Raw genomic sequence first — 72,089 nt, 5'->3', positions numbered from 1 at the left:
TATGGACTATATTTGATCCATATGTAACGCTCCAGTTGCTTCAATTTGAGTCCACAATACCCCCAGATTGATTTTAGGTGGGAAAGATTTCTATTTTTCTGAAAGACCTTAAAAAAATATATATAGTACAGCACAAGCAATCATGATTTAAATGTTCAGACAAACTCTAGAATGTAAGTAGTGAAATCCTGGTTCAGTTGAAGGCAATGGGGAAAAAGGACTAGGAAAAATGATCAGATGTACAGCTTCCTTAGCACAACAATGATTTTGGGCCCTTTTGGGTTTTCTTAAACCTTATCATTGCTATTAACATGTGCCTCCTTTCTTTGTATGCCAAGGCATCGTTATCCAAAGCCTCATTTTCTCAGATTTGTCAGAAGGCCTATGGCAACTTTACCAGCAGTTTCCCAGAGCAAGGGCCATAAGAAGTCCCACCATGCCACCCCTCCAATCCAGATGAAGGTTATTCCACTCCCCACAGGACATGTTGATTAGTCCAAGGCCTTAAAAACGGTCATGTTAGTTCCTTTTGTTCAATATTCAGAACCTGACTATTTCCTGAAGTCACAGTCAACGCTGGCTGAAGCTGAGATCAGTAGAAGAATTTCTAGCCCAGAGAGTTGCCCTCAAGCCTTTAGTCATTGAAAAATCACTGCAGAGTCAAAAGCAGCCAAGATAACGCCACAAAGCAGAGTAGGGGTTGCGCCTGCTGCGAGCTGCAACCTGAGCTGGTACAGAACAGGGTAGCACTGGGCATGGGGGTAGAAGCACCATTACGTTTGTCCCTCTACATTTCACCAAGGTGATGGTGCTGCAGGTTACCAGACAGGAATACAAGGCAATTAACAAATTGACAAAAGGTATTTTCAGTGTTTTGATGCAAAATGTAATGACACCTGTGCAATAAGAGCTGTCACATGATGTTTTACATCATGTCATGATGATGTCACAAAACATACTGTAGCCTTTCAGATGATGTGCTACATCTTCTTACACCACAAGGTCACAAATGATTTAAACCACCACTGTTCATTTCGAATTAGTGTAACTGTTTGTAAAGACACATGAAAATAAAACCAAGAATGTAGTAAGAACAACATTAGTCATGGCCATATTATGGCTATCAAATAAAATTACTGAAAGTGATATGTGATACCTGAATAGTGACCTCTGGAGAAGTTACAGGTTAGCGTGAGTTGTGTCAGGCTACTAAAAAGCACTCAGCAGGCACGTTATCTATTTAAAGAAGCAAAACTTCAAAGGTATAACACAGCAAATAAAACACAGGTGCCCTCCAACAGCCACTGGAAGGCAAGTGATGCTGAACACACCTCACTGCCAGACAGCTGGAGCAATACCAAGCATGTCGCTGTCATTCCCAGAAGTGGTCTCTTTGGAAAAGAATACCTCCAGGAATGTATACTAAAGGACTGGAAATGCTAATTTGCTGGCACAATTTCTCTCTCAAAAAAAATTATCTTCTGCCAGTGGGGGAAAAAAACAAAACAAAACAACAAACAACCCCCCCAAGATTGTAGAAACATGTGTGTTCCTTTTTCTTTAAACCCCAAATACAGTTTGTTTGGGTTTTGTTTTTTATTTTATTTTGTGGACCAAAAACGGCACTCCATCTTACTCAGTTATCACTTACACAAACCACCCCACGCACATGGAACTATTTCATGTGACCATTACCTTCCTTGGTGTGTATTGGAGAAGTTTTTAAAACAAATTGCAAGTGGTCTGCAAAATGTACATCGAATAATTTTTTCTTCTATCTTCCTCATGCTGAAATAGCTAAGACTAATAATAATCTGGTTTCATTTGCAAAATATATATCCTTAAGCTGATCAGATGATTCATAGTGATTGCAAAACAGAGATAAAAAAAAAAGATGTTAGTTGCCTGAGTTATGAAAAATCAAGAAGTTACTTAACATCTGCAGCCAGAATTAAATAACTTAGGTACACAGTGTATCTGGGGAGAACACAACAGCTCCTTAACTTGCCTGAACCTTACTGCCAAAGGTTTGAGTAGAGTTTGTAGTTGGAAGGTTTACAGTGGCACTGAGCAAGGGGGAATTTCTCACAGCGCTTGTGCAGGGAAGGGGTGACCAGCGAGCTGTTCAGTCCCGTGGTCTGGGGACTGAACGGCACACATTTGGGCTGATCTTCACTCCTTGTTTACTGACTTTGAGTCCAAAACAGATGCTCATGCTCTTTATAACAGGGAAGTTGGAAAACTTCTTGTTTTGTTAAGGAGAGAGAATTTCATCAGAACAAGCCTAAATTAAGTTATGCCTCTGAGTTACAGGTGCTCTCCCAGAAGAAAAAGTGACTTTCTGCTCTGGCATGACATGCTGGGCATCACTGATGAAGAATAATAATGTGCAAGCAGGTCGGCAAGCCACGGGCAGCCCCCCACGGCTCTCACCCCAGCCAGCACCCAGGAGAAACCTCCGCGCTGCCGGGCATGCCTCAAGCAGCCTTCAGAAACCAAATATAAACCCAAAATCTCTTCCAGAAGACCATACTTAATCTCCTCTTTGCATTTTTCCACTGCAGTTTTGCCAACGCTAAATAAAACCAACCACAATGTCATTCACAATGCTGCACTCAGTCTGCATCATTCACTGTCGTCTTGCTGCTGCAATGTAAAGGCAGTGGTTTTGGATGTGGCCCTCACTCTCTGCTTTATTATTTTGGGATTTTTTCCATCAGCTGGTATGCAACAATCAGTAATAAGTCCAAAAGGCCAGATTGTCCAGTCTGCTTTCACTGGCAAATGAAACAGTTCTGCTGGCTTTCTAAAAACCAGAGGTATATGGGAAGGTGTGAATGTTTTGATTTCAGGTACTAGAGGCTCTTTTCAGTAACTCCAGTTACTGCAAAGTTAAATAGCAAACTAAGCTGACAAAACTATTAAGTGGCTTTTTCAAGGTGAAAAATGGATTTCACAATTAAGAATCAATTTGATGCAATCCCACACTTCGATAAAGCAAAAATCCTTTATTTTCTAATAATTATTCATTGAGCATCTTCTGCATTGACCACACGCTAAATGCTGTCCACTATCCTTAATAATTTACTCAAAGAAAATTTCTCTCACCAACAAGGAACCAATGTTGGTTTTAATGACATAAGTCTTGTTTCTGCAGTTTGCTGTCTGGCTTTTGAACTGCTGATGATTTGGTAACAGCAAAGTCAAGGTTACAGAACCCAGGGTGCCCCAATTTTAACTAATTACCTGATATTAAGGTGTTTGTAGACAGAGTCTTTTCAACCACATTTAGCAAATCAAGAGCATTTTATTTTGGGTATCACAGAGGGAGAAAAATGGGGAAAAAGCTTCTGCTTGTAGCACTGGCATCAGCTGCGGTCAGTGGGGTTGTCCAGGACAGCCCAGATTTCACCATTACCCTCTGCTTGTGATGCCTGTTTGGGTTTTTTAAAAAGGAAATGGGAAGGGAAATAAAAAAGCTTTCCCATGCTATCTTAGAGACAGAGAAAGGAGAACTGACCTGCAGTGGTGCATCTGTGGGGCTAATACCGCTCCCATGCTGGGTCGCAGGGCTGCTTTGCTGAATGTAACAGCGAGAGCTCCAGGTACAGAGGCAGGGGACCGGGAATGTTCAGCTGTTAAACAAGTGCCTCCTCTTATTTATGCTGAAGCTACGTGCATCACTTTGCTAAGCAGGCTGCTGCCAGCCAGCCTGCCCTTGCCTGGGAAGAGGTATGGTATAACCAGACCCCCAGCACCGGCGGAGTGCTGTATCTTCATCACTAAGTAAAAGCAATTTTGGGGCAGCACCTCACGTCCTGCCTGTACATCTCAAACATACAAACAGACATCCCCCACAGGCCACACAGTCGATATGTACAGAAGCAGAGGTTTATGTAATGCTCCGGAATATCTGCTGGAGTAAATAAGTACTGCTAATACAATTGCACTGTAGGACCATTTTGAGATGAGCGGAGTTATAATGCATCTGCAAAATCAATGTTTGTGTCTTGATTTAAAAGTCTAGCCCAAAGCAATTTCTGTTACTTTGAAATTTTTTTTTTCTTTATTAAGTCTCTATAACAGTTGAAAAAGCCCTTGAAATATACTTACGTAAACCTGTCTTTTGTGTTTGCCTCTGCAAAAGAAAAGTTAGCGCTGATTGTTGCCCTTGCCTGTGAATTGCACTTCTGGGGAAAAAATTTGGTTCCTTCCATTTGAGATATGAAATTTGTTAAGTGCCTGGGCCACAAAGCAGCAATGAGACTGTTGGCAATTTGAAAGACCAAATTAAAAACAACAAAAAAAGCAAACAGCTGAGACACCGAGCCTAAAAATTATCTACAACACATGCATAGTAAAATGTTTTTACAAATTCTCCAAAGGATTTTTAATTATTACAGATTGTATTAATTAGGTAATTATGCAATAGATTGTTTTGGAACCATTCCCATCTATTATGTATGCAATGCTATGTATACATGCTTTTAAAAAACTGTACAGCTTTGTGAACGTCTGCTCCAGCCCAACAGTCAGAGAGGTTACAGGGGTGCAATAAAACACAATTTTTGCCATGCCAGACACCTTCGTGGAAGCAGGATAACAAGCAGGCTAAAGGAACAGCAGCACAAAAAATTTTTTAAGACCTAAAAAATATTTTCTTTATTTAAGCAATAATGAGCAATGTAAGGGGCATCTCCTGAGGATTAGTGACTGTCTGGGAGCAGGCGATGGCTCAAAGCATAGCGTGGGGCCATTAACTCCAGCTCCTCATTAAAGGGTGCTTATAAGGGGTTTTATACCTTTGTAACACTACACAGATAAGAAAAGCTCCTGGGCAATTAAACATTCATCTAGATGTTTCAAGTAACAATATATGCTTACTACCACACTTTGGACTGGAACCCCTGGGCTGGGACCAGGAAAAGGTTCAGGGAGGATAAAATATATTTAAAAATTATTAGCAACACTTTTGTTATTTCCTCTCCTCCCCTCCCCTCTCCTCTCCTTCCGCTTGGCACTTTCAGATAAAAAACAAAACTTACAACAACCTCAAGAGCAACCCAAGTAGTTGTAGGCTTTTAAATGGATTTCTGCAGCTTTTAATTAATCTGGAAAAGGCAAAAGTGTGCTCAGAAAGGCCGCCTCTTCTTGCCCTTGCAAAAGCCATGCAGGTAAGTGTTACTGCCTGTGTTAGTGAAACACAGACACAAAGCCTGTCTGCAGCTGGAAAGGGGTGAATGTGCACCGACACTACTAATTTAAAGGTCTTTCCCTTCCCTGATGATGAGCCCAGATCCCAAAGTTTATATAAAAAACATAGTGTGACTTCCCAGCCATCACTATGGTAGGCTGAAGAAGGTAGAACCTTCTGTATCTGCTTCATTCCCTTTCTCTTCCTCTGTCCTCTTCTGAATTCATTTTTCTAGAGCACACCACAGTTCAGAAAGTTGGTCTCCTACCAGGTAAAAGAACCCCTGGGCAGGGGGAGAATGAGTGAGTGTGTAAGAATAACCAACAACACACAACAAAAAATGCCACAACTACTAGAAGAAAATATTTAGCAAGAAAAATTAAAAAGCAGCAATATTCAGCAGGAAAAGATATGGTGACTATTTCTCTACTACTTTCCAGGTCCCCTTTGCCACCGAGCAGATATGCTGGGACAGCAGACTGCAGCGTCTATGGGCTGGAGGACATAAGGTAGCAGTCACACATCTCTACACCAAATATAAAAGCAGTTTTCTTTTATATGAATTTAATCAATAATGATTAAAAGCTTGAGGAGACTCCGGCCGTGCCTGGCAGGCAGCGTGCCTGGGAGAGGGCTGCAGGGAGCACGGTTCTGCTGGTGGGAAGGCGGTGGCCAGGAGGGCTGCAGAGGGCCTTGCAACCCCGCGGGGAGGGTCAGATGGATGCCAAAACCTAATCTGAACTGAAAGCATTAATTGAGCCTAGAGAAGAGAGCTGGAGGGTTCTGTATGACATTTGGGGGGGCAAGGGAGGGAATAAAAGGATTAAAAAGACAGAAAAATAAGCTAGTTTTGCAAGATTTTGTAGAATTTATTAAAAAATAAAATAAAAATGTGCAGTTGAAAGCCCACAAGTTAGTCATGTAAAATCCCAGTCCTGACCATAACACTCTTCTGTAACCCAGCCATCAGGTGATATAATCTCCTCACCACCTCAGTGCTTCCACCCAAGAACACTTACTGATCTCAGATCTGTTGTCTCTAACCCCATTAACACTGTTTTAACTCACATTCATCCCCTGTACCATCCAAACTGGATATCCCCTTGGACCGAGGAACCACCTTAACCATGCGTATAATATCACTTCGTGACTCCAATACTGAAGCTTGCTTACCAAGTTTGCAAATGCATTAAATCCTTAAATTCATAAAACAGAAAACAAAACAAAACTAAAACCAGAAAACCAAACCAGAAAGCTGAAACACTCTCACCTTAGATTTTCTAGCCAGCACTTTATAGTTTCACTCATTTTCTGATACATTGTTCTTGAAAGTGGAACTCTGGTCTTCCCCCCCTCTCCCTTTTGGCATGTTCAAACATTTTAAATTGTTCCTCCAGTAGCCCACTAAATGATTTTGTTCTACTTCACCCACATTGCTTCATTTCTTGTATCACTGCTTGTCCTTTGATTACAATTGCAAATGGAAAATGTTTTAAAGTTGGTTTTGTTCTGAGAGCAGCTAGAAGCAAAGTGAATTAGTAGATTAGCCTATTTGGCAAGTAAGACCCAAGCTCAGAGGGTACTGTAATAAATTTAATGTTCACATACTAAAGCTCCAAGTCCATATTGCACAATCATCACCTATTACAGCATCTAGTTCAAAGATAGTTGCGGCCTTTGCCCAAAATTTGCAACACCTAAATAAACGGGGCTATTCTAGTTAATCAAAACATTTTCTCAGCCCAGCTCTCATGAAACAAATTGGCTGTTACCCTACTGCAGGAATAGGGGACATATTTGAAATCAAAGCAGGGGGAGTGGTGTGGAAGTTATTGCCCTTTTTAATTGTATTTTAATAAAGAAATTGCTTCTGAACATCTTCAGAGCTGGTAGCAGCATTCCCACTGCCCACAGCACAGCAGAGCTAACACGCTGGTGGAGTTTTCCATCCTCAACCCCCCTTTTCCTTTAGACTACCTTGAAATTCAGATTAAACGATAGTCCCAGAATAGGCTTATTTTTCTGCTGCTAGTAACACAGATTCCCTAAAGTGTTTCGACAGTCTACAGCATGTACTCGTGGGTAACCCGAGCCAGAAGCCTGGTGACAACTCGCTGGCACCGATGCACCGACACGCAGACCGACGGTCCATCTGGAGCCGCGGGCAGATGAGCCCTGGGTGGGTGCCCCCCGCGCTGAGCTGCTCCCCGCGAGCAGAGCTGTGAAATCCTGCACAGGTAGCCAATGGCGGGGCTCATGCCTACCAACAAATGCCAATCCCACATGCCTATTAGAAGGGAGAAGTGGTTCGTTAACACGTCTTCTTCCCAGCCAGATGGGTTTGAGATCTGCAAAACAAACAGGAACCATACGCGGGCACTTGGCAGAGCTTGTGGTGTGACACCGTTTTGTGCATGACGTCATTATTATCCTTACTCCACACAATGCATCTGGAGCACTTTAAGAGATGCAATACTCCCGTTGCCTACCCTATGCATACCATGCCCAAAGCAAAGAAAACGAAGGTTTTGACCTCAGCGACAACCCCTGCTTATGCAGAAGTGTTGGGCAGTTGATTACAACCGTAGCCCCGGGATGAGGCTTTGGTGCAGCATGGGAGGTTCAGCTCTGCTGAGGAACTAGTCCCATTCTCTTCTTTTGGTGGAATGGCAGTTTCTAGGCCTGAAAAACTCAGAGGAAGCAAGGGGTTTCCACTACACACAGAATGAAGAGACGGGCAATCAGCTGGCCACAGGCACTTGTCTCTCCTCAAGGCATTGGTGCCTCTGAGCTCACGGAGTGTTCAGGACTGGTGCCTGACATTGGCATTACATGGCTTCATCCAGCACCAGACCCACTGTCTTGTTGCAAGAGCAGCACATCTGCCATCTCATACCTCTACACAAAGCAACGGCTCCTGCCAATTTCCTACAACCCTTTGAAATGCATCCATTTGCCGGGTGTTATAAAGTTTAAAAACATGGCATGTCACCATAAACCTATCAACATACTTCTTCTGTAGCATGTTTTATAAGCAGACCAAAACATTTTAACATTTTGGAATTGAAGACACAAAGCACAACTTCTCCAGTCCAGCATGGGAAGAAACATGCCCAGAAGAGGACAATATGTTCAAGAGCACCCGCAAGGGCAGTACCAGAGGTAGGAGCATCGTGTCCTGCATCGCAAGGCACATTGTTCCAGACGCAACATGCAGCCTCCTCTTTGCTACCCTCCAGAAACCGAAGTAAAGAAATAGTACGTTTCCTCCAGCCTCAGTGATAGACCTTTGCAGATGGTGCTGCAGGAGAGGAGCTTGGTTTTCTACAGATGGAGATATTGCACCTATGTCCATAGAAATTTAAAGACCGTAAGAGAACCACAACCCACCAACAGCGAAACCGTGGACTAGTAGTGGCATCTTCACACCGCTTGCCTTCTCTACAGCTCTTCTGTTAAGCTCAGATCACATTTCCACGTGAGCCTCAAACATAAATACCTCCATCAAAAGGTGGGTTAAAGTGGGAGAAAATAAATACCAGCTTTCCAGCCATCACGCGGGCATTTTATAGCTAAAATCCACCAGTATGGGCACACAGAGGCAAAAAGTCTGCCTTTAACTAGTTTCACCATTACATCCTTGAAATAAGAGCTGTTACAGAAAGATACAAAGCACCCAGGAGTTTTTGCTCTATAACAAGATATAAAAAGATATCAAGTATTTGGTGATAATCAGCAGTGAGGTGGATAATTTATTACCAGGCAGCTTAGCCCTACTTAAAACATACATGCCACATAAATACCTGGGGATGCTTATAACCCTCAAGAACTGTTACAAAGCAGCCATAAACAAGACGTGCAGAAGAAATGCATGTGCCTTTAGTATGTGCAGTGGCTACTTCTTCAGAGCTCTAAGAGTGCTGCCAGATTTAGAAGCACTTTGAGGGTGCAAATACGTGAATGTTAAGGATCAGCAGCAATGATAAGAGTGGTTCTTCTTTTATCTACCAGTGGAGAGCAGGTGCATTTTAGCAGAAAGCTCACACATAAAAAAGTCTACAGTATTCATTCAAAGTTTCTATAGCATTCATATTTCTCTCTAATACCTTAATATTTTTTGCTAATAAATATCTGGGGCTGTAGATGCACCATTAACAAACCTTTGGAATCATAAAAAAGAAGAATAAAGTTAAAATAGTATGGCTAATTAAAATTAGTTTGTTGGGAGTTTAATCAATTAGCATGGAGTTTTCAAGGCAATATTGCTGCTATTCACGCTCAGTGGAAGCACTTTCAGGCAGCCCTTTATTGCAACATCTATGTTCAGATGACCTTTACTTCACAAAGCACTGAGCTAAACATTTTATACACAGGGCAAAAATCTGTTTATTGAAGGATGCCAGGGGACTGTCTTTAGGAATGCGATTTGGCCTCACTTGGGTAATTTACCAAAGACAGAGAAAAGTTGCAAACCTATTTGCAACCTTCATTTGAAAGACATGCCATTTCTTTGTAATACTTTCTCATCTCAAGATTTGCGCCGTGGTTCTGCAAATAAACCTCCTCCCAGGCAGATGCTACAGTGATTGTCCTGGTAAACCAAAAAACCCCACGAAACACAGGACAAACAAACAAACAAATGTCCTTCCACACAGCAGATGCTTTCTCAATTACTTAATTTGACTTTTGTGTAATTCAGACATGATTTCAGGGAATAATATTTTCCAGGCAGAATTTATTAAGCAGTTTGCGGTCAGGCATCAATTAACCAAAATAGGCAGCGCATCTTTGGGAGGCAGTATTTTCCCCATTCAGAGAGAAGCAGAGATAAGGGCATCCACATGGCCATCAGGTCCCTAATTCGGAGGTCGGTACCCTCTGTGAGGATCCACCCTTGCGCTTGTGAAAGACCGACTGTGGAAATCGCACCTGACATTTCACCCTGAACTCCTGCAGCATTTGCTGATTCATTGCCCACACAGAGGAAAAAGCACATTTACAGCTAACAACAGTACCCTGCCCGAGTGAGTGATGTGAAACAGATTTCTGGGCTCGTTGTGGAAATCCCAGCATTTTTTACTTATTTGCAGTCCAATTATTAACTTGGCTTTTCCACAGTGAAAGGGATGAGCAAATCCAAAAGGGTGTTTAACTCAAAAAGGAAGAAATACTTCAATATGAAGATAAGTACTGTGAGCTTATCCTATTGTATTGCTATTTCTTTGCTGTATTTTCCAGTTAGGCTTCTGGGGGTATTTCAGTTCGGTGCACAGCACCATCACCGACGCCTGAACCTGGACCAAGTTCCTCTACATGATATCGAGGAAAAAGCTGGTGAAACTGAAAAGCAGCTTCAGCCGTACCATGGTACAACCCTGATCTCAGAAGCTAGCTAAGGTCAGCCTGCTCTGTGCTCAAGCAAGAGGCTTTTGAGGAAAAGCCTTTTGGCTGGGCAGGATGGGTGCAGTTGGCAGGGTCCCTGCCCCGCGAGCAGATACCCTGGCAGGGTGCTGGGTGTCCGGCGACATCTTTTGGCAGAGCTGTAAAAATGAAGCTGCTGCTGGGCATCACAATGCCTAAAACCCCCACGGTGCATTTTTTCCATGATCTCACGGGGACACAGATTTTCCCCAGACTCAACACACAAGGTCATGTTCTTTTCCTGGCCGTCACATTTTCTAAGCTAAGGTGAAAAGGGAACCACAGCTAAATTGAAAAAAAAATTAATAAAATAAAAAAAGAATTGTGTAAAAGTCTCAGTTCTTGTCTCCCCGTTACACATAGGTCTGGATTTCCTTTCAGGAAACCAGGATCTAGTTATAATTCGTTTCATAATCTTTCCTGTATTAAGCTATTACTGGATGTTGAAGCTGCTTTTAATCTTTAAATGGATACCAAAAAAGTAGGTCTTTTGGTAACAAATGAACAAGTTCGCTAACAAATGATCCAGCTTGTGAAGCTGTCCAAAATTAATTGGGAAAAAGCTAGGAAATATACATTGTTACCTACTCACAATACATAATAGTTCATCCAGGACACTTGCTGCTTTTTTTTTTTTATCAACATGTGACCTAATTCCATCCCTCTCCCCTCCTCCTTTTCTTCACTTTTACTACTCTTTCATTATTATTTTTATAACTAAATGTCTGGTACATACTCAGCCATAAGAGAGAAATATCAAGCCCTATTTTTTCCTAGGTAGTTATGACTGCCTTAAATTCTTGAAGAAACAGCTCTATATAGATAATTTCTAAAGATAAGAAGAGTTTCTACTGAAATGCAAGTATTCTCCAAACCAAGCTGGATTTATTTTGCTCTTTGACAGAAGTGTTTAACGCAGTCGTGGTTAATCTCAGCTGCTTTAATTACCTGCAATGCACACTTTCTGCAAATTCTGCACCTTCTCTTAAAAAATTCTTGCTTACCAATCATTCAGAAAAACTCAGAACTATAGTTTTCTGATGATCAAGAACAGCATAGTCATATTTGCCAACTCCTGTAAATGATACTTTCCCACAATCTAGCTACTAATATACACTTTCAGGAATGCAAAACTATATGAAATGCTATTAAAATGCTACCTGTATTAAAAAAAATCAAAAGAAATCTCGGAATAGAGTAAAATTTTTTGTATAAACAAAAATCCCAGCAGAAAGTGGAACCTTTTTTAACGCAATATATAATTTTTTGACAGTTCCTTTAATTTTAAAAGCATGAGTGTAACCAAACTTGTATTAACATTTGCCTATTTAATGGTAAATATACCTATTCTTCAAGTCATAAAAATAAAAGCACAAGCTATATCCTGGAAACAGTCTTTCAAAAAAAAAAAAAAAAAAGAAAAAGAAAAAAGTAATTATTTCTAGAAAGTAAACCAGACTTTCACAAATTCTCAGCTAAATGTTGCCAAACCAAATTCTATCAGTTTCTCCCATCCAGACTCGATTTGCCTTCCTTTCCTTTGTTTTTCACTGAGATGACAAAATAAGGAGTGTTTATACAGAATCACATTCAAAAAGGCAAGGGCTGGGAATTGAAAAATGTGTTTTATTTATCAAATTAATTAGCCTCAGATAGAAGAGGCTCCCAGAATCCACTATGAGATAAAAATTGTTACATTATGTTTCATGTAAAGTCCTATCTGGCCTTTGAAGTTTTAGGTTGGTGGGAATGGACAAAAGCATGTCTCCAGCTTTTGCATAAGCTGTGAGACTATTCATTTTTGGGAGACTAAGAAATGTACATTTGTGAAAAGTGACCCAAGTTATATATACACACCTATATATGCATATGTATATATAAAGTATCATGAGTTATTTTGGTGATTTTGGACCAGCATCACATAAATAACATTTAAATGCAAGAAAGTCAATATTTTCCTTTTTTACTTCTCAGCCTTTCCCATCAATTACACTATAATAATGAGGAATTTTGGGGTTTGTTATTACATCTCTACAACTTCAATTACATTCATTCCAAAGACATTTTCAAGCCAAAAAGAATTAAATAAAAAGAAGAAATTTCTTACAAGGTGTTGGAGCTGATCCCTGTCCTGGAGCGGGTCCTCATACTCCTGGCCCCATGAAAGTTAACTCTCCCTGTTGTCAAGAGTCCAGGTTTTTTTAATCCAGTGAGAACCAAAAATACTCAAGATTGAGACATGCAAGTGGAAATTCATCCTCAGAGGAAGACATTGATATTTTGATGTCTGCCTGTTCACTGGACACATACGTGACCACAAAGGTCAAGGAAGAGCGAGTCAGTAGAGTCTGTGCTGTGCAAAGAACAATTCAGACAGCCAAATGCAGGTACCTGGCTTAGGTCAGTCTAAGACATATGAGGTACCTGGTCTGGAGCAGATTCCAGCTACTACTTTGCTAGAAAATCCCAACTACAACACTTAGATTTAAAAAGAAAGGAAAAAAAAACCCCAAAACACCCTAAACCTACAAAACCCCCAAGCTTGATAAACTTAGAGGATGCAGGTTTTCAGTTGGAAAACAAGTACAAGAAATACTGCTTTTAAATTGTTTCAGTATTATCTTAAATCAACATTCCTAACTACATAAGGCTTACCAAATTCCTTCCCACAGCTGGTTGTTGACTGGAAGCTGCTCGCATTACTTTCCGTAACTCCTCAATAAGAGCCTAAGACTAGCATTTTCTCAACTGATAAGAGTCTGAGTCCAGGTTAACTACATATGTAATCACCAAAGTGAAGGTAAGATAGCTTCAAAATGTACCAGGTACCTGCCATGAGCTGTGATAAGGTCTGGTGCGTGTGTGTTTCCATAGGCAGGTCCTGTCTAGTTTTCTAGGTTTCTCCTGACTAATACCACTTTCTCTCTTCCAGAGGAAAAGGTCTAGAGGTCCATGAGCAGGACCTCTATCATCTCTATTGCATAGAAAGTGTCAGCCCAAAGGTTTAATGATTGTTTATCCAAGGTGTGTTTAAGGTCTTCCCCATGTCCCTTCTCTCCACAGTTTGGAGATGCCCACAGCCTGTCCCCTGCTCCTAAGTTTTTCTTTAAGGTGGTGTATTTTCACCTAGCTTCATACTTCCCAGCACATTATGTTTTCAGACCTGAGGAGTCCGAGACATCTGAACCCCTTGGGAAATACACCCCTCATGTTTAAAGCTCTCAAGGTGTTCATTTTATCTGAGATAATAGAAAAAGGCTTTTGGCTGAGAAAGCACAGAAGATGATCAAGTCCATTCTCTAACATACCTAGCCACATCAGCCAGGAATTACTTTTACCTGTAGAATTCAAAAGATTTAAACTCAAGTAATTGAAAACTGCAAATCAAGTCCTTCAACCTCTTCTTCTTCAACATCAATTTTAGTATGATGAAGTGAATAAAGGCCTAATTTTCAAGAATGTTAAACAGAAAGTGCATTGACATTTAAGAATAGTTCAGTCACCACTTTGACGTCTAAATAAGTAGCGAGATTTGCAGACGTGCTTAGAGCAATAGGATCAGCAGAAGGTTGAGAACATTTGGAAAGCTGTCCTCAAAACTCATAAAACTTAGCAAGACTAATTTATAAGCAACTTCACTAAGCTTGATGCTTAAACATTTCAATTTACATCAGGGGTGAGCAAGGATTTGGAATTTCTCAAGAGCACCCAAAAAATTAACTGCTCATTTAAAATTAATCCTCTTATTTTAGCTCCTAAGCCATTTTTCAACTCATTCAGTCAGGAATCTAGCTTTTATGGTGGTTACAGACGTTTTCACCACGGTGCTCAAGACTGCTGTCCCTTCACCAACCAAAAGGTTTGACATGCTCTGCTTCAGTGTGGCTCGGTCCAAGGCGCGACTGAAGGCTGCGGTGAAAGAGACATCCAAAGCAGACAGCAGCAAGGGGGAGACATCCAAAGATGTCCAAGATGGACAGCAGCAAGCAGCTACTTACAAGGAATCGATGAGGCACTGATGCTGTGGATACTTGTAGAATCTTGAGAACTGTAAAGATTATCCAGAGAATCTGTGCGGTTTTACACTTGCCACAGTTATACCGGGGTCTTACTGTCTTCATGCACGTCTTTTTCCATGAGCATGGTCCATTTAACTGCCATCAGATATGTGCCAAAAAGCTGATTCCCTGCAATTTTCATTGCTTGTTTCTGTTCCTTCTTTATTTTTATAAAATTTAAAATTTTATAAATTTAAAAAAATATAAATTTTTATATAAAAAAATTTAAACTTGCCCCTTTAGTCCAAATTATGAAGAAATCTGCCTGAAAGCAAGTGCTCAGATTTATTGCTCACCTATATGAGTTTTGTACCCGAAAACCTACAACCTTTAGTAACTGGGAAGTGGATGAATGAAACTACTAAAATAAATAAATAAATAATCAGAGATGGATAAGTGGGAATGCACTCACAATTCACCCCAGCAGTCTGACCTGAACATCCTGAGGGAGAATCATTTTGTTAAGGATGAGTACGGCATGTTTGGGAAATGGTGCATTGTCAGTATAATCTTTACAATTACAGTCATATGATCAGTACATCTGGAAAATAACAGTCAAGTGATTAGTCTGAACTTTGTCTGGATCAAGCAATTTTTACACGGCTCTGTCAAATGTCAGACCTCCTTCTCCCTCACCAATTTCAGAAATGTTGCACCATGATTTCAAACAGTGAATCATCCTTCCCTGTGCCAACCATCTGTTTCGTCTGCCCCCTCAGTGTCTGAAATTAGATGACGGAGGGCAGGGCAGGCTTCTTAGAGTGGCCATTAATGTTAGTGGAGGAGGGGCTCTGGCGACAGATTTTTCCATCTGAAATCATGGACTGTTAAAACTGGCAAGAAGTAGAGAGAAGTGAGTAGGAAAATAATGTGAGGAAGAAGAATTAATAAAGGAACAGGAAGAAAGGAAATAGAAGAGCAAGGGGCTGGGAAAAGGAAATGGAGGGGAAATAGAGTGAATGTGATGATATGAAGGGGGGGGAGAAGGTATTTTAGCAAATGAAGAGAGCACTAAAACCTCACAAATTCCTCTGCACCCTTTCTGTTGAGCTGGTTGATCTTTTGAGTGAAGAGCAGTGATTAAAAAAAAAATCCTCAAAAATAAAAAACCAACCAAACAAGAAAAACCCCAACAACAAAGTCTTGCAGCGCCCACTAAAAATTTCAGCAGTCCTGATAGATGTAACAGGAGGATCAGAGGGGAAAAAACAAAACAAAACAAACAAACAAAAAAACCCCACAAAACCCCACCAAAACCCCCAAAGCAATGAACAATATAAAAAGAGTAAGAAGACTCCTAAGACCTACACTTTCATTCCAGGACTGGCTGCTTCCAGAAAGGAATCTGCAGAAAAGGAGGGATTAAGGTGATGAATACTGGACCCTGGGAAGATCATGTGTATGCATATGCAAATAACAGAGAAGTGGTTGAAGGACTCTTGTAGACACTTTGTTTCACTGGCCATGGCCTAGAAATTCAATTTTCACTTGGACACGTTTCTCAGAACCCTTACAGCAACAGGTCTAGACTTGCTTTTAATAGTCCATTCCCCATCCCCAGGAATATTTGGATGAGGAGAGCAGAAGATTACATTATTGTAGGCTTCCCACCCTTATGAAAAAAAACCAAAAAAACCAAAAAAAACCCCCACCAAAACAAAATCTTAAATCGGGAGGTGGGGGGAGAACAGAAAAACATATCTATATTTTGGGATTAATGATACAAAAAAGAAACAAGGCACAGAACAAACATACAAACTCATCTTTGCTTTCTGTTTTTAAACTCACATCAAATGTTGCCCTACATCATCCCATGTGTATTGTAATACCTGGCACAACATGGAGGCATTGACTACGCCAGCTATCTCTGGTCTATCCTTGGTCAGTGTGAACCTGTAGTGTCCCTTAGCGTAAAGAAGGGGTTATCAACTGCATACAAATGGAGAAAGTGAGACCAACTAATTTATCCTCTGCTTCAGTAATGAAAGGAAAACATTGCTGAAGAAATGCATTGTGCCTTTTCACAGTTATCAAAAGTACAGTATGAAGCATACAATATGAAGCTTAGTTTATAAAACTAAAAGCCTTTCTCCAAGAACTAGTTCTCCGAAGCAGACTAGTTGGAAAATCCTCCTTGCCATTATCCAGAAATAACTAATTAGCTGTAAACCTAAATTACACCAACTGCTTGGTCTGTGGTTAGGATATTTGACATTCATCTAACATAAGATTGAAGTGCTTATTATTATTACAAGGAAGCAGTCACTGAATTGTGTTGCTTGGCTAGCACAGGAGTAGGGTTTTGCTGAATTTGGCCAAATATAAACAAGTCAATGACTTTGACAGAAGTCTAAGAGCTTAGTATTGCATACAGGTCAGCGACCTTTCTGTAATATTGCTGCTACTGAACAAGGCATAGGTTTATACACTGTGTCTAGCAGCACCATCAAAATATTCTTTAATATGTGTATTTTTTCAGATAAAAATAGCATCCAAATTACACAATATTCATAGATTTCTAGGGTGGCCATTATTAAAAAAATAATTATTTCCATGAAAGTTGTTTCCTGTCCCCGCCCCCCGTTCCCCCCCCAGTACTATTTGTATAGTCTACTAAAAAAACCCCAAAACTTTAAAAAGACAAACACCAGCTTATCTGGGGTAAGTGGAACAATGAGTTAATTTGTTAATGTTAAGGGGGGGGGGGGGGGGGGGCTCGATAAATGCTGTAAAATCAGCTTCAAGGAATATAACTTTTTATTTGCATTCAATTTTATAATATATAATGTCTACTTTTTGGTGGATTATTTATTCCACAGAGTACATTTTGATAAACAGACCCAATTTTGAAAAAAAATCTAAACTATTGTATTTTACATGACAGACAGAAGTTAAAGGCTTTCAAACGGTAATGGACCAAATTTTTAAGCGATCGTCAAGTTGTGCTCTGATTTTGCATCCGCGATTTTGCACCTGCAGTCAAGCACAAAATTGTGGGCACAGTCAATTGTAAGAGCATCTAGCTGTTTGATTGTACCAGCAAATTAAATAGTAACTGTTGATGCCTGGCTGCTATCTGCTGCACCCTTCGTGAAATTCAAAGGCAAAATTAGATTGCTTTTAAAATAAAATAGTGTTCATATCTGAACAAAGTTACCAGTATACTTCCTGCATTTAATGGCACATTCACACGTTAGATTGGCTGAAAGTGAGAAAGCCTCCTTCATGAAGTGAACCTGCACTAAGAGCATTCTGAAAAACAAACTTACTTTTCAATTTGCAGTTATAATATGCAAGGTTTTCTTCTGTATATAGTTCAGATGCCTAGGTGATTTTCAGCACCTCTTTTTTTTTGTTGCAATCACACCATCCTTTCTGCCCTCAGGGTTCACAGCAAAGATGAGTAAATACAGATATCTCTGGTGAGTTATTTACCTACTTTCTAGGAGAGGCAAGGCAGTAAATCTGTTTAATTTTCAGTTTAAAACTGACGGACTTCTGACCATGGCTATGGCTCACCCTTGGACATCTGTATGTTCAGTGCTGGGTGCCTGATGTTACGCTGTAGAGCCATCTCCTTGTCACCATTTTTACTTTCTGACAGCTTTCAGGGGAAGCCATTACTACTTACAGTAGTAGATTTGACAGAGAAAAATATTTATTTCATAATTAATGCATGGCAACTTTCTTGCTCTTACTGAGGAGCAGAAGCCTCTCTTATTTTTATCCCGTTGCTGTTATCCCATAACAGATATTCTTAGCAGTCAGGAGCAGCAACAAGTTACCATTACTAAGAGAGGGGACCTGTTTGAGGCTTTTTTTGCCATTTTGCCATCCCTATCCAAATCTGCTTGCAGTTCTGGGGACATTCAAGTTCTTCTTGCTACCTTTTAGAGCATAGGCATTCATCATGCTTTGATGCCAGGACACTTCTACCACTCCCCTATAGCTTCTGTGCTGTTTTGTTTCTTCAGGACCCCTGTGTTGCTCTTCACCTCTCCTTTCCTTTTCTCTCCACCCAAAAGGAAGAAGTACTTCAAATTCTTGCAGCCTCATGGGCTGGCAATTTGGTGCCAGCTGTCCCCTGTATGCATTCATAATGTTTCCTCCAATTTTGTGGGTCATTCCTAGTATTTGTGAATCTTGACAAATTAGACAGTAGCTTTGACTGCTTGCGCAGTGCCTGTTCCACTGATGCTGGTACAGTTCATTGAGGCCAGCCCATAACCCTCAAGGGGGTGTATGGAAGATAACTTCATTATGTGGAGCAGGGAGGAGCAAAAAAAATACCAAAAGGGAAAAGGTGAAAGATGATTTGGATCAGTAGGATTATCGGGGAGTTATAGTGCTATGGGAAGACACACTACCTTTGGAGACAGTAATCAACAATACATACAATTTCATTAAGATGGCCTCTAATATGCAACTAGTCAGACTTGTCCCAACTCTCATCTGGCTTTAGCTGAATATAATGTATCATTTGATTCATATTAGTAAGAAAATAAATTTCTTTTTCCACCCAGAAAGATCAAAGAGTACATGAAAGTTATTGCAGAATCTTTTTTATTATTATTTGTAAGGACTGATGAGTTGGCTCTATTTCTAACATTAGCCAGAACTCTTAGTGAGATGACAAAGATGTGAATGTTTTCCAGACAATTAAAAGTAGTCCAGCAAAACAGTAAATAACCTTAAAACGTTGTTTTGCTCTGCTATAGGTTGACAAAATAGAAAATTCTTTCCTTTCTTGTCCCTCTTTCAATCTCTGGTGGGTGAGACTACCCATGTTTGTACTTAGGCAGCTGGCTAAAAAATCATGATAAAAGCAAATGTTGTAAGTACAAAGCACAGAAAAGCCTAAGTCTTCCTTTAATGCTTTACTAGCACTTCACTAATAGGCCCATGGGGTGCAGTCAGTCAATAATAACCCAATAAAATCAATAATGATAAACAAGAGTCAGTGTTCTAATAAAAATAGAATTTTTAAAATCCAAACCAGCTGTTTCAGTGTTATATACAAACACAGGCCCGGTGCTGGGGTTCACTCTGTTTCCAAGTGAAAACACTGTTTCAGCTGCCAGTCCCGCATGCGAGTTTCTTGGAGGCGGCTGAAGTGATGGACAATCACGGTTTATTGCCAAGGTGAACACATACATTTAGTGCTTGCTTTCTTCTGCGATTTTATTGATGCTCTTGAAGTTTAGCTTGCTTTCTCTTTACATATTTACTTTGTGGGGTTTATTTGACACAAAAACTGGGAAGATTTTTCCCAGTACTTTCCAAGCAGAATAGAAGACAAAAGACTTTGGTCACCTGTGAAGCACCTTCCTTTGGTTAGACTGGGCCCTTTCCTATATAGGTCCAATAATGTTGCTCTCATTCTTCAACTCCACAAACATTTAGAACCAGAAGCATTTGGAACTGGTGAAAAATAGCAACGTGTATCTCAAAAATAAGTCATGTTACTCGCAGCTCCCCAGAAGAAGAGAACTAATTCTTTCCAGCTTGGTCCATAAACTATGGCCATGCTACATGAAGGTCTGAGACCAAAGGCTCAATCCATCTTTCAAGGAAAAAAGTAAACAAACACTTCATACAGCTTTTAAGACTATTCAAATAAGTTAGGAAGATTAATTACAACTTGCTGAATTTAGAACCAAGTTTAAGTTTATTTACAATTCCTTTGATATGCAGAGTTTTATTTCACTTTACAAGGGACAGAATTGAAGCACAGATTTGTGGAAGGACTCGCCCCAATCCCATCTATAACACAAAGCTTTTGAGTACTTTGTTCTTCCCACTTAAGAGACCTCAGTTTCCAAAAAAGAAATGAGGTGTGCGAGACCAGAAGTGGTCCAGCTTAGTACAGATACCACAGATTAGAAAGAAAATACTGCTAGATAACTGTAACTTGAAGATGAGTGACATCAGAGAAGGGGGGGGGGGAGGGAATCAAAATTGAACAAACACCAGCTGCCCTCATGAACGCAAAGCAATGTTGAAATATGTTAGTACTACAAGGAGGAGAAGGGAGTGACAGACAAAGGCTATTAGCAAAGGGACAGCTAGGTAAGTGGGTTGCACCCATACATCTTTTCCTCCAAATTGTCGTAAGACAATTTCTGCATCTGGTTTGTTTTGGTGAACGGTCTGGCCAATGCACAGCTGAACTCTGACCAGGCACTGTTGCACAGAAGTCCTACCAAGAAGGGGATGCAGAGCTGGGTATCAGTCTGCCACTCACCCTCTCATCAAAACTAAAGCCGAAAACAAATGGAGATGGTTTTAACTCGAGTACAGTCTCATAGGTGAAAAAGTCCCAAAGTCTACAGCTCCTGAGAAAGGTCTCTGTTAAAAATGATCTTTGGCCAAATTACACCATAGCTGCATATCCTGCTGTAGTTGAACAGAGAGAAAATTCTCTGTAAGAGGGATTTGGCTCTCATTAGCACTCAAAAATCCACCCCTCTAACGGCATGAAGGATGCTTCCTATCTTTTCCCTATCTACCCTTAGACATATTTTCTTTACTGTGTAATGAAATTTATCTTCTACTATACAGCTTCTTCTGAACGCTCCCTGACAAACCCCATCAAAAAGTGCTATGTTATGCTCCAATCATATGTAGAGTAATGGTTTACTCATTTTCTGCATGAAAAGATGGGCACAGTACTTTGCAGAAACCATCAAACCTCTCATTTTGTGTGCTCTTTCTACAGTGCTCCTTTTGCCAACATCATTAATTGCACATGCCTCTGTCGCATATACTAAGAAACACAGGCCTGGCCAAAAGCAGCTCCTGGCACCATTGCCATTCTGATATATGCATTTCAGCTTAACAATATTATCAACACATGGTTTTGAATCTCACTCAAAAAAAAAAGTTTTTACCATCTCCATTACTAGTGAAGAAGGGAAAAGTTCTCCAGTTTGAGGTATTCTTTAAGAGAGAGTGGAGAACACCTTATTAGCAAGAACTGAGAGCCCACAGCTTATCCTTTTGGCTGAGGTAGAGCGGTACAAGGTTTCTAATATCCTTCAAGACAACCATTATTTTACCACAGAGACAAAAGACCATGCTTTGTGTACATTTTTATGAGAGAGAGGTGTGGACGTCCAATCAGACGGAAAGGCATAGTTACGTGCTTGTGAAATGAATTACAGCGACGTCTGTTATAAATCTTTAACATAGCTCATGAGATCAATTAAGATGTTCAAGCAGCTACAAAAAAGATGATTGAGGCAAATGGTAACATCAGGATGACCATATGGTAAGGGAATGCTAGAACTGCGTGGACATAAAACGCGAGCCATCGGAGCACCACCACTAACCGCACACGAAACAGCGAGCGGGTAAGTGGCAAGATATTGAGAAAAATACCAGAAGGAGGAAAGAACAGCATGGGAACTGATGCACATGCAGGAGCCAATGTAAGACTGAAAGAGGGGCAAGGTGCTTTATTTCTACAAGTCACAGGTGCGAGGGTTTGGTGTGCTGCAGAGCTGATGCTCCCAGCCCCAGACAGTGCTGGTGGAGAGCGCGTGGCCCAGCTCCAGCACACTGCGTGGAAAGCATAGACAAACGTTTCAAATAATTATATTTAATCTGAGATGATCAGCTGTGAGCAGCAGCGATTTTATCTTTCTCCTGATCTGCAGGGACAGAACAAATGAACTGACTGCCCCTTTCTAAGATCTCAGTTTCTCTCGAGATTGCCCATTGGGCTGCATTACCACGAGCCATCATCTCTGCAGGAGACAATGGCCTATGGACAACTTGCTTCACATGCCATTGTGTTATTATAAGGTGACAACAGCACCATTAAGTCATATCACTGCTGTACTAAGGTTAAAAGACTTTCATTTCCTAAGGTTGTTCAAGCTGCTGAACTGCAATAGACAATTTAGCCTAACCTTTCACAGCAGTCCTAAATCCATACTTACTAATGAAGGCAGCTGTGCACGGGGGAAACCACATCCTCAACACCTGATTACGAACTGGGAAGCCCACCTTGTTCAGAGCCCTGCTCCTTCTCCGAGTAAGGCACAATTTATATACTTAGACTATTAGACAGCCCGCTTCTGAATACATAAAATAATGGAACTAAAGGTGAAATTATGTTCTGATCATTCATTTCCCTCCCATGCTTATTCTGAAAAACTTACCTTGAATCATAATAAAAATAGTTCTATTACAACATATCAAAAGGGCAGGATTCTTTCAACCTCTTTGATGTCAGAAAAATTAACAGGAAATAAGTTATGTTAGATCATACCTAACCCCATCCTTAACAATAGCTGTCCTCAGGTGCCAAGGACTCCTGAGTATTTAAAATCTATTGTGTTTATTTTTCAAGCATAAATTTTAAGATTTGAATCTTTCTTCTTACTGAGCCAATACTGTGCATTAAAGTCCAGAAATAAAGTTACTCTCCTTATTAAAAAAATACAGGAAACATTTTGGTAGAAAATTAAACACATTTACAAGAAAATGTCACTGTCCACCCAATACACAGTACTTTTAAAAAAGGAGGGGAAACTGAATAAATGTTTTCGCTCCCAATTCTGGCTTGCACAATGACAAGAGACAAAACTGGTGAAAGATGAGGCTGTCAGGGTGAGGAAGAGTATTAAGACATTTTCAAAATTTGCTTCTATGTATAGAAAAATAGCTAGAAAGATTTTCATTGATTAAAAGTTATGCTTTCTGTGCATGTTCTCTTCTACCAACAGAGATAGATGGCAGGGTTTTACGTGGGCTTGAGTCAGTTGAGATTTATGTGAGGACCTGCTAGAAGTTCAGAAGACCCAACTGATTCTTCATTTGATGTGCCAGGAAATTCGAGAGGGTGGGTCGTGTTACTGTTTGCACAAATATTGCGTGTCACAGAGGTGGAAATGCACGGTAACAGTATATGCCTCAGTCACAGAGCAGATGCACCTCAGCGCTCAGAGACTACAATCTTTCCATGCTGTCATGAAGAAACATGCTATTTGAGGGATTTGGACCACCTGATGTGGGCCTCATCACAAACGCAGCAGCTAGTTTTTGCTACCCCGATGACTTGAGCAGAGAGCCCTGATGACGGCTCTTCTACTCTCTGATAGGGAAAAAGCTGAATTTCTGCCTCTAGTGGAGGCAGAAGCAAATAAATTGGGGAAATAGCATCCCTTGAGTGATCGCCAAGAATTCCCACAAAAAATAAACACAGTCTGGTGGTTATGTTCTTAACAGCTGTGTTAATGGGGTTAAAGAAACCTTAAAGAAACTCTGTCTTTTTTTTTTTTTAAATGAGTTCTGTTCTTAAAAACCTGATATGGTACAAGTTTTACTTTTAAACCCAGCATGGTTTGGGACTCAGAGAAGTGCCACTCCAGCAGCGATGGAGATTCCTGAGGGGACGTGAAGCGGCCTCTGTCCCAGGAGAGCCATGGGCTGCGGGCAGGACGGCGATCACCAGCGCAGGGCAGAGCCTCAGCAGCTGCTCACAAAGAGCTCATGGCAAGAAAAGGGCTGCGTTTGTGTACAGCAGTTATATGTGGCAGCAGTTATATGTGGCAGCTCATCACACTCCATCCCCTTGAACAGCTTAACTTCAATGATATAGATAATAAACTCTGAGATTTCTCTTAAGCGTAACTAACTTTCCTTCTATTAAGAACAATCCCCCCCCAAGAACACAGAAACAAAATAACGTAGAGCAAAAAAGGATATTCACACTTAGGTTTTGTCTCTCTTGTGCAAAGAGCTCACAGGATGAAGTTTAGGATAAAGAATTACCACCTCTGATCATGCCCCCAAGTCCTTTCTCAAAATACTCAGTGGTCCCAGCCTGATGCCAATATAACTATTTTCCTTGAAATAAAGTATGGCAGGGAAAACTATGGAAGGCACCAAGGCAGATGAATGTGGATTGTGATCTGTATGTACTTCTCCATGATTACAACACTAGCTTTTGTTTTCTCAACTTATGTAAGGGTATTTCAGTAGCACTTAGGTTCCTGTGGCATATACTCTGTATCCATTGTGGTAGCATGTTATTACTGTGCACACAGTATATTATATTGTGTGTGTGTATATATATATATTTTACTGTGTACACAGGATTTCTGAAGAGGAGGAAAAACAGTATTATTGAGCAAAATTTTCCAGAGCCTCACAAGTAACCTCACCTTCACCACTTTGGTATGCGTTTTGGGCCTTTTGAGATCCACAGACATCCAAATGAGATGCAAATCACCCAATCACCAAATTAATTAGTTACAAGCTTATTCTTATTTAATACAACTCAGAAAGAACAGCTCTTGATACCTCCCAGGAAGGGCAAGGACACAGGTTTTGTTGGTATGCTGCAAACCTTTCCAGCTTGTTCACCATCCTGCACAAGAATCTAGCCATGTCTCCATAACCTTGTCCTCCAACACCATCTCCACCTCCCATTTATAAAAAATAACAAATAAATATGAAAACACACCACTAAGAGTCCTCATGGCTTTTTCATCTGGTCATTGCCCTTATCTGATATCTCGGACCCGAGACCATCCTGCCCCAGTACGAGGCAGCATCTCTGCTGCCTCCGGCACAAGGCTGAGGAAGACAGGGCAAGGGTGGTAGCCTGAGGACAGGGACATGAAGGAACAGCCACAGGCATTGTGCAAGGGAGGTTTTTTTTAACCCATGCCCCTTGCTGGCTCACGTGAGTCTGGCTGCTAAATCCACTGTCGTCTCCTTTGGTAAGAGAGACTGCCTTCAGATTACTTCTCCGTTAGCGCAGAGTTAGTAAAACAACCATTACCCAAATCACATATTTTCAGGTCAAGGGCACCACTGCAGCCTCACAAAAAAAGCCAAGGAGATATTTTTCAAGGTTAATCAATCTGCCAAAGGAATATGCATTCCACAGTATTTAGAAATAAATAATAATAAAAAAAGTTAGCAGCACAAACAGCAACGGCAGCGGAGGTCTCCCTGAGCAGTGTATCTGAGAACAGTGACTCATCTCAATCTCCTTGCAAATGTCAGACGCCTGATTCTCCATGTCATCTGTGGCTCTGAAACAGTTTCAAGCGAGACCTGCTGTCGCTGCAGGGGGTTAGAGAAGCCGTGGCAGGAGGGACTGCAGCGCACGGTGCTTGGCATGGGCAGCAGCCTGAGATGCCTTCACACCTCGCTGCAATGGGCCAACTGTTGCAGCTGCGCGGCAGTGCTGGGTCCGTGCCCGGGACCAAGCTGCTGGAGCATGGCAGAGGGAGCATGGCAGAAGGATGTACAGAGCAAGGTGTTTGTTCCCTGCTGCCTGAGCATCTAACACCTGCGCAGAGCCTCAGTTACTGTACCCGATACAGGTAACTGGGTCTCCTGCGATCAGAAGTACTGGTTCCAACTCTGCTGATGGACACGCTGAGCTGGAGGCCAGCAATGCAGAGCCACAGCTGCATGTCCCTCAGCTGGTGTCATCGACCTCCCAAGGGTGGGTGTGGGGTCTCCAACACACATCTGCTGGGGCACACCCGACTCCATCTGGCACACGGCAAAACAGCCACTGCAGAGTAAATGTCACCAACTGCTGGGTGACACCAGTGCAAGACCTTCTCTTTACAAAGGAGGAGGAAAACAGAAGGAACAGCACAGAGATGATCCTACTGCAACTTGTGGATGCATTTGTGGCCATGTAAGAATTAGAATAATCTCCTTCCCAGTTGTATCGTAGAAAAGCTAAAGGAGAGGTTTAAACCTCTTTAGACACATCCCTTAACTTCTGCTACATGCGCATTAGATGCCCTCAGGGATGTATTGTTGCAGCTGTGACTGATCCTACCTTTGAGCACGCTTTTTCTTGTTGCCCTGAAACTGCCTGAAAGCAACTTCATGTAGCTATCTAATTAAAGGTGACTGCCACTGCAGCATGTGGGCTTGGGCAATAGTCATTTTTATTTTCCCACCTGGCACGCTACATTGCTATCATCCCAAACATGGAGCTCCATCCGACACAAGCCTGCTGGCAGGCGAAGAGCTAACTGGGATGCAGGAGACCCCCAAGCTGACCACATCGCAGCTTCTGCAGCAAGCAAAAGGTGTCAGGTCCCTCCACATTTGCTCTGCTCTACCCCTGCAAATATTTCAGTTGGAACCATAGGCCAGAGGTGGGCAATATTTCAGCTGTACCCAGCTTTGCTCAGGAAAAAAAAAAACAAACCAAAAACAACGAAAAAACAAAACAACCAACAACAAACCAACATGCAGACTTTGTGAAAGCGTTACATTCTGTGAACCTGTCTTTAAATAAATCCACATGAACGAAAAATTATATTCTACAAAGCAAGAAACCTTTCAGCTTCAGAGTTTCAAAACAATCTCTCCACCTCAAGTAATGTCTCATATTGAATGTTTTCTTTCAGTAGGAACATAAAATTCAACAAAAACTCTTTTTTTTCTGTTCTGACTTTGGTTCAAAATTGTGAACCAAAGTGACTATTAAATCTTCTGGGGGGAAAAAAAATGAAGCAACCCGTGAACCTAAGTGCCAGATGTAAGAACAAGGCTGCCAAAGGGTCTCCTCTGGTCCCCTGACTTTGGTCCCAATGACCCATCGCTGCCCTCCCACCACATAGATGTAGATACAGGGCCATGAAAATCTGGCGGGAGAGAAACCCAGGGAGGGAAATGAGCAGGACACCTATGCAAGGGCAGTAAGCACCATGCTAAGTCCCTCAAGATTTGAAGACGGGTTTATTTTGCATGTGGATAGTGAAGGTGCATTAGTAAAGTTGATGGGAAGACTCAAATGGAATGGGAGACCCCATCAATGAGCAGGGCAGGACACAGCTTAGTCAAGACAGAAGGCAGTCTTGCGTGTTCAGAGAGCTGTACTTTGGCCCTTTTTTCTCATACCAGATGGATTTTCTGGCTGAGATTTATCTGTAATTTTCCTCATAGCTACTTTACAAAGGGAACAGAGCAAAGAAACCACTTGGATCTGGTTTCCCTAGAACAGGAGAGAGAATATCCTCGGTGCTGTTTTGGATCTAAAAAGTCACAGGAGGCACCTTATCCCTTGCCTCCCAGTTCACGCATTCATCGCATTTCTCTGATTACAACCCAGTTTTTGCACTTTCCACTTGACCTTAAATTCTACAAAAGAGCTCGACTGGGTTCAAAAGTAGAGCTCAAGAAAGCTTCAGAAAGTCATCTGGGCCTCTTAAATATATATGCTAGGAAATCCACATGTCCAAGGTCTTGATGACCAGAACATGGGAATACCAGATTGGCCTAAAGTTGAACCAAACAGGCAACCTAAACATCAAACTGGGGATGCTGGGAAGAGACTCTAGATCCAGGCTTTTCATCTGGCCTTATCTCAGTGATATTCTGGTGCAGACCCAAATGTGCCAAAATGCTTTGGTGTTCTAATCCACATTAAAGCCCTCACATACAGCTCTATTCCACGCTTCTCAAATCCTCTTTTCTCTTCAGCAGGCAACCTCCCCCCCCCCCCCCCGATTTTCATACCTTCCAGAATTGCTTAATGTTTGATCCTAAAAGCAGTGACTACTCCACTGTCTTTTTTTTTTTTTTTTTTAATGTCAACGGATGTCTTGAAAAAGTGAACTTCTCACCTGATTGCTACGTAGAAAGCCAATGGGCTACAACACTACACAAATTGTTTCCAGCAAACATAGCTTACTGCCTTTTTGCAACAAATTATAACAAGTCAAAAATTGTATACTTACTTAGTCTTTAAGGATGAATTCCCATTTGATGGGGTTTGCAGTATAAACCTGTAAGGCATATACAGGTATAAAACCCTTAAGGTTATATGACTTCAATGCATATGTTATCCTAGATCCCTGAACTTTATGAGCACAAAAAGAGAAATAACTCAACCACAAAACTGACATATAAGGAACATTGAGGACCTGACAAACCTGCAAAAGAAGATATTGAGAGTTAAACCTGAAATTGGTTTGGGCTGACATGGGCCTGACTCACGCTCTCGTAAGCTGGAGGGGGAAGAGGAGGAAGAAGTGAATTCATGTAACTTCAGCATGGTACTCCAGTCAAGACTTTTTAACCTTAAGCCTCAAATTGCTAATAGGCTCTTTACTGAAGGAAAGGCACAGTGACACTGTCTGGAGGCAACATGAGAGATGTTTCCCCCACCATGCTTGGTTCACAGGCCAAGCACTGTGTGGACCTGCATGGCCATGTGGTGAGCACTGCTCAGGCACTGAGCTCTGCCTAGTAGGGCTCCTGAACCCACCCAAAGCCTGCTTGATATACAGGAGAAAATTTTGTGTAGGTGTTGTTTGCCTTGGACCTGGTTGTAGGAGACTGCTCTATACAATCAGACAAAACTGGAGTGAGAGTTATTGATAAAAACACGTGTTCCATAAAATAAAACCCATAGGAAAATTTCTCTACCAAGTTTTGGCCAAAAAAAAAAAAACAACTGGCTACTTATAAAGCCATGAAACCAGTCATTTACTCTTGTTGCCCATTTGCTTGTCTGTATAGAAGAGACTTGCATTTTTCAGTTACTACAACATCACAGTTTTCATTCTGTTCCTCCAAAGACCCCCAGAATCCCAGTTTACATGGATCTTAACACCACACATTAGTAAAAAGACATGGTCAGAATACTGAACCCATTAAATTGTTTTGGAAACTCCTGGAAAATTTTTGTGCTGCTGAAAGGAACATTAAAAAGAAAAAAAAAAAGAAAAAAAAAGGATACCCCCTACACACACATGGTCCCTGATTCATTCCCTACTACAGCAGACTTTGAAGAGAAGATCCTGCCATTAAAGAAACACATCTTCACTTGTAAAGCTGTTTTCAAAACATACAAATATACTATTTTTACCTCCTTCATGCCTTATCATTTACTGATGCTTACAACTGTCTCCCCCTCAAACCCTAGGCCTGTTCTTTAGTAACAGCCTTCCTAAAAATGCAGAGGTGGAAAATTAGCTTGTACTTTAAATCTATTATGTCATTGGGGCAGGGAAAGGAGAAATAAGGGAGTTTGGAAAGACGCTCTTAAGCCAAAGAGATACTCATCTGTAATATAAACCATGCAAACACGTCATCTCCAAGAGGTGTTATAAGGCATAAAAGCAGTTTAATGATACACACAGAGTTTTGCAAGCCCAGGATCGTACAGGGTTGCAGTAGTTTCCATCCTACCACAGAGGTTACAGACCGCAGGACCAAGGCAATTCTTGAAACCTCAGAGATGACCTCCGAAATTTGCATGCATCTCTTCCCCTCCCAGCTCCTGCACAGAGGAGCCAGCCCAGCACCCTCACAATCCATGAACCCCACCATGTGTCCTTTCTCAGAAAGGGCCACCACATGGTCACCACGGTCCCAGCAAGGCAGGAGCTAGCAGGGAGACTGGCCACAGCTGGCATACCTTTGAAGAGCAAATGCCTTCTCATAGGTTTGCTCTTTACATATGCAGAATACTGTGTTTTACGCCACTTGCAGGATCAGTCCTGCCAAGATTGAAAAAAAAAACAAAACACCTCTCCAACACGTAATGATTGCAAACACTGTGATTTTTATCCAGGAGAAAACTGTTTATGCCAGGAGATAGCAGCATGGGTGGGTCAGCTTCAGCAAGCTCCCCCATGGAGCAGCTTTCTAGAGTTACTACAAAACTTCATTTCAGATTGGCTTGCAGGAATACTACACACTTTAATTAGTGCAATAAAAGGGGAGTGGGTGAACAAGTCCAAAGCCTTCTTCCAAATAATTGTCTATCTGCTTATTATTATAGCTTCCACAGGGTAATTATTTGCTTAAGAAAATACCTTTAAAAGAAATCCATGCATAAAAAAAATATCAGCCATTTGTTTTTCCAGTGTGGGGTTTACACTTTAAGTTTCAGCAACATAATGTACCAGATATTTGATGTTACAGATGGTTGTGGGGAACCAGAAATACTTGAGGGAGGCAGGGCAGGATGTACTTTTTGTATCTCTTACCAAGAGCGAATGCCTTTTCAGTAGCTTTTTAGCAAGAAATTCAGCAGGATTGCGTTGGCTCACAAACACTTCACCAAACCTGAATGAACAGGCAGCTAGAGGGGCCACACTAATTGTGCTAAAGCGCATACCGATGTCGTGCTGCGGATTGCACTTGTGGTTCCAAAAGGGGGTCTAAAGCTTTACTGTTTTATTTAAAACATCAGTGGCATGCAAGACCCTCTTGGGATGCACCCCGAGAAGTGCCAGAAGTCAGAGCCGCTTCTTGTATCCTCTCCACCCTGCTTTTGCACGGGCACTAGGTCTCTCTTCCCCTTGTTCCCACTCTCCCTTTTTAGTGTTAACAGTTAATTATGACACATATTTCAATTAGCGTTCCAGCCCCGTGATCAATGACCTATAAGCCTTTGAAATGTGGGCAGTGCCTTTCCTCCAGGAGAAGCCATCGCGACACTCCGTGCAGGTTCCAAAGGGTTAAATCCCAGAGTGAATTCTTCAGATGTGTAATTTAATACTTCATAACTGCTGAAAATTGGAGCCCACATAATTTATTTTCTTTGGTCTGGGCACATTTGCCTCATGCTTGGCTGTGGCTGACTTCAGAGAGACACACCTAAAGCCCTCAAGTGTCCCAAGCGGCCCATGTCAGTTGTGCAGAGATTGTGGTACTTGGAGGGAGCCCAAGGATTAGGTGTTCCCGAGAAGGGGGTTTTGGCTTTACAAAGCCCATGGATGTCATGGGAATAGGCTGCACTCCTCCCCCCGCCTTGAAGGCCACATATCGACGGGGTACCTAACCACTCAGAGACGGGCTTTGCACAAAGGTATATGCTAAAATAAATAGAACGTGCAACCATAAAGCACACGGAGAGCGAAGGAGGAATTGCCGAGTGAAAGGGAAACAATTGCTTCATTGTGGAGCTGCAGCGAGGAATCGCAGAGCCGAGCTCCACCTACAGTCCCCTTCGCAGAGCGGACTCGGGCAGCTGGAGCAGCCCTGGCTTCCCTCCGCCTGCCTTTTTGTTCCAAGCATTTTATTATTATTATTATTATTATTTTCACTGCAAAGAGGTCCACACGTGTAGTTCATCTGAACGGGAACATGGGTACAGCTATTGCATTGTCCGAGTACTTTTAAGATTAGTTTGCTCTCTGTATTTTGAAAGTAAATAGCCTGCTTTTTCCCAGAATTTATTTTAGGATTCTGTCTCTATCACTGGCTTTCATTTGCACCAGCTTCATATCATCTGACAGTATTTCACATTTTTATTGCAGTTTGATTGCAGTACAGTAGTTTCATCATTCCAGAAAAAAAAAAAAATGTGTCTAAATTGTACTCTTGCCCTTCTTAAAAAAAAAAATAAAATCCAGCCTGCAACATGATTGGGGTTGTAACTTTTAAAAGTAGTAGCCAGCCTCTGAAAGCATCAAATAAAATCATCCCTATTTTGTCCCTTAGACACTAATTCAAGCTTTGACGGTGATGGCACACAACAGTATATCTCCTGCAGAAGATACACATTTGAGGCAGAATGCTGGATCACATGGGGGGGCTGCATGCCCGAGCAAATTGTAACCGTGTCCGAAGCCTGGTCCCCAGCCTGAGCCACCCCTGTGGCCTCACCACATTTCGGCGGAGCTCAGGGAGGCAGCAGTGCCAAGGTCAGTGCCAGCATGGTGGTCTGTCCTACGGCAGCTCCCACCGTGGGTGTCCATACAGGTGGTTCCTGCTGTCTCCTTACCTGGGACTCAGTTCCTCTGCGGAGGAGGTTTCCAACCCTTCCCGAGAAAAGCTGGTGACAGCAACTGCTGGCCTTCAGAAGGTTATTTGGTTGGGTCCCCAGCTACACCAGCAGTCTCCCTACACCAGCCTCAAGAAGGAAATGCTACCAGCTGTGCAAACAGTACGTATTTGCAACCAAAACTCATCTCCCCCAGATCTAGGAGGGATCAGAAGGTTAGAAGGTGTTGCCCATCTCCTGCTCAGTACCTTCATCTTCTACTACCTCATGGGAGGCCTCATACAAGGAGCTCTGCAAGAATGCCAAGTGGTTCATCAGTGATACAAGAAACCAAAAAAGAATAAATAGGTACTTTGTGCCTCTTGTGTTCCTTTGTGTTAGCTCATACTCACACAAAACCCTGTGCTAGATCAAAGCAGCATGCTCCACTTGATACCCAGGCTCTTGACAGTGGCAGCACCAGGTCTGTTTAGAGACAGAAGCCCTCTTCCATTACAGAAATTCCTACCATAATATTGTTTGGAAAAAAATAATTAGGATGTACATTGAATCTCTGAAGGAGGAAAGGAGGCAAGCCTACATAGCCCCAGGGATGCTCACAAGCAGCATTTCTTTTCATCCCAGACAGCAAGGCCAGTGTGATTTACAACAGCTGGAGTACACTGCTCAGAAGCCTCTGCAGAGCAGGAGTAATCAAGCCATGATGTCCTACTCTTTAGACTGATGCTTAGACCAAAAAAAAAGAAGTCACAGAAGCAATACAAGCAATGCAGGTGACTAAGACTCAGAGACAGCCTTGTTGCTTGCCACTGAGTCACCATCCATGCCCGAAGGAGATGGAGGGGGGGGCATGGTCTTAAGGGGGAGCAAGAAGAATAAAGATACAGAAGGAAGACCTCACTAAGAATAAAGTAGGAGATCATTAATGTGTTAATTTATAAAAGGTTCTTAAGTGCTATCATGACCTAAGACAAAACCCCTCTCATACACCGAACATTATGAGAAACAGCAGACAAGCCATTTAAAAATTCACCATCTCCTGCAAGAATTTTTAATGAGCATTATTATCTCACTTCACGGTCCAATATGTCTGGAATTTACATAACTTTCAAACGGTAGTAGGTATTAACATTCTTGCATCCTAGGTGAGAAAGCAAGCAGAAAAAAATTGAGTGATTTGGATGTCAACAGCAGCATTAGAAATAGAATACACTGTTCCACCTCCTGTGCAGCACTACCACAACACAATGCAGAAGACATTTTCTCACTGCACACTTTTACAAGACAGATATTCAACCTGTTACACTATTATGCATAAAGTAATAAGTAATGAGTGGGTGGGTGATCTCACCAGTGTCTTTAAACCTGCTGCACTGTGTGGGTTACAAGGTTTGAATCACACAGAAGTAGTACAAGATTTGCATGCTGTTTCAAAGAAACTGCAGGAGAAGGAGCGCCTAACAAGTGAAGGAAATTAACAAACCTGAAACAAGAATGAGACAAGTCAAACAAGCTATAATGAAAACATAAAGCAAGACTATCCACCTGTATTAAAAAATAAAAGCAGATGTTCAGTCAAGCTTCTGAGAATTTTTATCCTTGACAAACTGCTTCCCATTTAGAGAGAAGATATCTTGATAAATATATATTTGATCTTATTTGGAGAGAAAAATAAATAACAGGTGTGACATTGATCTCTCCCATCACTGTCAACCAGAGCGATTCTCCTACCCCAGCTCCCACCCAGCTGCCAAACCAGTACAAATGAGATCAGAATCAACTATGGAGTTCATGTTGCAGAAAGAAAGATATTAAATTCATCCAAACATCCATCTGTGCCCAAGGCTGAGTTTCTACCCCTACATTATCCAGAGCTCCGAGCAGCCAGGAGCCTCAGGAGGTGACCCTGCCATAAGATCGCATGGCCAGACCCCACATTTATGAATGAAATTTTTTTTTTTTTTCTTCCCAAATGTAAGATCAGAGACCATGGATGAGTGCCACCTTTATTTTTACAAAACCCTTAGGAGAATGAGTACACTGTATTTCTTCAATTCAATGCTGATATATCTGATTTCCCTCCAGGACAGACCAAACATTAAATAACATTGAACAGGCTGAGTGTGTAGCTAAAATACTTGCAATGAAAAGTTTTCATTCTCAGCTTATTTCCTAGTTTACAAAAGCTCTTATCAAAAAAGCTCTCTAAATTGGAATTAGTTAGTGATCCAGGTCTCTAAAGCCCAGGGACTGGAAGTGAAGATTTCTTAATTATACCAGCAGGGGCTTGATTTCTATTCTTAGTGCAGCTGGGTAATGTTGTTAGGTTCTAGCAGAGCACTGTTTTTCATTGGCAGGGATAGCCCCTGGTTTACTTTGACAAAAATACAGAGCTCTTTAAATTGAAGCATCTTCAAGTACGTGTGTGACAGAGCATGTACACTTCAGCCACGCACCCCAGCTCTTCAGTGCAGCCCAGGTTCCTTTAAAGTTCAATAGGTACTTGCTGGGGAATCTAATCACCAGTCTCAGAGTTTTAACTGTTCTAAATTATTTTAAACATTTCCCCACACACACACACTCAGCAGGCCTTTGCAATACCTTCATTTCCCCCTTCTTCCTGAAGGAACTGGCTGCTCAGCTGCAAATTCACCCACAGAAGATGCTAGAGACCAGCCCCGTAAGAAGCTTTTGATATCACGACCCAGATGACAAACGATACCACAAGAATCCCTCAGCATTAAAAACATCCACTCACAGTGACTGAGCTTCTGTACATATCACCTCCCTCCTGCGTCACAAGGATGTACGCAACATAGAGAACAAGAACCAAAACCAACCTTGCACTCTATATAGAACAACAACAACAAAAGTACCCCAGGAAAGGAATCACTACAGATTAAATGTATAGCTCTAAAATCCTTGAAAAACTCTAATAAAACAACTCACTGAATAAAATATGGTGCAAAATGTAACAACGCTGCCCATAGCTGCAGTTTAAGTGCATAGGGGGTAAGGGGCGGGGGAAGGAGGCATGTTAGTTTATCGTCTTAAGGCTTCTGGACAGAACCCAAAGAATTGGGTTCAATTCCCAAGTAGGTCATATTTTTTCTCTCATTAAAATATTTGACTCATACTGGCAATGTTCTCTGAAGAAAAATGAACTCTGGACTCTGAACAAGATATAGCTATGGTTGTTAAAGCAACTATTTAAATCTCATAATTTGATGGTTGCCGGTTGCCTTCACAGGAGGAGGCTGGTGGTCATCCTTGGTGCTCCTCTCTTCTGCCCGCACAAGACACAAACACACTCCGAAAACTCCGTCGGGGCAAGTCAACTGCGTATCACAAGGCAACTTGTGGTCACATGCAGTGCTATTTTTAAAAAAAGGCATAGAAATTCTGCATCTTTACATTCCTATCTGCTCGAGCTGTTTTATCAAAACTCAAACTTTCTTGCTGGGAAACTGTTCTTTCTTTGGTACCTTTTCTGCCAAATTCCAACTGTAACAACAGAAGTTTATAAACAATGAAAATTCCAGCTGCTTGACATCAGCGATGTGAAGCTTTCACTTCACACTGATACAAATATTTACCCTGAGCTCTGGCAAAGCTTTCCTTGCCCATGTCGCCCTTAATCATACATTTTTCCTTGATTGAGTTATGCTTTCCAGTACGTGATTTGCTCTGGTTTACTTTTTAACACATCCCAGAGGCTTCGTCAAAATCAGCTCTGTGCCGGCCATGTCATTTGGTAGCTGCCAAACATGCTATTCAGAAGGACCTTGGCAAATAGCAAAACAGTGTCTTTTTCTAACTGCTCTAATAAATGTGTTTGTTCTCTTCTGACCACCATTTATTTTTTAGATCCCAGATATCTATAAAGCAATGAGCCAAGAAAGTAAGCAGAAACACACTCATTTTCCCTTTAATCTACTCCCTTGAGGCAATACGCTGACTTCTCTTACAGACACCTTATAGCTAAGAAGCTGCAAACTATCGATGACTCACTTTTTATTATTATTTATGAGACAGAAAGGTTATTTTCAGAGGGAGTAATAATAAAGAATCACTTTGTTGCTCTTTTAATACTTGCTAAGCTAAACATACAGGAGTCAAAACAAACAACTACCTGAACAAACATAACTACCTGAACAAGTAGGCTTGTCACAGGCTATTTTGACAATTATAATTAAATCTACTCTTCCAAAACAAAGAAAAATTGACAGATTTCTCAGTTACAATTGTATAAAGCCAAGGAGGAAAACGTCATGAAAATAGCTGACGTGGAGAGGAGAAAATTATTTCAACCTATTCCCGAAAGCAGACTCAAATCTTAACCAGTATAAGATATTTTTCTCCCCCTTCCCTTTTGATACCCCTCTACATCCCACTTTTCATTGGGAGGGGAAGAAGGAAAGCAATGAAGACAAAAGATGAAGAATTTTGGGCTCTGGGCAGAAGTTGCCGTAAATTTGCAAGGAAGTTTGTTCTTACAAGACATAGCCCAGCTTCTGGTTTACCTTTGCGTGCCAGTCTCAGTGAAGTGAGGTGGGAATTCTGCTACCAGCTTGAGCAGGACTTCATTCAGAACATGTATTTACATGACATACGTGGCTGTACGTGTGATGAAACACAGGCTTGGGACAACTGTCTTGTTCATATACCTTTTCTTAATGTCCATTTCGTAGTTACTCATCTTTCCCAGGACTGAGTCTAACATTATACTTGCAAGAAGGAAAATAAAAAAAAAAAAAAAAGAAAAAAGAAAAAAAGCTGTCTGTGGTTTTTCAATTATTATTATTTGGAAAAATAAACAAGTTTTTAATTAATTAAAGGATAAATCTTAAACTGAAGCTTATGCTTAGTATATGACAGAATGATCTGAAATCAATTCTGCCATTTCCAGTGCTGGCCCATGGTACAAATCAGTCGGATGTATGAATCTTCTCTAAGGCAGATCAGTCATCCTTGGGCACAGACAGGTAAACTGGACCTGCAGTAGCTTGAAACCACCATCACATGTAACCAGCAGCCTCTTCCAGTGAATCAGCACCATTTACAGGTAGCAAACAAAGAAAAGAAACTCAAAGTCTACACAAATTAAAAATAAAGGTCAAGGAAGAAAAAGAACTCCTGACCCACCTGAAAAAAAATAACACAGATAACCTTATTTACTTTAAAAAAAAATATATATTGGTGCATATATTATAGGGTCCCAGGTGCGTTGTTTGAAACCAAAATACTTTAGTCCTGAGTTTTGAGGAGTGTTTGGGTTTTTTTTTCTTTCCACCTAAAGTTTGCTTACTACTGGGGTCATATCAAAAGGAAGAAAATCTAAAGAAAAAACTATTTTATAGTCCTAATAAATTGCTACTTCAGGTCAAAATTAGGCAGTAGATTCATAAGTCTTCATGTATGCTTTATCTGAATATTAAATATTTCAATAAAACATAAATCTTATGAGAATTTAAGTATTTTGGGTTTAATTAATTTTTTTTTGCTTAGTTCATGAAAGACAAAATAATACTGAATATCCATATTTGGGAATCTTGGGATCCTGGCATCAGGTACAGATTACCACTAGAGCTTTTGGGAGAAGTGGCAAAAGGGAAAAGCAATCTGGGATGACTTTTGTAGGGCAAATTGTTAAGCAAGTGACAGATTCACACTTCAAGCTGGTCACTGCACATGAATTAAGTACAGCATCTGCAGTGAATTTTCACCTCTGAAGGAGGAGAATCACCCAGGGTGGCCCCTTCTCCAGTCCCAGCAAGGCAGGAATAGAGAAGACTGATACTGGTGACAAAAATCAAATTAGAAAAATCAACCCTGAGAATTTAGAGTACAGATTAGATTTGGTCTCTCATATTTTTCTACAACATCCCAGCCAAACCTGACATTTGCATTACCTAGCTCCAGTCTTTAAACAGAAAATATTTTAAAGTTGCTAGGTGCGAGCTGAGTGTTTTGAAATCCTCTAGTAAAACCACATTTTAATGTCAAAGCCTTTCAGGAGCCTAAGTCTCATATACCTCTATTCTTAATGTATATTTTTAAAAACTTTATTCCAGAATCACACTAGGGACATTTTAACATTTATATTAAGGCAGTATGACAGGAATCCAATAATTGAACATATTGTGGTTACTGTCAGCCTTACAGATATGCTTTTTCATCACTTGAGTTTCCAGGTTCATTTAAAAATAAAAATATCACGACCTGGTACTAGGGCGCCAGAATTCCCCCAAAGCAACTGGAAAAGATGAATCATCAGAAAGCTAAAGCTTCAAGAACCTAAACATCAGAAAAGAACAAAAATTCCACCCCAAAACACAGCCACATAACATTAGCTGGTCTCACAGGCACAAGTGATGAAGTGTCCGTTACCTTGACAAGGTATGTATGTTTTCACTGGTCATTCATTGCACCCTCAATAGTCAACAGACAGAAAAAGGCGCCTCTAGGAAGTAATATAATTGTAAGGAAACCTAGACATCAATTCAACTGCCCAAGCCAAATGATTCATGGGTCCTCCAAATTATGTGACACCGGACACAGGGATGGAGAACACAACCACCAGGAGCATCTTATTAGATGGGTCCTTGTGGCCAGCTCAGCCCCCAAATGCAGTGCAGCAAATGTATACTACCTGAGAAGGTAGTAGCCCTCCCTGCTGGCTGCAGTGGTACCCTAGCTGACTGGCTCACCTATAGGCATCCACAGTATAGACAGGTAAAGTCAGAGGGATGAAACCTGACACATGCACCTCCCAGACACAAAGTCACAGCAAAGTCAACTGCAAAGCAAAGGGGAGATTCACACGACCTTATACAGGTAATTAACTCATACCATTAATAAGCTCACAGAAAAATATACAATAATTAAGGCTTTCTACAGATTACAATGGAAGTTCTAATGTACCACCAACAATCCAAGGTCAGATTTACCGTACCCACCTGCAGAGTACTTATTCCCAGAATTAATACCATCACCAGTCACTGATCAGAGGGAAAAAAACACAAGCAAAGGCTCTGACAGACAGAAGTAGAAGCCCCAGGCTTTATTTTTCAGATTACTGAAATTTAAGGCACAAGTGAAATGAATAATTTGGAATGAAACCACCTTCCAAAGTCTCTGAGGCTCTCTCCAACAGAGTTAAAAAAAATCAAAACCCATCAAGACTTCTGACCATACTGAGTAAGACACTAAAACTTTTCTGAGAGATGCCCTTGTTGGATCGCTCACTGATGTTTTACATAACAATTTTGGTGACTGAAAGAAGCTCAGGTCAAAACAAGTTAAGAGACCTTTAAGCATTTAAGACTAAAATAAGGAATTCAAAGTTTTTCAGTCACTGGAGTGAAAAAGGGCCATACCAACTCCAACATCCCAATTTCACCGTGGATTTCAATGACTGCTGCAAAGAATTTCCTGGAGTTTGCTGGTACTAAATAGATTCCCCAAATGACACAGCTATTTTCTACACGCACTGTTGACTTCTTCCAACAGCTTTTATATTCCTTTACCTCTCCATCGAATCTCACAAAGTCAATTAATAATGTCTCTTGCCTCTTCACCTGTTCCTTCAGTGTTCACAGTTTCTTCCTAGTACTGAACAACTGGATGCTTTTCTCCTTTGTCTGCGAACACCGACTTATTTTAAATCTTGCCGTTTTGGAAACAGGAGGAAAAGTGGAACTCTGCAACTAAGTTGTTTTTTTTATTAAAAGTCAGATTATTCCCCCCCAGCCCCACCCAGCAAAGTCAGTAGGAAAGTTCAGTGCTCTAGCAGCTCTGTCATTCCCAGGTGCAGAGTCAGTAGAGGGAGCACAAGAGCACACAGTAAAAATGTTAAAGAGCTACAAAAAAATCCTTAATATTCAGTCATTATTATTATTATTGGTTGGGGGTGTGAGTTTTTGTTTTTCCTTGAATATTCCCATTAGCCTTACCAGATAACAAATGCTCAATAATTATGCAAGACAATCATGTTCTTCTAAGGAAAAAAAAAAATTAAAAAAAATATGAAAAAAAAAGGACACAACCCCCAAAAGTTTAGCAGTACAGATTAAGAGCTGGAAAGCTCTTTCTCACCAAGCAAAAAACCAAGCAATTTTCTTAAAATAGGCATCTTAATCAAAATGCTGAGTATCTTCCTACTTTAGTAACGGCCACGAAGTATTTCCAACCACATACAGCGTGTGGCTTCTAATAAAATAAGTAGTCACAGCATAATTCATCAGGATCCACCAAAAGTAATCAGTTCTGTTGAGACCTCGTTCAAACCTTTATTACCTAAATGAAAATAAGACAAAATTTGCTTGGGTTTGGGTGCTGTAATTAAACACTAACCTCGGTTGATGTGTTCATCCAAAATTTGCTGAATTCCCAAAGTTTTTTCAAGAATTCATCATGTCTGGCTGCCGGAAGTCTCTGGACTCAGCTTGAGAGAACTTGGAGCAATTTATGGGTTTTTTTGGTTGGTTTTTTTTTGTTTTTTTTTTTTTTTTTTAATCAAAACTATGGGAAATTCAATTATTTTTCATGGTTTTGGCTTGGTATCAAATACAACACTGCATTTTTAAGTGCATTTCATTTCAACGTTTCAGTTTTATTTGAACCTCAAAGCAAGATCAGGAGGACAAAGTCCCTTCTCCTATTATTGAGCATAAATCCAGAGTAATCATACTGATTTTCTTGGCGCTATTCCAGTGTTACACCATTTTAAATGAAAACTTTCACATGCATTCCAAGGCTGAGGGGGGAAAAAAAACCCCAAACAACCCTTTCCATGAATCCTTGCAAACCACTGAGCTGAACATTGTTCTCATTACTGTGTGTGAAACTGCGCTGCACTTTGGGGTACAAACACCCACCAGAGCAATGAGAGCAGTTGTGCGATAAGCATATGCAAGTTTACGCTCTTCCCTGCCATTCCAAGCTAATTACAAAAAATTGCCTTCTTTAGTCATAACTGAAAGTTCTTTGACGACCCAGGAACTCATTTGGAACAGCTTTAAAAACAGTGAAATACCCCACTCCAGATTAATTTTCCCAAAAGTACAAAATTAATCAAAACAAGAGATCTTGTTTTATTTTTACTTCCTATCCAAATCAACCAATTCTCTATAAAACAGGAGATACTAATCTTCTGCTTCTTATATTTTCACACATGATGTATGGAGAGTTATAGTTAGTTCTGTTATATATAGAGTTCTGTTCTACAAAACAGAATAACAGGAAAACAAGAGAGAATAAAAGTAAAAAACACAATGTATGAACTTGATAGAAAATTTAAGTCTAGCATGCATTAAACTTTTCCAGAACTCCTCTATAAAGCCACTTGAATATTTCCTTATACACCAATACAGCTCACACCCAAAGCCCCGAGGTAGATATTCCACTATTTAAAAAAAAAACAAAACAAAACCCAAAAAACCCTAACAAAAACCCCACAAACAAAAACAAAACAGAGGCCACTTCCAGTCTTTCCATCTTTGAAGGATTTGAAACTTGGCCACTGAATATGCCAACAAAACTTTTCTTCCTTCTGCTCTTGATAGACCATCACAGAATCAGAGCCCAAATATGCAAACTCAAGGGTAGGTCTCACATTAAAGTCCAACCAAGCATTCAAAGAAAAAAAAAAAAAAAAAGAAGAAAGAGAGACTCTTTTGGAATATTTGAATACCTTAGCATTTTCAAAGACAATGAAATTGCCTAGCAGTATCTCTCGTACAATTCCTGCATTTCATATGTTGGCTATCTGGGGTCTTAAATGCTACCGTAGGACTTCAAGAAATTCCCATGTAGTATTTTAATTTCTTTTGAATCGAGTTACTGCACTGCTCAGACTGTATCTTTTTTCATTCATGATTCATTTTCTTCTGCTGTCTAGTTCCCATCTCGTGTGAGCTGAGGCTAATATTTTCTTATCTATATTAAAATATTTATTTATATACATTCAGCAAGTATGAATCTGCACAAGTGTCACTATATTTCTTGCAGTTGTTTAAAGCAGGGACCCATTCTGAAAGGTCAGAGAGTATAAACAGTGTGTTGTTTGTCTTCCAATTAGCTCTATATCACATTTGCGCAGCTGAAAGTTATCCTTCTGATAGCTGAGCTTTGCAAAAATCAAGCTCATTATATACATCATAGGGGTTATATAAGAGGTAACGACAATAACCAGGCTACCTTGTCACATCTGGGTCCCTACCTTTAAGTCAAGACTCTTGTGTTCTTATTCAATACATTAGGGTTATAGTGGAGATTTATATGTACAAACATGAAATGCATAAATAATTCATAATTTTAGGTACTTTCAATTTTTTGCTATGTCACAGCAAGGCACCACACCTGCAAAAACCTGACTTGCTGAAAAAAAAAATAAAAATGAAGGTAATGGCTAAAAGGATTCTGAAAAATAAGCTCTTCTCCAAGAGTCCAAAATTACCACCCAGAAACTGAGACTCTCAAAGTGATTTAAAAAAAAAAATAAATCATTGTTTTATGCATGAAGTGGATAAATGCTTTACATACAGAGTGGAAGTAGACACAGAATCCTGACTGATAAATACTACCTACACTAAAGTACATTTCACATTCCTAAAAGAACCAGATAATTACTATCTCTGAGTTACAGAAGATTTTTAAGAAGCCCTGCTTACAGAACAAATTTCAGTATCAGTTTTATTTCAAATTATTTAATATTGAAACTATAGTACAAACATTTGAAAACGCTAAACCAAGAACACTGAGGCATCGTTGCTGATAGCAGTATCCATGTACACAGGGTACCTCTGTAAAATACATGAGAGATGGCACTAATAAAAGATACAGCTAATCTTACTTTATGGGGACTCAGAAAAATACACAATGCTGTACCGCTGTACTGTCAGGTAATCTACTGCCTCTTTAAATAAATCTAAATATTAGGTCTAGGAGGGATCAACCTGAGAAAAATGCTAAAATATAACTGCTAAAGTTAATACTTACTTAATACTTGCTTTTCTACAAGACTTAAAATGAAAAGGCTTTCCAACTATTATAAGATGTACAGTCTTAATCTACATTTCAATAAGATATTTAAAGGCAATGCTGAAACTGTCAGGGACCCTTTCTTAAGCCTGAGAGAGGCCTACAAAGGAATGCTGACAGTTTCGTTTTCTGTGACACGGAAGCATTATTTTATCAAGAAAATGTTATTATATTCTTATTCATTTTAGCACTCCTCTTTGCAGACTCTTCAAAACCCCCAGCTGTATTTGGTGGCACAAACGCTATAGCACCACTCGTGTTGTCAGGTGCCCTTACGATAAAGGTAGATGAAGAGATTAGCATAAATGTACATTCTTCTGTCACATTTTATACAGAAAGGGTAAAAGTGAATCCAGAATGAAATTTCTCACAGAGATACCCATACACTGTAGATGTGCTCTAAAATGTGTCATTCAACCTGTTGTTTTCCTGCAATAGCCAGAAAACTACAGAGGGCTTTTAGGAGAGATCCTCACTGATGCAATTCACATAGCTGCCATTAACATTACTACATATACACTCCTTTATGTTAAATATACTTTTACATATTTTGATTTTTAATATTTGTTGCAGGTATTTTTCAAATAATGTATCAAGCACCTTGTTAAATTAACTCTTTCATTACTAACATGGCTCCAGTTAGAGAAAAGCTTTTACTCTTGTGTGAACGCATACATACGGACCATAAACAGTTTCTAATTAGTCACATGTGGATTCAAACACAGACTTGTATGCCACAAACCAACACTGAAGTGTATAAGAAACCGTCAGTCAGATCAAAAGTCAATCCAAAATCATCCCATTTGCAGAGCTGAGGTGCTGTCACAGTTAGTTAGCCATAAATGTATAAAACAGCAACCAAACTTTTATTCTAATTGAGCATGAGTTGAAAGGCTGCACACTTTGATGTCTTTGCTTTTATCATTTGTATATAGCTCAAACCAGCAGGGTTTGTTATAGGTTTTGTTGGTTTTTTTCCCTCCTTCTCTTAGAAATAGGAGACATTACTTCTTATTGAAAATATACAGGTAGGTCAAGCTGTATTTGTGCAGCCAACGTATGGTTTTCAATCATGCGTGTAATCACTTACAGCACTAGTCCTTAACGGTGCAATTACAGTAGTTTCTCATTACTATTTAACCTTTTCTTCCTGTCAATAGTTGACCAAATCATCAAAAAATGCATCTTCGGAATATTATCTGGAATGAGATCCTACATCTCTTAAGGATTGAAAAATGACGGTGCCGTCACGGCCCTTGGGATCAGTTTCCTTGAGTTTTTTGGTAGGGAGAGGGCAGCAGAGCCAGTTTGCAGGAAGCATATTTGTGCAGATGCCTACAATCTGAGAACATGTTAACAGAAACTTGAGAGGCAGCAATGAAAAGTCCAGGCCTAATCTTATTATAGAAACGCTGTCTGTTATACAAGGGAGATACACACAAAATGCCAGCCGGGTGGAGCAAATGGAGCAACGGAGCCCCACACCACAGTTCAGGGCAGAGCACACACCCCCAAGGCAGGGTGTCTCAGACTGCCCCTCCTCTTTTGTACAAAGGACAAACACCCCCCCACCCCCCCCTTTTTTCAACAAAAAATTAACAGCATAACGTTCATGCCACTTGCTTCACTGGGGCCAAACACACACACAAAACACACCAACCCCAAACAACACTCTTGTTACCTTCAATAGACTACAGCATTTCCAAAATCCATCATCTGCCTGACAGTCTTTGTCTACACTGGGCAACCCAGGGTTTAAACCTAACACTGTGATTTATGGTTTCCCGCAGGGCTTGGGGGGACCGCTGTGGGTTCACCAGCACCCAGGTGTGTGTGAGAAGGAGGGGAGGTGAAGGGGCAGCAAGGAGACACATACTTCTCCATGATACAGGGACTTTCCTCCCTCCCCTGCTGAGCAAGACACCTGGGGTGGGACAGTCTGCAGGTAGCTGGCCTCGTCCTGCACATGGATGTCACAGTGTCAGCCTCCTTCTGGTTCTACCACTTAAAGAAAACCCACACAGATAAATTCACCGAGCACTATCCATGGCCAACTGGCTTTAATTACCATACAGTAATGGCAACAGGGCAGACCTCCCGGCTCATGAGCTGTGTCTCCGGTGAACTGGCTCCTGTACTTCCTCAGCACCCTGGAGTCTGCGATCACATCGCAGCCCAGCCGATGGGGTGGCAAGCACTGTCCCTAAGGGCAGCCACCCTCCTCCGGCCTGCACAAAAGTTCTTGTTCCCCGACAATCCTCACTCCTCATGTGGCTCAGCATTTACTTCAATCCGAGCTCTTTCTCCAGAGACTGAACCTTAGCTGGAATCTGTTGCAATCTGAAGAAAGCAGCTTCAGAGTACTTCTACGTGAACGGAAGGAGAAATTTAAGAGGGAACCTCAAGGCAGCTATTCCTTGGCTTGGAATTGCACCCTTTCGTGTTTAGGCTTGCCTGCATTTTGTGCACATCATCATATGGGTGCACATGTAACCAAATCATTTTCAAATCTAACCCATGCTGACAGAAAACAAAGGTTTACGCAGCTTCACAGAAGGGACCAACAACCGGGGAAGTCAGGAGAGGACGCGGCGCACGATCTATCCTTATGTCTTGGCAGAAGGCACTTGACAACACAACAGCTTCTCTTGACAGAAATTACTATAAAGTCTCTATGACCAGAAGGTCACACCTGAGACCAAGAAACCATTATGTTGGGGACCGTATGAAAACATGTTAAAGCACAGATTCAAGTACCTAAAACACAGATGGGAAAGGATTATGATAAAATTATGACTTTTATTTTCCAGATGAAGAGCAGAGGGAAAGGAGGCTTATTTTGTTCTCACCTTTTTTTTTTTTAAAAAAAAGGAATAGCCTAACTTCACTGCTTCCAGCAAGAGATAAAGCAACCTTTGATGCTCTGTCCAAGGACACCTCAGAAATCTGTGGCAAAGCCGGGAACTCAACACAGCCAGAGGTCCATTCATAACACCATCCTAATTCCCACGAACCGTTAGCCAGAAGGTGATTAGAGAGAGTCTCCTCAAACATTTTTCACATTGAAACAGTGCCCAGTGTATTCCCTCTAGATATACCGTGTCAGGGCTTCTCCTTTCCCTCCCTGCCTTGCTGGACAGGGCACCAGATATATCGGGCATATGGTGGCAGTGGGGAAGGTAGTCATTCGTACAACTCTGCTTTAGTCTGAAATTAAAAAAAGGCTGCAGGATCTGTGGGAACAGGGTATCTAGCAGTGATTGCGGCCATTATTTTTCCCTTTTATAGTGCTACCTTTTAAACTATGCTTGAGATCTTTGTTGTTGTCTAGTACCCTGTGGCACTGGCCTGGCGTGATGAGACTTCGGCGAGATATAGCACATAAAAGCATACACTGTAAGTGTGACGAATTGCAATGACAAGGTTGGGTTGGAGGTAACTTGTGAATGATCTAGTGAATTGAAAATGCCTGCGTGCTCTGCCTAGTAGCAGTGAAAAGAGAATACGGGCAGTGCCAGTTGCATGCTACAGGCAGGAGCCTTGCTGAGAACACAGGAGAAACACACCATACCTTATTAACACGCCCAGCTTCTCAACGAGCTTTTTAGAAAACAAATATATAGCATCAGCAATCAACCATTTTATTATTAATAATGCAGTTAAAATGTGTGGTGAATTTGGTATGAATCCAGCATTTGAATTATGTAGTATTAAAATGAAAATCTCTGCTTAGGTACCCAGAGAACACAGACGTCGCTATAAAAACCCAATACGCAGCATACAAAGGCATGCAACTAACTAAAACCCAGCCCAAGTCATGAATAAAAACAATGCAATAATTCTTTGCACTCTAGAGCATCTTTCAAAAATCATTCTGCATGCATTCCCTGGTAAATACAACAACCTTGCAAGATAGATGAGGAACAGTATCCTGGTTTTCAGGATGGGAAAGAGAGTCAACAATAATCCCCCACTGACATCAGTGGCAAATTATTGATCAGGGCACACATGATCATGATGTGTTACCCTTACATGACATTTTAGCATAGCCTTTAGATGGGCATCTCCTCAGTTCCTCCCCAAAGATGGACACCGAAGTTCCTTTCCTTCCCCCATACCATCCAAATGGTGATGCTGAGCTATCGAAAACACTCTTTCCCTTTATTTCCCTTTCTTTTTGTCACTTCCCCTTATGTATATAATTTTCTAGATCTACATAAACCTGTGAGAGTAAAACTATATAGTACCTGTGGTTAAACACATACCAGTTCAAATCAAGACTAAAGTTTATCATCTTATTGCTCATGGTGACATGGGGTGATAGAAACTTACAAATTCATAGAAAAGGCACACAATTTTTGTTTTTAAGGATTAATTCCTTGAAAACGTGGTCAAAGATACAGCATTAAACAAAAATGCTTCAGTGTTTGCCGCCCACCCCCCACCCCCCCCCCGTAAAAAACAATCAATTTTATAAAACAGAGCTCACATGTTATTACTGTTAGAACTTACACAGATCTTTATCGTGCAGCGTGTTCAGGACCCGATTTTAAACTTATTACACCACTGTAATACTTGAGATATTTTTCAATAAATATTGAAGTATAAAAATGAGAAATCCACTTCTAGCCTAGAGTACCAACTGGGACATTCATTATACCAACCCCCACACCACAACACTTTCTCTTGATAAACCTTTCTTGCAGCACAAATAAAGTATTGCAGCTCCAGGGAAGGTCTGGTATTTAACAACAACCTGGTGTCACGTAAAGGTGTTGAACAACTTTGGGAAAATATCACACACATACATTTCCTCTACCTAACGACCAATAGGCCAATATCCTCCTTAAAAAAATTAAATACTATAGCTTTTGCTCTATTTAACCACTACTGTGGGATTTAAATGACTTCCAGACATAATTTTAATATTAACTCACTGTAGATTGTAGCCTCTATGTACTTTACCCTTAATCTTTTTCCATTCTGCTGCTGATAACCTCATCCCAATATAGGATATACCTTTGCTTGTGAGAGTCAGTGTTTCATTAACTTTGTGCAGGTTTTTATATTGAATCTATGAGATGTAAGCCTACCCATTTTCTACCTTAAATCTGTTGTTCAAAAACTATGGTAAAGAATATTCATCTACAGCATGTAATCTGTAAGTGATAGCCAAATAATGGTTTAATTATTCCAGAACGCTTACCTTCCAGAAACACTTTCTATTAATAAGCACCAAAAAAATCACTGTTTTTTTAAAACCTAAATAAAGCATATTATACATTAGTATAGTGTGTTATATATTAGGATATGTATAATATATGCCATCATAAACCAGAGAATAACCACCACTGCTAAAGAGTGATTTCAACAACAAAGCAAGAACAAACACCAGGAAAACCTTGGAGCTCTATTTTGTTGAGGGACTTTCAGATAAGCACCTATATTCCCTCTCATGGGAGCATGGGGCTTGTTTTTACATCTATACATCATGTCTGTGGGCACAAGGCGTACAGGTGCGTGTCATACAGCTATAAACAGAGATGTCAGCTAAGTGTTTGCCTTCCACATAATTTGGCTAAAGGAGGAGAGTGCATCACTTACACTGAACAAAGACAGTGTAATGAATTAAATTTCTCAGTGAAAAGTGGAAGATACCCTGAATGCTACAACAGGTTTAGACTAGTTTTCTGCACCAGGTTTGAAAAGTAGGTAGTTGCAAGTGGAAGTAGAGTCAAAAGGTATCTATCATCACTGAATAAGATTTGCATAAACTGAGTGTCATGCTTTTCTGTCCAGGAGGGGACTGACCTTTGAGATGCCCTTGAACACCATGCGTTGTACTGGTTTACCTTCTTCAATGCACACAGTGCACTTGACCAGATCACCAGCTGAAAGAGATCTATGTTTCTGAACAAGGATGCTGCATCTCACTATTTATTTCTAAAGGCAGATCATTTTTGGTAAATGAATGAAATTGCACAGAAGGAAAATAAGCCACACACACACACAAATCAATCAAAAACAAAACCAAACCAAAAAAAACAACAAAAACCAAACAAACCTTGTGAAAACTTTTCCAGCAGAAACCACCTACAATCCTCAGGGTCAGAAGACAGAGTACCAAGGGTACAATATCAGCTCCTTCTGGTTATCTGGGAAAGTTACCCAGCTGGGATAAATAGTGTCCATTTTTGAAGAAAGACTAGAAGCAAGGAGATGGAAACCTCCTACAACTGACCAAAACTCTTCTATATGACAGAGATCTAAACCCATGCAACATTTTTCCTTTCTTTCATTAATATATTCCAAGCTGATCTGGATAAGCCACTGAATTACTGAATATCTGTCAAATCTAAACCTTTATACATTTCTAGACCAATCTGTTGGAAGGGATTTTCATTCTTTTTAAATCCAACATGCCCATTATGGGACAAACACTTTTTCTCCTTTTTTCAAAAATTCTGACACGCAAGATGCTGTAATTTTTTTCAACAGCAATTTTTTTCCACCTTTTTGTTATTACAAGCCAAGATACCTCATCCCTGTTGATTAATGATGCTAACCAATGGCTGCTGACATTAGATTACCATCGAGAATGCGTTTTCTCTATTAAAAAAAAATTGGCTGATACTTTAACAGAAACATTATTCAGAAGTTATACTCCCATATCTTAAAATTTGAAGTATTCTGCCAGGCAGAAAAGGAGAGAAAAACAAGTTCCCCCCCCACCCCCCCTTTGCTTTTCATATAGCTGATGAAAAGAAAAATGTTTCCAGTTTTGCTGTGCATTTTGCTGTAAATTTGTCACACATCTCTAATCATTTCTACTAAATGTGGTTACTAGCTTCAGTGACAGTTTTGTTGGGAGGAAATCACAAGCCTTAAAAAAAAAAATGTGTGCACATTTTATTAGTTTCTTTTTGAAAATTGTTATCATTGCTGCAAATATGTCTCCATCGGAGAAGTGGAACACTAAGGAAACAGTCGCAAGGAGGAGGATGCGAGGCATCTTTATCACAGCAATGAGTGGGAGTGCATTTCCTTGTAGTTGCTGTAATAGTAATGGTAATTCTTAACTAAAAGGCCATAATGATAACATCTAGAAAATGGCACAGTGCTCTCTGTAACGTAACATGAATATTCCAGAGCAGGATGATAACCAGCTGCAAACAAAACTAATTCATAAAAATTACATTGCCTCACTTTGCCTTGCTTTAAAGGTCATAAAAACCACAGAATGGTTTGGGCTGGAAGGGACCTTAATGCCCACCCAGTTCCCACCCCTGCCCCGTGCAGGGACCCCCCCAGCCCAGGCTGCTCCCAGCCCCATCCAGCCTGGCCTGGAGCACTGCCAGGGATGGGGCACCCACAGCTGCTCTGGGCAGCCTGGCCCACCGCCTCGCCGCCCTCACGGGGAGAGGTTCTTCCTGATCTCTGACCTGCATCTGCCCTCTCTGCGCTCAAAGCCACCCCCGTGCCCTGTCACACGTGCCCCTGTAAGAAGCCCCCCCCCAGCTTTCCTGCCGGCCCCTTCAGGTGCTGGGAGCTGCTCTAAGGCCCCCCCGGAACCTGCTCTTCTCCAGGCTGAACAGCCCCAGCTCTCCCAGCCCGGCTTCCCAGGAGAGGGGCTCCAGCCCCTAAGCATCTTCATGACCTCCTCTGGCCAGATGAAGGAAGCTTCAAAACATGATTTTTAAGCTCCCTTTTTTTAAAAAAGCATCTGAAGGAGGAAGAGGTTTGCAAGGAGGAAGCTCTGAAATTGCCATTTCAAGTGTTTTGGTTTGTTTTCAAAACATATTTAACCTAGGACAAAAGGAGGACAAGGAAAGTCTAAGTAGCGCTTTCAAATAAAAAGGGATGACCGGGAGGGCAGAATTTTGGTTGAAGATTTCTGTTACATCCTGTACGCCCAGTCTCCAGGCAGAACTGGGGTGAATGAGCCAAAACGCTGAACTCTATCAATGCCATTCTGGCTTTTGAATGAATGTGACAGTGAGAGACTGTGGGAAGCAACTTAACACAAATGGAAAATTTGCAAGTGAAGAACTATAATAATCGTCTCCCATAACAGTCCGATCAGGTTTCAAGAGGGGAGGTTGTTTTCTTTTTTGTTGTGGTTTATTTTTTTTCTTTCTTCCCTCATTGCTGAGTACAGTTTAGCTGGCACATTTTGTTCAGGATACTTATGAGAATGACTAACGATCTGCTGCTACTGATAAATAGGCTAGGTCACTCAGACTGCAGCATGGACAAACAGCAGCAAGGGTTTCGGGGAACTCCACTGACTCTCATGTACCTAGCAAAGAGCTCGGGCAGGTATGGAAAATGCAGCTTTTAATTATTTCCACATCCACAGCTGCTGCACATTAGACATTTTATGCTGAATTCAGTACAGAGTAGCAATTCCCTGGCTGGGGATAGCGGCTTTTTCCCTCCCCAGGCATGTGCCTCTGCACAACAGAGCAGCTCTACCCCAGGCATTCAGCATCCTCGTTTCACGGGCAAAAGGCACAGGGCTCAACCACCCCAGCAGAGTACCATAGGTCAACTAGATGCAAATTTGCCAGGTTACCTATTTATCTTGCAGTAGCAGCCTAGATGCATCTCATACCATCGCCCATACCAGAAGACCCCACTTTCAGGAATCTACCATAGAAAATGCTAACACCTTGCCAGTTCCCAGGCTAGCCTACCTTACTGCAAAAAGTTTACACTGTCAAAAACTTCACAATTTCCAGCAGCACAGCCCCGTGTCCACTCCCCCAGCCAAGACTCAACAGCAGAAATACTTAGTGTAACACGCACAATTTAAAGTACTCGGGTATGTTTCCTTGGTGGCAACCAGCACAGGACCAGCTGATCTCTTCTGAAATAGCCCCTTTATACCGGTAGTGGTACAGCACCGTTAACTTCTACCAGCAGCAGCCACCGCATCACATTCAAGAAAACAGTAACTCCCTGACCGAAAAGCCATCTCTCCTGTTGTCAAGCTGTACATCTTCCTACCATGCTGCAGCACAGCTCGTTCTATCTACAGATGACCAAGCAACATCTAGACACCGTATATATTTCACTGCTACACTACTTCTATTTGGCAAAACTAAAGAGAAATTAGTATACTGCAACTCTTTCTAGTACCTACTTGAATTGAATGCCTTTTTCCATTAAACAGTTAGTAGGAACTAGTGCTAATACATTCAAACAAATTCTAAAGCCATTAGTAACTGCACAAATTCATGCTGATATTTGATTCATCATTACATATCACTTGTGTGCTATTTAGCAAAACCAGATTAGATGTACATTAACATACTCCTCTACTTTGAAGCAGACTACTGCAGGAAAATGAGAAGAGCAGGCTTTTTTTTTTTGGCAGGGTAAGCAACTCAAGCCTGATTTTGCTACAGAGACCCCTTTTCCTGGATCTTCAGCTTCATACCCAAAGCTCTCTGTATTTCATTTATACCTTTGGCCATACATTTCCATTAAGAGTTGCAAGAATCATATCTCTGTTTGTATTGAATTCAGCCAAAATGTCTTTGATATTTCAGTTTCTTAGTTCACAAACTTCAGCTCACAATTAGTACATGAACCTTTTAAGGGACACATCAAGGAGAAACCTCTAGCCAGCACTTGGGAGCAGCCAACCTGCTATGCTGGGGCAGGGAAGTCCAGGGCCTGGTGGTGGTGGTACAGAGCAGGATGGAGGACAGCACAGGAAGAACCAGAAACTAAACCTGGTGATAGAAAGAAAACTTCCTAAAAGCTTCTTCAGCACCAAACTGAACATGCTACAACTCTGAGAGCCACTTACTCGGCCAAAACCAACCCTAGAAGCAACAGGCAGCACACAAGGACACAGTAAAAAATCATTTCAGCCTTCCATGGCTGTTATGAGTTTTCTCTATTTAAGAATACCTCCAGTTTCATTACAGTAAAACCTAGCTTCACCAAATTTAAAGCCTCTTAGTCACCATCACCTATCAACCACAACAAAGAAGATACCTGGGCAAACTCATCACCTGGCTGACCCAGGGCCACACTAAAGCCTCACACCTCTCCTTATCATTAACGTTGCAAAGGCTTAATCCAGATCCTCCAGAACAGAGCCAAACAACACACCAGACTCCACAAAATGCACCAAAAGCATCAGCCAGCCAAAAAACGCATCACGCTTACCTTGACAGGCCACAGAACTGCAAGCGATGTTCAGAAGCAGGAGATGGCAGTGGCCCTCCAGGATATTATTGCTCAGCCATTATGTGGGGGTCACAAAGAAAGACAATAAAACTTCACAACCACCTCAGAGCAATACATTCCGCACTGCCTCCTTCCACAGTGCTCAGGCTGGCTACACTGTAGGAGGGAAGTAGCTGCCTGCCAGCCCCAGGTGCTTTCATCAACCATCACCCCCTCAGGTGAACAGCATCACACCCACCCCCAGCCAGCCCACAAGCCCCAGATGTACTTAATTTTGAGGTCCAGACTATATTAACCACTTTTTCAATTCCATTAGCAATCAGGTCTGCAAACCAGCAAATATCCTTCACCTGAAGGATGCCTGCAGAGGGCTGTAATTACCTTGGCTGTAACAACCAAGCAACTTTCACATTCTCTTTTCTTCATTGTTTTCCACCTACAACAACCTTCTTAAAAGGAAGAATAATCCTTTCTAGATCAAATAGACAAGGCTAAAAGCTTTTCCTACGCATTGCTAACCTGACCCCTAGCTGTATAAAGCACAACTGCTGAAGCGACCCCGCTCCCTTACATAACGCTGGAAAGAGTTTTCTGCCAGAGACAGCCAGCTCTGGGGCCCACAGCCCAAAACAGGGGCAAGGACATGGCAAGAAGTTTGAGGTGGGGCCACAGAAATGACCCACAGCCAAATCTTTGGGACCTCAGCCTCTTCATGAACCCCGGAGAGGGCTGGGAGGTGATGTGAGTCCTGTGTTTCTATATATTAAATGTACGTCAGATAGCATGGAGGGGTACGGTCTCCCCAGCCAATGCAGTGGCTGAAAGTGAGACAACAAGGCCTGAACTGAGATGGTTTTCTCCAGACATCTCCCCTGAGAATGCTCTTGGCTGCTGGTTCAGGTGATGAGGGGAAACAGAAATTTCCCCTTGCAGGAAGGAACCCTCTTCTCCTTGTCAGCTGGGAAGCACACAGACTGTGGTCTCACTCCTTGCCCCTGTGTGCAGGCTGCTGTAGCTATTTCTACCCCATTCTATCTTCTGGGTTATTGAAATTTTCCACCTTTAGTCCTGTTAGGTTCCTCGTGATGAAGAATTTTTTGCAAAATGTATCAGTGGCATCAAAGTACCTTTTATAAACATTACACTTTATAATACCTCTAGGGATTAAAAATGTATTTTATTTTCCTTTGCCACCTACCTCAAGTGCTGAGTCACAACCCAAAGGAATTCTTTGTGGAAACACTTTCTTTAAGGGATTGCTAAATGTGTACAAGTACTTACTGACCTGCCAGATCCCTGCTGGGGCATCCAGTAGCAGCAAAGTGTTTGATATCAGCCCTCTCTCACGTGCTTCTTCCCTTACAGGCAACGGAAACTTGTTTCCTTTATATATATTCTGCTAGGTCCCCAAATCTGCTGGGCGTTCTCCTGCAGGGACCGATGATCTGCCTACTGTGTTTCCCCTATACTCTTTCCCAGGGAAACAAGCCCATCATGAGTCACTTTTTAGCTCCTACTTTGCAGCAAAATCTTGTTAGGGATATGAACTGTGGGAAGGCTGAGCTTTTCCAGCTCCTTTTAGCATTCTATCCAGAGCACCCCTGTCTGCAGGAGGACAACTTCCATCTCTTTGTCAAGTTTTTCCACGCCCCTGCCCTTTTACAGCATATGCAGTGGATGAATCCTGGTGTTTTATGGCAAACAAAACTCCTTAAAAAGTGATTTCACCTATTAACACATTTGTTTAATGGAGATAATTTCAGCAACATCAACCCTGCATTTTACTTAAGTGCTGTATTTTACTATCAATAGCTTTCTTTAAAGAGCTTTCTGGAAAAAAAATATTTATAATATTAAAACCTCTTCTAACACAGTTTACTCAAGCCAAGCTTACTAAAGTGTTCTCCCCTTAAATTGACAGAATTGGTCACTTTTCTAAGGCAGCTCCCATAACATTCTCCTTTGAATGAATAATACTGGTTTTCATCATTGTCTCTATAAAGTCTGCCAGTACCCTTACTGTGTCACCTATTGCATTTCTGGCACCCTCTTCATACACCAAGGATTACCCATGTTTGACCAGCTGTCATAGTATGTACAAGCTCCATGTCTTTGTCTGTCTTGGCTCCCTCTCTAAGTTCAGTTTTGATAATGCTCTGCTCCAAGAGTAGTCTGCATATCCCCTCCCCAAGGGTATGTGTGATTTCCCTTTCTTAGGAAATTTTAACCTTTTCAAAAGTTAATTCCAAATGTTCTGTTTGCTTCTTTGTGTGATTTCGGATGGTGTCAGTCTGGTACTTTTATGAGTCAGATCCCCATAATTGCAAAATGCAATTAGCACAGTTCAGAGCATCCATAGTTTAATTTTATTTTTGTGTTTCAGATTAAAGACATATTTCTCATATACTCTATTTTTAAGTGGCATGTTATATTCAAATCTCTGCAGCACAGTTTTATGGTTATCATCCTACAAACCAACTGAAAACAGTCAAAAAAGTGCAGTGTTTCAGAGCTCATCTTCCTAAACCAAGTGGCTTTGGTTTACTTTCTTTTTCCCTACGCTCATTTATTCCTAACATACAGAGTGCGGTAACTACTCTGAATCACCATCCGTGGAAAAGGTTTGCTATTTGACAATGCATCTCCATCCACCTTTGGCCAGCAGAGCCTGTTTTCTTTTTGTTCATCCCCCGAAAAACTTCCTGCAAAAGCACTCACAACAACTAATATCACAAAAGCAGTGCAGAATAAGCTTAGATTTCCCCTGTATAAATAGGACCTGATTCCCTTTTTAGAGAAGTTGATATGAAACTGATATGAGAAGCCAGCAACTGGGTTGTAAGCTCTGTCTTCCAGCTCTACTGACTCATAATGCCACTTGGATGAGTCCTACAGGAAAAAAAAAACCAAAAACAAAAAACAAACCAGGGCTTCAGAAGCAAATTTCAGGCATAAACCATCCGACTGATGGAGAGGCTGGCCAACTCCCACCTGGTCCCAGCCTCCTCAAGGACCACACCACCTCCAAGTTCCTGGATCATCTGCCTCCTCCAGCAATGTCACTGTAATAGGAGTCACTCGATTCCTGCTTTGACTCTTTTCAGGCTTAGTGCAATACAATTGCTAAAGCAGCCTTGAAAATCCCCTGGGCTACTTCAAATATTTAGTTTCCTTCTTAAATGCAGACAGGGTATGGGCATAAACACTAACAGGTAGCAGCATACTGCTAAGCTAGACTTGCAACCTGCAAAGCCCAGTTGTGAGATCCTTTCAAACCCTCGCTCAAACATCAGCTTTTATCACATGTTTGAATGTGAAGTGAAGGGTAGAAAGGTGGAAAAGAAAAATTGCTTCAAAATTACTCCTAAATGTCTACTAGCTTGCTCTAAAAAAATGCTAGCTTTATTATTATTAATCTTTTTTTTTTTAAAAAAAAGATTTTCCAAATTTTTCTGAAAATATGAAGTGGAAAATAAAGCATGTAAAAAGGTAAATAACAACACACAGCTGTGAAACATGCACTTTGTAAAATCATCCCACTAGTCACCTATCTTATCAAAAATAAAAGTATGGCACAAATGGATAATGAAAGGATACCACTTAACCACTTAGCTAATCTGTCCAAATTGGAAAGAAGATATTAAGACTCAGAGGTACTATTTAAATAAAGGAATATGCACCATGTCGTTCAAAGCATTGTATAATATGTCATGTTAGAAATGCTAATATTCTAATAAATAGATATATCCCATCTCACATTCCTTTGGATTTAAAGCTTTATGGTATTATAATATGCTAAGTTAAACATACAGGGCCACAGTCAGAGGTGACACAAATGGTTGTGCAAATTTCATGTCGGCAAGTGTGTGCCAGCACCGGTAAGCCACAGCAGAGAAGGGAGAGTACAGGGCCAAGAACAGGTTACAATAGGGAGTAGCTGGATAGAAGCAACAGGAAATAAATAAAATTATGTAAATGAATGCTATGCAAATTTGCCACGTCTTTTTAAAAGGCAGTGAATTGCTTGATATCTATTTCTAAATGCAAATAATAGTGAAGATCCTGGGTGTGCTATATTCAGGGGGCCGGTGCTGGGTGAATAAACATCAGGGCTGATTATTTCGACTGAATCTAGGTTGTAAGTGGTTTTTCAGGTAAACAAGACCAATGCCTGGAGCAAATCACCACTGTAATATGGCCAGAAAAGTGTATAGGTAGGTGTCATACAATGACATTCGATTAAAGATGGTTGAATATTTTTTCAATTACTTTTTAAAAACTGTAACTGAAACCCTTGGTTTTCATAGAAATACATTTGTAAATTAAAAGCATACATCTTGAAGAATATTTTATTGTTTGGTCACAAACACTTTGAGTAATGAGAAACTACTTCCTGACTAGCTCCCCACTGTGTAGTAACTTGAACAATGCCTATTCCATGAAGAAACCAAGATGATGGGAAGAAAACAAATCTTCCAAGAACTCCTGTCAATCACTTGCTAATTGTGGTGTAAAATGTTGACTGCTGAGGCCAGAATTCAATTCATTAAATTAACTGAACAAATTATTTCGTGTTTCAAAATTCAGGAAATGCAACACATATATCTATATCGTAGCTGGGTGGAAAAACATTACAAAATGAAAAAGCACTCCATCTCCTTCACATCAAAAATTAAATGTGTGCTTTGGCAGACTCTTACCATGAAGGCTCCTCATTCCTCCCTGTCTTACGAGTTCCTTAAAATGCAGCATGGACTTTTTATTAAGATGTGGAAGCAGCAGAGTTTGCAGTGGATCCTGCAAGCTGCTGGTAAAATAATTGAGCTCAAGTTATATTTTACGTTATTAACTGTCTTGCTTTTTATCATCCACAGATTCCTGCTAGTGCTGTAATATTATATATATATACATATGTACATGCATATTATATCTACGTAGTTACAGTATATACACATATAAATATTTGTACATAAAATCACCCAGATCCCTAAGTGTTTGCATGAGGATTTTGTTTTCTGCACCTGAAGTAAACATCACACACGTACCTCAGGGTTCAACAGCGATGTTTTTCATTTACAGTGCCACTAAGCATGTAGGTATGCCTGACCGCTAACCCGACATGTTCCTGTCGCTGGGGACAGCAGATTCTTTCATCTTCTTAATGGACATTCGTCTACAAATGTCTGTGGCCTACCTGACTATAATCCTTTAAATTTTAATTCACTTTACATTTAGCAGAGTCATAAATACCATTTAGGTACCAATATTCTGCTTTATGCAATCCCTAAGGTGGTGCTTTTATTTTAATGAAGCCATTTGCAACTTAAGAGGAAAAAATATTCCATCTTTGATTGAATATATTTGTCAGTTTTATTCCCGACTGGCATTTTTATGTGAAAACTTGAATAAAACTAGGGGATAGCTGCTTACCAACTGGGATAAAAGTTTCAGTGTGTTTTTGCCTTCAAAATTAGCTGAATAAATGGTCTTTGAAATTCATTTTGAAAACATCAAAGTTAACCTCAACCATAATCAAAAATAAAATCCAGAATTAAATTACATTACAAATGAAAAATTTCCTTCGTTATTTGGTATTTTAGAAGAAATTATACAACAGCAGATAACGGACCTTTCTAATGAAATGTTACTTTTAGTATCATAGAAAAGCAGTGACTTAGTGCGCTTCTACAAATTTATGAGAAGCCAAGTATTGGAAGTGCTCCAATATTATTTGTTTTCCCCGTCTTTCTATCATGCAGTAGTTTGTATCTAGTAAGCACATGTCATTTCACTGGATGAGAACATGTGTTTAAGCCATCCTTTTTTCCCCTGAATGTGGTGATACAAAAAATAAGGGAAGAACTAAAGCAATATCGCATAACTGACACCAAGGTTCCTAACCTGAATCTGCCTGATACCCTCTTCCTGGATAATTTGCTTTTTCTATTTCTACAGCCTTGGTTCAATGGGAGTTCCAACAGAAAAATGCCATTCCCTTGTATGTAACAGCCAGAGGCTGCCTTGTGTTGAGGGTTTCCCTGTATCAGAGTAAGTAGGATTTTATTGTATCATCACTGCCATGAACCAAAATGAAAATTTTTCTATTAGGAGAAACTGCAACACTTAATTTCCAATCATGTTTAGAATCATTCAGATTTCTGTTAAAAATTATTTCAAACTGAAATCATCACGGCATAATATTCAGGCCAGTTCTGGCTGATGCTGCGGCAATACAGGTAGTTCGGTTCAAAACACTTTGTCCTTCAGGTCCCTCCTGATTCCAGCTCCAGTCACCAGGACATGACAGACAGGTGGGTTTTATACTGGTGTACAGCACTCGGGGGTATCTGATCTATGTCTCTGCGAAGCACTGCTGGAAACAGGGCAAAGGAAAATGAATACTGAAACAACCAGAATAAGAAAATCAGTTTTCAGTTTCCCTAAAACCATGAAAAATTGTCTCCTTACACATCCCTCAACAGAAAGTGCAACAACAGAAAATGTTTTCCGAAAAAGCTGTGAAAAAGCATGCTGTCAGAAACAGTCTTAAAGACAATTGCAGCTTTAGTTTTATCCTCATAGAATGTCACTGTGGCAGGTAAGTGGCATGATTGTCATTTTATGCATAGTAAATCACATCATAGGTACCAAAATGTGGTGAGCTGCCTCGCTTCTGCTGAAATCAGTCCGAGTTAAGCATCTGGAAATACTACAAGTACTTAATATTGTGTATAAACCAGATCATAGCTCTCCAGTAGTAGGGGAACGCTGCCTATCTCAAGGTAAACACCACCTTAGCAAGTAAGAGGTGCTCCAGACTTAGTTATTAACTCAGGAGCCATTATTAGAGCTATTAACATTAGCAGTTGTCTAATCCTTACCAAAAAACCCACCCTCTGTTAAAAGGGTAAGAAACTTGTTAAAGTATTTTATGCCTGTTTTATAAACGTTATTGCAATGTAAAGATAAATTTCCTTGGATGCTTAATAATTTTGATGAACTGGTTTCTTTTTTCATTTAACTGGACACAGAAAATTTACACATATGACGTTGTAAAACAGCTTCAGGCCAGGACTTTGGATGCCAACTTAGCCATTGACTGACACTCATGGGTTTGTGTGCAAGCATATGTACCCAGTAAACGTACATTGCAGTTATTTCCATGAGTACTGCAAAACCCGCCTCTGTAGATATTTAAAAATACACATTTGAAAATTTGTCCAGCCTTTTGGTTTCACCCTGACCCAGGCCAGGAACCTTTCCTGCTCTTAGGGAAGAGGCAGTGCAGTGAAAACTAAACACCTCCTGGCTTAGCCAAAAGGCAAAGAACGAGAACCAATTTATATCCATTTCCATGGCAGTACAAAATCTGAGCCCTGTCCTTTGAGATCTGCAAGGCTGGAACACCCCGTTTTGACCAGCATGGCCACAGCACCACATTAGCTTGTTTCCATTAGCCATTGAAAGGGAAAGGAGCGTTAACTTTGTTAATTACCTGCTTCAGGAAACACCTATGAAAGTCATTGGCTTCAGCAGTAGGAATCTGATTCCACATAGCCTGCCGCATTTCGTTTGATCCACAGCTCCTGAAGTCAGTGGGAAAAAATGCAATTAATGTCCAACTAATTGATGGATTGGGCCGGTACTCCAGTTTTCCGCATATTCAGATGTCTATTTTTTCAACTCAGCCAAAAATGTTAAAGGTTTGGTTTTAATTAATTGAATGCTAATGAATAGTGCCAAATTCACAAGGATAAAATCCTCTTTCCATCAGTTTCCTAAATCCCATAGCATCACACGAAGGCTCACCTCCAAGTAGGAGTAGCTGTGGCACAGCTTTGCACCCAGGGCTGCGCGGGCACTGAGGTTTCTGGTCAGACCCAGGGCTAGTCATGCAGGAGCTGCTGTCTATTCCAACATTTAAAGTGAATACAAAAGTCTCCAGCACAGGGATTTAGGTCAGTATTTACATATTTGTCCAGTGACATTATGGGTGCTGTCAGCTAATACAACAAATGCATTTGTTGTTTTGATTGTTTATATTTTGGTTGCTTAGGGTTTTAGTTCTGTTTAGATTGCTGATATCTAGCAATACATATACTTGGAATAAGGGCAAAGTCAAGGTCAGTGCACTGGCAGATTCATTTCAGACCTTGCTGTCTGGATGAGGAGTTGCTGGATACTCTTGAGGCAGTTCTTACACCGACGGATGTTCTCAGGAATGGTTTCTCTCATTACTAGTGAGAGTCGAAATTCTCATCAAACAAATATTGCCGAATGGTAAGAGCAGACAGCAGGTTTTGTCTGATACAGATCTTGATTTAACAAGACGAAGGGAAGTCTGCAATATAACTGCTGCAAGAATACTGGGAAGCTCTAAGAAAAGTGAAGCGTTCCTGTATATTCTTGTGAGTCACAACAACAACAAAAGTATTTTTAAGAGTAGTTATTAGTGTACATCACTGATTATTTTTCCTGTTACATGTTATCCTCTGCTACAGACTCGATTTACAGATCTGGCTGTTTTCCTATAAAGCAAGGATATCTAGCTCACTAGCAAATCTCCAGACTTTATAGGGGAGAAAAGCGTAGCCAATTATCCCTTTTTTATGGGTAAAATGTGATATAGCCAGGGTGACCTGACTTGCCTGAAATCATTCCGCCTGGCAGGGGTTTAGGTATAGCTAGTCACCTCAGTAGCAAGCCGACACTTCAGGCAGTAAGGAGTACTCTCCACATCTCTCCTTTAGCCAGTTAGCAGTTTTATATAGTACCTTACCATAAAGACATTCAAAAGGATAGATGGTGCAGGGTATGTGTGTCTCTGTGTGTGTATATAGATATTTATACAGTCTACTCAAGAAGCTCTGAGTATCACTTTATCTTGGCTGCACCAGTCATTCATTCTTAGACCAGATTTGACCAAACAGCAGCCCATGCAATCTGTGCAAGGTACTGAAATGACCAATTACTTAAAAAGAAATAAAACTTTGTAAGCACAGTTAAGAATTCAAGAAATACAATGTTTGCCCATTGAATGGGCATGTGTGTTTTGATAAATACTTCCTAAGCCACCTTTTCTATACACTCCACCTACAAGCATCCTAACTAAGAAAACAGCATCTCAAAACCATCACAGCATAAAGGTCCCTTGGGGCCATACCTCATCACCATAACTTTATGTGATTTCCTATTGGCAATCCGAACTGAGTAAAGACAGCAGGTTTTTGCTCTTTATGGCTTACTAAATGTTCAGGTATGTAACCATGGACCAGGGTGGGTATTGTCAAGGATGAACTTGTCTGTTTTGAAATCTGAACAAGAGTGCAACCACCAAGACCTGACACCACTCTTAGATCCATGACTATTCTGGTCAACTCCTAATTTATATGAATTTATACCATTGTTTTCTCAATTTTTTTCTCTTTTTTAAATTCCAATTTATCTGTTTTATTTTCTTGATTTGTAATCCCCTTCTTTCTCTTTTACTGCTGCTGTGCATAAGGACAAAAATTTAAGAGCTTTTTCATACTGACTCTGAAAGCTCTTTTGTGGTCAGTAAGGCAGCAACTTTCTACTTATTGAACCATTTCTCTTCCTGTACTACAGCATATGGATCATTTCTCTACCTTGCGTGAATTCTGTTGCATTTCATCCCAGTATTGGTTTTGACTGTACTTCAACGTCTTCTGAGCCTGGTCTTTTTTTTTTTTTTTTTTTTCCCCTGCTATCTGTAACTTGTTTTTACATAAGATCTTAGTCCAAGCAGTCAGTCTTCTACTTACAGCCCTGCAGTCCATGTTTATAGTTTCAGAGTTGAAGGACAGAAGTAAACTTCATATCTTTTCTAATCTCCTGGAAATCAAAGACCGTCACATTACATATCCTTCACATGTTTTGCATGTACCCTTCACATATATTGCAGCCAAGAATGTAGGTTGGAAGGAAACTTTTTAGGCCCCAAGAAACGAAACTGCTGTATGAGAAATGAGTTGTTGATATTCATTAGGAAAACTATGATGGCCTACAAGAGAACCTACGTGTACTGCAAGTAGCTGAGACTCCACATCTTCAAGAGAAGGCATGAAGGATGGTTCAACAGAAAAGAAGCTAGGAGGAAAGGCACATTTTTATCTGTTTACTTTGTAAAAAGGCATTTTCATCCTCCAAATTAGCATTCTTTCCCCCCAACATTCATGTAAGCACCATGTTTCTTCTACGTAATGATAGTGCAACACTTCCCAAAGTGATGTTCACCACAAGTAGTATCAAAGTATCATGCATTCGACAATTCCAGTGCTAGAATGAGTATTTCGTGAAGGGTGTCTGAATGAGGCTGGGTTATATATGACGCTTCATAACAAAGTGAGACACACAGGCAAAGCTGAAGTCATCCCTGAAGATGACTTTTTCTGTTCTACACCAAATTGACAGTGTGTCTGAGTGTGCCGTAACATGCACGTCACATCACATGCCACCTTCTTTTGAAAGCAAGGAACTATAGGAGAAATCCATACTCAGAAATTCAGTCACTTCAAATTTTAACAAATTTCTTTCATAATTTCTGCCTGCACCACACTTTCTCTGACATAAGACCTAGTGGTTTAGAAAACTTAGGAAAAAGGAGAAATAGGAACTTAATGTGGATCTTCCTAAAAGTTGATGAATGTCCTGATTCTTTGGAGATATTGTATTACAGAGATGGCATTGACATGCTATGCCTGGTGTATTTACACTCTTTTCCTTACACCACTCCTCCTGATGGCCCTTTTCTTGGCCCTGCAGACACCCACACCAGTTTGACATTGGCTCTATAGGACCTCCAGGCAGCCTGGGCACCACATGGGCCAACCGACAGACCTCTGGCTGGGACACGAGAGCTACCACAGATTGAAAAATCACTGTCTGCTGAAGTGCTCTGTCCGATTTGCATGTTCTTGGGCCACCTCAAAAGAGGATAAAGCAAGTCGGATTAGACGTCTTGCTTTCCAGTTGAAGATAATGTATTTTACCTTCCAGTTGCCACAGGCTATGACGGTGCACCAAATTGGTTTCTGGGGCTCAGCTGACATCTGTTAATTTGTCAAGCCATGGTAACTCAATTACATAGCCAAACCCCTAGCAATAGTCACTGCCATTATGCTAAATGCCTTATGCTATCAAAATATGGTTATAGATATTAATGTACCAGCTTAGAAGCCATGTTCAGCTAATACAGAAACACTGGAAAGTGCATCAGAGAACTTTTTTTCTTTTCCTGAGCCTTGGTGGTGGTGGATCCAGTCAGGGATTTGGCTATGACCCACCGGTGGCAGTGGTTCCTCCAGGATTCCTAGTATCTAGTATCTCCTTGCTCAGACAAGCGCACAAGACTAAGGCAGGACACTGACGGATCATTTACAATTGCTGCTTTGAACTGAAGCCTGGAGTCTGTGGGAGAACGCTGCTACACAGTGTTTCCCTCTAGCCATGTCCAGATAAGTTAGAAACATGTTGCGACCTTTTATATGTATTTTTCCCCAAGAAAAAAATGACAAATCTCTATTTCTTTCCTCTCTGATTTAACAAGCATACTTGAGGTTTGCTATTAGATAGGGTTTTCTTTTTTTAATTTTACTCTACATTTCACTGTATATTACTACTTACATATTAAACTAAGTACCAAAGTTGCTGTTCATCATTCAGGCCGGTAAAAATATTCCACCCCTATAAATTGTTTGGATTTTTTTTCTTTTTTGTCAAAGCATGCATCACACTTTATAGCTCTGGGCTTCACCTCATTATTTCAAAATACGCTCCTTAATTGAATGAGATAATGCAAATAATTTACTTATTGACATAGTACCTTGTGTGTAGCCACAAAAGGAAGGCAGGCCAGGATCTCTCCTATACACTATAGCAGTCTCAGTGCCAAAACCAGCATGATAGGTACTTAGAATAATATTACTGTGCACTAACATTGTAGCCCATCGGTTTCTTTAAAAGACCGTACCTTTAATCATCTCTCAATTTATTCTGCTCCCAGCCTCTTCACAGTGGTAGTGAGGAATTTTAAGGCTTCTGGGAGCGGGATACTGGGGTGGCTTCTGCAAACCACCCCAGACAGGTACTGGTTTAATTTTTGGCTGACAAGCATTCAAGGGGACGGCAGGTACCACTGGGCCCTCCTGGAGATATCATGGAGCCAGGCAGGTCTAGCGCAGCTGTAAGAACAATTTACAGAGTGAGTATCCCACAGTTATTTTCTTTAACACAGTGCATAATGCCAACCTCCCGAACCCTGGGTAGGTCTATACCCAGAGCAATATTTACTTCGAGCCGTTTCAGTTAATACCTGAGAAAGGATTAGCACTGTAGACAAGCTGTTAGTGGCAACAATGATTATCTACTACATGTCATGAGGTGTGACAAAACACTAAAGTGCAAAATTAAGCTCTTTACTAGCTTAAGGAGATTTCTGGTTTAGGTGCCTATACAAGGATAGGGGATAGGCTTCGTTTCACCTTATAAAACAAATGTTGAGGATCAGTAAGACATGGTGCAAGACACTTACAAGGCCTGGGTGGCCAGGTGAGATGTGAAATAAAAGCTACTTTATAATAGCCTTATAGTAAACAAATAGCATGAATTATTTGGAACTGATGAGAAGATTGTAAATTGGATATCCCTGAGTGCTATTAAACATCACAGTCACTGGATCTTTTGGTAAACTTACTAAAAGGTTGCACAGTGTTTTCAATGTAAAATCAGCCTCTCTGGTGGACGGTAATGATGTCAACACTTATTTTATTTCTCTCTGGCAGATGCAGACTGCAACACACAGCAGATAAACTGGCTCATGTTTGCTTTTTGAAAGGTGACAGGGTGGAAAGCAAGTACCCACCCCACACCCTCACCCACAGCACCCAGCCATGTCCTCTTAGCCTGGATTAGGAGTGGGTCTACCTTCCCTTGACATCTGCTTTGAAAGGAATAGTATTAGTCAACTCCGATAAATTTTGGACCAAATGTAGTTCTTGGTAACCTGACTGCTATGCTGGGCTGCAGATGGGAAACAAACACAACAAAGATTTCTCCCATTCTGTCTTCTCAATGGCACTGGAGGCTTTTCTGCTCTGAATCTGCTGTGCTGGAGCTCCTTTGCCATAAGATATCCCCTGCCAAGATATGCACTTTTAAGAGGAAAATCTACTCTGGAGTTAAAGCTGTGTGGATCAGAAGCAACCCTTCATCTAAGCTAGCAGATGAAGACAAGCTTTAATTCATCCATTGATTACATGATTGGCTGCTACACAACCATATCGCCACTGAAGTGGAAATCAGAGCTACTTATGTCTAAATAAACCTATCTTAAAAAACTCTAAATAAAGAAATAATCTAAATCAAGCTAAATAAAAATTTAGATAGATTTTATAATCAGATATGAAGCTATATTTCTATATAGGTGGTGAAGTCTTTCTAGATTCCCCTGGTGAGCACCCATAATCCATGACACAATGGTCACAGATATTAGCATGACCTGAGATCCTGAAGTTTGTGAGCTTGGTGCAACTGCACTGTTGTGTGCTCTTGCAGCATTTGGATTACATCAGCCACAATTCCAAGGCTTGAATCCTTGTTTCTGACAATGGAGATCTCACTTGGAAAAAAAAAAATGAATTGACTTCTTATGCATACTAAATTATTTACATCTCTAAAACATGTCACCGGTAATGTGGCAAGTACTAAAAAGGTATAAATCTGGTTATTCACAGGTTGCCTGGTTTCCTTTGGAAATAGATATACAAGCAAATCTAGATATGATTGCCTTTTTCTCCAGCTAACTCAATTAGTTTGCATCTTGAGGTGTGAACAAAACACTTAAAATACATAATTACAGCAGCCACCTTCACCAGATCAATCTATCTGTGACCACACAGCATTCTTTGGTTTTAACATAGAATCACAGAACAGTTTGGGTTGGAAGGGACCTTAAAGACCATCTAGTTCCAATGCCCTGCCGTGGGCAGGGACACCTCCCACTAGCCCAAATTACTCCAACCCCCATCCAATCTGACCTTGAAAACTTCCAGGGATGGGGCATCCACGTCTTCCATCAGGGCATCCCCTGCACCCATGTATTCTCCAACCTAATTGCACAAACTGCTGATTTCTGTCTCCCATCACTCTAAATGTTAAGTTCCCTTGTTTATGAGCAACCACTTCTCATGGCTTCAACTGTACCATTGCCTGAAGATAGGTTAAAATGTAGTTCTCTTCAGAGCCGTAACACTAGTGCCGTAAACCTTCATTAGACCTTTAAAAAACCTGCCCCAGACTGAACATAAATTCTTATTGCATCCTCTTGGCTTTCTGGTGGTCATTAATGGGAACAAGCCATGCTGCCTCCTGAGCTACCCAGCACTCCCATCAGCATCCCACACCCTCAGAAAAGGGCAAACCAATGCCATGCAAAACCCAAGGTTTTAAGTGCAACACATTTTTTTTTTATTATTTTATTTGCCTGTTAGAAAACTATATCCACTGTACAGTCAGGTTTTAGCCTTCAGAGTAACCATTCAAGAAAGGTTTACTGATGATAAAACTGGCATCTATCGTGCTTTTCAACAGGTGAACTAAGAAGCAGCAGAATCCCTGTGCTAAAGAGATTACGCTCTGAACCACTGAATGTAGTAAAACGCTGTGTTAAATTCAGCAGGTGCTCAGCGTGCATTTATTAAGCGATTACTCCCTGTGCTGCTACCTCCCTGTCCTCTACTTTCAAAACCTCAAGCTGTCTTTTGCAATGACTCTTCCTGTGCCTTTGAGCTCCCTTTCCACTACGGGAATTCACTGCTGCTCCACCAAAGACCTGTATATCAGGTAATTGCAGTTAAGAGGTATGTCGAAAGCTTAAGTTGTGCTTGTCCTGGCTCTCCACACAGGGAAGAATTTCGCTCCCTGTGTATGTGCACATTCGAAGGCTCTACAGTGTTTTAGAGTCTCAAATTCTCTTTTTATTCTGATGGCTTTTTATCGTGTGTGAGGCTGAGCTCTTGAGACATGGCATTTTTGTGCGGACTGGAGAGGGAAGGAAGCACTTTAAACGAATTACTGTGTTTTCTAAATAGATATTAAGAAAAATAGATTACATTAAGTGACTGAACCTATGCCAACCCTCTTCTGATGTTTTTTTTTTAAAGCATTCATGCACATTTATAAGAAAATCAGCTTAACTGCCTCAAACTAAAAACTGAACTTAACTTACTTCCTATCCTCCAATACATATGTCTTTAATGTATATCTGTAGTTAAAAAAGTGCACTGTGCAGAGAAAGCATCCTCAGACCAAGCTGTCTTTCCAGTCCCAAACCAAATATATATGGTTTATTAATTCAGATATCCAATTTATTTTTTTTATAAAGCAGTATAGTGTTTATTTAGTAATCATGTATATGCATATTATTTCTTAAATGCTAACTCAGTGTGGCTACAGTTTTCCGTATTCTTTCCCGAGCACAGTGCCCAAGCAATTATCCCACATGGGATTTATAAATACAGGGTTGCAGATTTACCTACAGCAACACACTTATTTGATGATGATGAAAGCCAGGGGAGAAAAGCCAACAAACTAACAGGAACATCAAACTTAATCACAAGAACTAGTTTCTCTTCATGGGAATTTATATGAAGGAAGATATTTTGTGGCTGTCATGAGAGACTTCACCTATAAAAGACTGAGATGCCTGCATTCATGCAGCACATTTGCTGCACCTTCCATTGCCCCAAGCAGCTCCCTATATACAAAATTTTCTTTCTTTTTTTTTTTTTTTTAAACATCCTGAAAAGAAAAATATAAAAATCCTGTGTGTTCTTTAGCATTGCTACAGGGGTTAAATTGTTAATGCTTTACTTTCACTCTAGTTTTTTATCAAACTTTCTTTTTTCTCTCCCTGGGGATAAACAAATGGACAGCTTTCCTCTCTAGTATTCCTCCTTCCATTACCATCACAGAAGAATGCATCTGAGACTATAATAATTCAGTGATGAAATACAAAATGTCGCAATGCCATCTCTCTTAAAGTGAACTGAGATTTTGTTATGCCATTTTAGGTGCACTAATAGCTCCTAAAGTCCCATGGAGTATCTTAATGTGAATTTAATGAGCTGATAGCATATAAATGACAGTACTGTGAGGGTGAAGGTGACATAACCTTTTTCCTTCTATTTGATGTTTGTCTTTGAAAAAAATACAGATCTTTTCAAAACCTACTGCATTATTACAAAGTGCTGCATCATTCAGCAAGGAGGCTACCATTGTTTTACCATTTTGAAGCCCTTTTTTGCTCTCTTTATGGCACGAGAAACAAAAGCACTTTTTAGTTCACCATTAAGGTAATTAAAAATCTAAGCACTTTCCCTTGTAGCACAGTGCCAATATGTGGCGCACTGTTGCTCGTGGCCACATTGTGGTGTGCATATCCAAAACCAGCCCATCATTTTTCTCATACGTTGATGCCAATACTGGTGGCGTGGAACCAGTAAAATCCTGTATGAGTCACATGGCAACCATCCATCTTTATTTCCTGGGTGTCATCCTTTTTTTTTCTTCTATCAAGGATAACGCTAAGAGGTCTACTCATCATTGCTGACTCCCAAACTCCGCGTGTCATTACCAGAGCATTGTCATTAATAACAAGTTGCCTCCCCTCACTCAACGGTGTCACACCCCATTGTGCGCCCAAATCCCAATCACCTTCCGCGCGGTAATGAGCTGTGAGCCCATCAGCACTGGCCTGGATCAGCACTGACACCAACGCACACAGGGGAGGAGGGGGCTGATGGTGAAAGATAAATATATTGGTAATCAGGTAGCAGCAGATGTATAGAAAACATAGCTGGCAGATTGAGGAGGTAACCGAATGTATGAGGTTATTAAAGTTTGCCAAGTGTAGCCATGTAGCTTTTCCACTGCAGTTTGAAGTATTCTCCCTAAAACTTTTAATTCAATTCAAGCTTAAGAAATGACATCTCAGGGTTTCCCCCGCCCCAGCCTAAACACTCAGAGATGCAGCAGCCAATGATTTCATCACTTCTATGCTAAATACTTTGCAACTCAAAAAGAAAAGTTATTAACTTCTACTTCTCTTTCATGAGATATTATAAACACATTCCTCCTAAACAATCTATAGATCCCAGAATTTATTTGTTATTTTAAAACTCTATCATGAGCAGGACTTATTTCTTTTAAGTTAGTGCTCATTAGCTGAATTTAGGTCAATCAAGGATTTATAGGGGTTAGTTTGTTAACTTTAAAACATGTAGAGGACAGATTACGAATTAGTTCAGAAGACAGCATATTTTCTGTATTTTCTTACGGTCCCAATGCTATTACATGCAGCATGTAAGACTAAGTGAATTAAATATATAAAAGTTGTTTCATCCACCAGTAGAATTGATAACATTGACTCTTTTGAGAAAGATGTACCTTGGGCTACGTTTGACAAAGGAAAAATAAATAAATAAAAAATAAGCAGCTTACGTGTTTCAAAAAGTTGGAATTTTGGCAATGTATGAAATTTGTTTAGAAAAACCTTTTTGTTGCCAGGTGACAAGGCAAAACATATCACATATGCTTAACAACCAGCTTGTACATATTTTGTCTTTCCAAGGTTTCTAGGGCTGGTCAGGCACAATGATGTATTACAGCTGAAGGAGCTTCCAGCAGGGACAAATGTTTGTCTCTATCCAAAAGAATTTTCCTAATCCTTAAGAAAAACAACTCAATATTTCTCATTGTTTAATGATTGAGTAAGGATTAATTCTGCTCAAAATTCATCATATTAAGAGTCATAACATACATATTCTGTTTGCTGAGGATGCATACTACTTTTTTTGGCACGTCATATTTGTTAGCATTTCATGGTATAGTACAAGCAGTAGTTCTGCTAATACATACAAATTTCTTACAATAGCCTGACATCTTTTCTCTGTTCTGCAGTCAGACAGCAACACAAGCAGTGTAAAAATGTATGGATGACTAAGGATGAATGATAATAGTGTGTTAAAACTTATATCCTACTACCTACAAAAGCTACTATTGCCATAGTCCAAGCACCTTAGGATCTCTGATGTTTCCATTTCATCGACATTTCATTCCACTGTTGAACGAATATTATCATTTCAGAGGAACTGAATAATCAGTTAAGGTCTTAGAGGAAGTCAGAGACTGAGCAGAAAAACCCAGACCCAGCCATCCTGCACTCAGATCCTCCTGAACTCAGCTGTCGTCAAAAGGCCCATCCTTCCCATCGCACAACTCGGCTCTCGCTGTGACATTTACACGTATCCCATGGCCTGTAGTTGGAGTCAATGGACTTCACACATGTGAAATTAATTGTGGGGATAATTCTGAAACAATTACCTTTTCTTGGAATCCTAGTCAACAGCTATTCTAATAA

This window comes from Falco rusticolus, chromosome 8, assembly GCF_015220075.1.
Source record: "Falco rusticolus isolate bFalRus1 chromosome 8, bFalRus1.pri, whole genome shotgun sequence".
In the NCBI taxonomy this organism is placed as follows: Eukaryota; Metazoa; Chordata; class Aves; order Falconiformes; family Falconidae; genus Falco; species Falco rusticolus.
This window is presented reverse-complemented; position numbering follows the sequence as displayed.